The sequence below is a fragment of the Setaria italica genome, chromosome VI, assembly GCF_000263155.2.
Source record: "Setaria italica strain Yugu1 chromosome VI, Setaria_italica_v2.0, whole genome shotgun sequence".
Taxonomy (NCBI): Eukaryota; Viridiplantae; Streptophyta; class Magnoliopsida; order Poales; family Poaceae; genus Setaria; species Setaria italica.
Window position 1 is genome coordinate 15,691,972 of NC_028455.1, and position 72,089 is coordinate 15,764,060.

The 72,089-nt window shown below is 44.9% G+C and overlaps 2 protein-coding genes across 6 annotated transcripts; both read left to right on the forward strand.

Moving 5' to 3' along the window:
- Window positions 1-18,950: 18,950 nt before the first annotated feature.
- Window positions 18,951-25,526, forward strand: LOC101755593 (aberrant root formation protein 4). The gene is made up of 14 exons (XM_004973116.2): window positions 18,951-19,123; window positions 19,227-19,424; window positions 19,529-19,675; window positions 20,252-20,324; window positions 20,593-20,771; window positions 20,886-20,945; window positions 21,205-21,358; window positions 21,463-21,522; window positions 21,612-21,880; window positions 21,954-22,025; window positions 22,605-22,682; window positions 22,942-23,139; window positions 23,912-23,963; window positions 25,006-25,526. The coding sequence occupies exons 1-14, from the start codon at window positions 19,013-19,015 to the stop codon at window positions 25,218-25,220; spliced, it is 1,866 nt and encodes a 621-aa protein (XP_004973173.1). The 5' UTR covers window positions 18,951-19,012; the 3' UTR covers window positions 25,221-25,526.
- Window positions 25,527-31,834: 6,308 nt separating this feature from the next.
- Window positions 31,835-37,777, forward strand: LOC101755998 (pentatricopeptide repeat-containing protein At4g19440, chloroplastic). Of its 5 annotated transcripts, XM_004973119.2 has the most exons (4): window positions 31,835-34,669; window positions 35,004-35,086; window positions 36,722-36,955; window positions 37,068-37,777. In XM_004973119.2, exon 1 carries the CDS (start codon window positions 31,957-31,959, stop codon window positions 34,375-34,377), a length of 2,421 nt encoding a protein of 806 aa, XP_004973176.1. In that variant the 5' UTR covers window positions 31,835-31,956; the 3' UTR covers window positions 34,378-34,669; window positions 35,004-35,086; window positions 36,722-36,955; window positions 37,068-37,777. The 5 variants fall into 5 exon arrangements, with proteins under 5 accessions (XP_004973176.1, XP_004973177.1, XP_012702610.1 ...); XM_004973120.2 differs by lacking the exon at window positions 35,004-35,086; XM_012847156.2 differs by lacking the exons at window positions 36,722-36,955; window positions 37,068-37,777 and adding an exon at window positions 35,832-36,711.
- The last annotated feature ends 34,312 nt before the right edge of the window (window positions 37,778-72,089 follow it).

A 72,089-nucleotide genomic window follows, 5' to 3' on the forward strand; every position in this document is an offset into this window, starting at 1 on the left:
CACCCACTCCTCCATAGACACCCCAGCTACACCCCGAGCCAGTCGTTGTCCCACATCCTTGCCGGAATAGCCGTGCTCGCCGCCGCTTCTGTCCGCCGCCGTCGCGCCGCCCGCTCACAGTGAGAACCACCTTGCGCTGCTTTTCTTCCTTCTTGAGTAGTCGTAGTCGAGTCCTTAGGGTCCTAGGATGGGGTAGAGGTAGTTGTTTGAGTTGGTTTTGCCGTTGTCGCGAGTAACTACGGCCGGCCGAGGGAGTCGCCGCCCGTCGCCGTGGAGGGGATGGCTCCGGTCATCTCCGGGGAAGCTGCTGCCGCGCACGGGGCCGTATCGGTGTAGAGTTGGTGTCACGACCTAGTCCCACCGCCGGGAGGGCGCCGGCCGGCGAGCCGCGCCGCCCCCTGTCGCAGCCGCGTTTTGGCGGGAGGAGGAAGAAGTATCTGGTTGCGTGGGCCCGCGCGGCAGTGAGAAGATAGGGGAGGAAGGGGGTCGAAGCGGTGCGGCCAGCTGATGGGCCGGCGTAGCAGAGGCCCAGTAACACGCGCGCGCGGTTCGGCTGGGAAAAAGAAAAGAGGCCGGCGCGGTTCTTGGGCTGACATCGCGGAGGCCCAGGGAGTCACGCGCGCGAGCGACGCAGGCCGGCGTCGCGAAGTAAAGGAAGAAAAAGGAAAAGAGGCCGTGGGCCGGTGCTGGGCTGCCAAAGGAGAAATAAAAGAAAAACGGCCCGCGGGGCCCGTCGGAAGGAGGAATAGGGCCGGCGGGTATAGATGAATAGGAAGGTGGGGTCCGCGCCGTGGGGTCCAGTGGTTCGTGAGAGAGGGTAGAGAATGGGTGAGTAAGAAAAGTTTTTCGAGCGATTTTCGGGAGAAATTAGATTTCCTTTAGTAATTTAATCCGTTTAAATTCGTTTTACACCATTTTAATCACAGAAATTTGTAGGAGTGTCCAAAATTAGTGAAACCAATTTTGTTAGGCTTATTTTATTTTCCTTTATGCACTAAAATTTTTACACCCTAGGAAAATAAGAAAAATTCGGGTATTTATTTAATGCCTTCCTTTTTAGGTAATTAAATAAATACTTAATATTTATAAAATATATAAAAGGTGAATAATACTTTATTAATCACAAATAATTCTTAACCTATAGGAGGTTAGATTTTCAAGTTAGAGAATATTTACCACTTTTTCAAAAATTAAAAGAAAAGCTATAGGAAGGGTTAAATAAGAAAAATAAAATTTAGGTAAATCTTTTTAGATTTTTGTGTGTTGACTTACAACTTTATCATGATAAGTCGTATAGTCCTTGTTGGCTTGCAACTTTATCATGAAGGAAAGTTGTATAGTCTGTTATTTAAAAAGTTTGCATTCTAACCCCTGCATATATTGTGCCGTAGATCCAGAAGCACCAGAAGAGGGTTACTGGGAGTTTTCAGAAGGACCCTTGGAATCCGACGAAGTGTTTGAATTTGTTCCCTGTGAAGCAAATCCGTCGGCTTCTACTAATCTTTTTAGCGATCAAGGCAAGCCCCGGTGCATTTATACCTATCTATTTTTGAAGTCGTTATTTCATGTGATTAGTTGTAGGTTAATTGTTGTATGTATGCACTAAGTCTAGGAATTGATTGAAACCTATTCTTGTGTATGATCATGCCTTCATTTAAGGACATCTTTGCCACTTGTTCAAATCCTAGAACCTACCCAAGTCTAGAATTGCTTACTTGCTTACATGATTGGTTTACCAACCTTAAGGAAAACTCTTAAGTCATACATGTTGCTTATGAAGAATAGTCTGGGATATGGAAGCGGACAGAAGCTAGAGATACAGTTCTGTCTGCTAGATTAATCTGGTTAAGGCCCGATTCGTGTCTTAACTTTTGATCAAGTGATAAACATCTGATCACTTACTGGGTATGGGACCAGTAAAGCCCAGTAGATTAGTAAATTCTATGATCAGGAATGCTTCGTACCCGCGCTTGACGTGCTGGAGATTGGCAGGGGTGTAGCCTGAAACTCACATGGAGATCAGGCCAGACGTGGGGTCCCATGTGGGGTGCATCCCTGGGTCCGGGTAGTTGTATTCCTAATCATTGACTTTGCTAATCGAGAGGTTGTTAGTACGACCTGGACAGTCGTATAATGCTGGTGATCAGGGTACTCTCCTGCAGGATGTATTTAGGTCCGGATCGCCGCAATTCTCGGTTATGAATGCACTTGATCACTGTTGAGCATCGTAGTATAAACTCATGCGATATAAAATCTCCTGTTGCCAAGTACTGTATGATTTAACAGCTATGATTGTTTTACTTCTGTTATCATCTAGAATGGTTAGGTAATGACTTAACTAAAATAAAAGATAAAACTAAGGCCTCACTCGTAGTAAGCTTTTTCGGCAAAAATTGTGTCGACCAAGCACACCCAAAGGCTGACATGCATTCCAAAGAAAAACTATTATATTGGTTAGTCGGGTAAGACTTGCTGAGTACCCCGTACTCAGGGTTTTCCCCTTGTGGTTATCTTTCAGAAGCTCCACAGGAGGCTACCGAGGAGGAGACCCCGAAGCCCTAGGGTATTCATCCGAGTCTCACAATACCCTAGAAAACAGTTTATCGACGCATCTTCTCCTAAACTATTTATGTTTAATCTTAGAGCTTGTCTAACACTGCATTACTAAGTTTGCCTCAACTTATGTTTTGTAATAACTCGTACCTCCTACTTATGTATGTAAAAATGTAATGTTTGTTGATATTATCCCATCGCGGATATTATCCTGATGTATGGTGATGTGACACGCCGTGGATTCTTTGAGGAGTCCCAGGGACACTCGACGGACTACCGGGCTTATGCTGTTTTAGGTGTGTTTCGGATAATTGCTGTTCCGACAGCGATTAGGCGCACTTAAACCAGCTTAAGTTGGGCGGTTCCGCCACAGCTGCCGAGGTTGGTTAACTTCATTGCCATTTTTCGGGGCATTGTTGTTGTCTTCAGCTCCTTTGCTACCTTCTTGGTGAGCTGTGATGCGAGGAACAGATGGAATCGGCGACTCTTTGTCGAGTAACTTGTAAGCTTGCTCCGCGAGTTGCGCGATCAGTCTATTGCCGCGCTGCACAAGTTGAGTTGTGGCTTCGTTATCCCTATCCTGAGGCATCAACGTTGTTAAAAGGTTGATTGAGGTGATAGCCGCGAGTGCAGTATTGTGCTCCTGAGCCTGAACTGCGTTGAAAGCCCTTTCAAGATTTGTAATGGGAATATTTGTTGCCATCGACTGCCGTCGCTCGGCTCGAGTAGTGTTGCGCATCCTTCTTTGGTTTCTTTGCTCGGAGGTTTCATTGTGAGGGGCGTCAGCTGTAGACTCATCCTCGGAGATGTTGTCGAGTTGTGCTAATCGCCTGGGGGTTCTCTTCTAGCTAGTATCGGGTTGTTATTCTAAGTAATAACAAGTATCTCCCTGTCCGGGTAGTAGCTTCCGGAGCTTGACGTTGCATTCTCTGTGAAGCTTTCCTCTCGGTTGGAAGTGAGTGGAACGCCTTCTTGATATGGGAGGTTGTCTATATGGGCGACAAGGCGCGAGTCGTAGTCGCGGTCAAGGAAAGATGGTCACAATCCTGGCCAGTGGACGAATCTGCCTTGTGATGTTGAAGTTATTACCAATCCTTGGGCTGGACCAGATAATGGTATCTCTGGCGAATAAGACGAGTCGGAGTCAACATCTTCGACATGCCCGAATTCAAATCGAGTTCGAGTAAGAAAGCCTTGGTGTACTTTGGTTGCGTTGCGGAGTCCGTGCGGGAACCTCTTTGAAGTCGAAACCGACTTGGACACTGGCTGGGACCGACTAGTCCGAGGCGAAGTCGAATCCGACGCGTAGTCAAACTCGAACTCGTCGATTTTGAAATCTTGGTTTTTTCTGATCAGATCTTCTGGTTTCTTCTCTTGAGCATCGACGATCTGGCGCCGGAACGAACCCAAGCCGTCGGCGACGCAAAGCCAGGATCCGAAAATGAAGGTGGCGCCTGCTTCGATGAAGAAAACAGGCCTGATGATGACCTTTGCCATTGAGTTCGCGTTGAGAAACTCGACGAGTTCCCCTACCTAGCGTGCCAGCTGTCAGTGTTTTAGACCGGCAACCCACCTAGGGGGTACCCTAGGTGGTCTTTTGTGCGGTAGGGGTGCGGTAAGCATCGTCGAGAATCAAGGAATCAATGGTGACGCAAGGAACACGATTTAGACAGGTTCGGGCCGCTAGATCGTGTAATACCCTACATCCTGTGTGTTGGTTTGTATTTGATGAACTGGAGTTGTTGTTGAGGGGTGTCCATGCCCGCCCTTATATACACGGGAGAGCAGGGTTACAAGTCTTGAGTCCTAGTCGAGTACTATTACAGAGTTCTACTCGGTAAGGCCCGAGTAGTTTTCCATAAACATACTTGACTAGTCCGAGTGGGATGCGCCTATCCCTTGTTCTGATCATGTCCGAGTACATCCCTTAGTGGGCCATCCAAGGTCTACTCGTGGGCCTGGGGTGTATGCCCGACAGTGCAGCCCTCTATTTGATCATGGTATTGTTGCCCAAAAGGATATTTCAGATTAGAGCAAATATAAATTTTATGCACCAAATATTCTCCTTTGATGTCATATTTGCCAATTGCATGAAACGAACATTGATTAAAACTTGGCAAACCATAATCAAATTTAAGTTTCTTTTTTAGAAAATTTAGATTACACAAAATATCAAATTCAATATAACCTAAAGTATTTAAAGAGGATAGTAAATTCAGTTCATCTTGTGCACAAGTAATAGGATGAAAAGGCTTATCTTGAGCACATTTGTATTGTTCCAAACCAAAAGTATCACATTTATTCACTACTTGTGGCATAGGATTTAAAGAATCAACAGCACACAAGTCCACTTTATCGCAAGGAATAGCAAGTAAATCATTTTGTGACAAAGGAAAATCAGCAATGGGTTCCAATTTTTGTTGCGCTTCATTGGCATGCCGAGTGGACAAATTTTGGTTATTATGGGTCACATCATTATTGCAAGTACTCACAGATAATAGAATCTCCTTTTCAGCATTGAGAGCAAGACAATACAATTGAGCAATATGTATGCATGATTTGCCAATTAACAAAGTTCGAATTTCAGAATTGAGCCCTCTCATGAACCTGCTCATAACATCTTCCATGCACTCATCTAATCCACCATACATGATACAAATTTTAAAATCATGGAAGTATTCTTTCACAGTCCTACTACCTTGCCTCAAGTTGTCTAATTTTGCAAGCAAATAATTAGCATAATATTCAGGAATGAATGCATCTCTAAAAAGAAATTTGAAGTCTTCCCAAGATTCTAGAAATTTGTTGTGCCTACAAATGTGTTTCCATTCTAGCAAAGCAAATCCAGTCAAAACATTAGAGGCAATATAAATCTTTTGTTTCTCGGACAGGTCATGCTCATCAAATTCATTATCTACTTTTAGCTCCCAATCAATGTAAGCTTTAGGATCAAACCTACCATCATATAACGGCAAGTGTTGAATGACATCTTGAATATGAGAGTCTAGTTTCAACAGCTCAAACATCTCCGTATCACCTGCCATGATTAGTAGAAAATAAGAAACATAAAAATAATATGTATCCTACTGTCAACTACTAGGATGGGTCGGTGGTAATTCTCTCAAACTCAACTTGTAAAAACAATGCCCTTACAAGTTCTTACCAAGCCAAACAGGAGATGATGGCAACCAACAAGTCTACAACTATGGAGTGAAGTGTATCAGTGCCGCAGCAACAAAAAACCTACCAAGCTATAGTCGAATATGTGGAGCTGTAGGTGGACTTAAGCAAGGAAATATACTAGCACCATGTTAGTTACAAAAGTAAGTTGAGTAATCATTCAATGGTGGTATTGTGCTGGTCCTAGCCTAGACCGTGCTAGAGACGCGAGCCTAGACACAAAGGAAGTCACAACACACCACCAGAAAATAATAGAGAAGCACAACGAACAGCCCCTTTTCTTCCTATTTTTTTTGTCTTTCTTTTCTTCTTATTTTTCTATTTTTTTTCCTTCTTTTTTTTCAGGGGATCCTCAAATCTGATTATATGAACAAAAGGACTTCACAAGAGTCACACACCACACAAACTTTTTCCGAAAGGATAGGGTATTCCGAAAGGATAGAAATCAGATTCGAACTCAAGACAGCAACAAGGCAGCTGTCAATTCGGACTCCAAACTGATTCCAACTCGAACTCAGCACCACTTGGGATTCGGTCTTCAACAAACTCAGAGTCCTACTCGGACCTGAACACAAGGATGTATTCAGATCCAACCAATAGAAGGTTTTATATGATAGCACACGGCTATGACCAGAACGTGACAAGAACTCGAAACTCTAAAGGACTAAAACTAAGACCAGCAACTCGACACAACCGATGCAACCGAAAACTCAACAAGCCCTAACTAAGCAGTGCTAGCAACGGCTCAAAGGGTTTATAGGATTGCGGGTAAACTAATCTACTAATTTTTTTTGGCTTTTTCTTGACTATGGGAAAGTAAAACAGCGAAGGATTGAAAGTCCCTCACCGATAAACCTGGCTCTGATACAAACTGATATGAACCCGCTAGGGTTGATTACCGATCTTTCGATGAGAGGCGTGGGATAACTCGATTGGTCGATGGAGATAATGTTCACAGCTCGACTACAACCTTCCAAGCTGTGCCTTAGCAACCGATATACCACCTCCAATGGCTGCCGCGATCTTGTGGAGCGCGTCACCCGGCCACTAGGGCACTCGTCCTGCAAGCAATCGAAGAACAAGCAAGAATAAGTAGAACAAGCAACTCAATTGCAAATATGGAGATGAAAACTAATATGAACTCATAAAGTTGGGGTTCTGAATCAAGTAGAACGGATGGTCTAGTCGACACACGCGTCTACAAGGAAGTAGCAATGGCTAAACTTTCAACAAAACAAAACCCAATCTGTTTGTGGCGGCTCTAATCCTTATTAATACCTAGGAGGATGACCACGGGGGTGTTCGGGTCGTGCTCCAACCCTAGGACATGTCCCTAATGGACCCAACTTGATACACGGCCCATTGTGCCAAAATAAGGCGACGCAGCACCTCTGGACAGAAAACCTCTCAGTAGTATTTCGATGATTACAGCCTCCTCAGAATAGATATGGACATGAGTCTGAATCTATACGAAAATAGACTTCATAAGGATTCCAAGGAGTACTTGAACGCCAAAAACGGAGTCCGGATGAGGTCGTGGCGGCCATTGCAAGTTGGGGTAGAGCTGCAGTCCGAATCCAGCGCCAAAACATGTTGGATTGGATCTCTTTCTTTCCTTGGGCCAAAAGTGACGCGGTGGCCTGGTGGAGGACATTGGAAATACTTAGATTTGGCCCTCAATCTACTTCTTTGGTCCTCCGTACCTTCCATGTATGTTTAACACTATTTTTGATCCACGTATGTATTTCTGAAATTGATAACGAACACACATCATGGTGCAACATCAATTCATCAAATGTATCGAATACAATAATGGTACAGAATTGTTTCACATGTGAATTAAAAGTTACTAATGTGGTTGTATCTGAGCAGGTGATGTCCTCATCAAAATGAGCCTCGACAATACCGATATACTCATCCCAATGAACATTCCGTTCTATGGGATCATCTCAAGCAACGCGGCTGTACCCCTCGGACAGGTGGTTTTGCTAGTTACCTTTGGAACCAAAGAACACTACCGGACGGAATACATCCGGTTTGAGGTAAATAACTTTGAAACATCATATCATGCTATTCTCGGAAGACTAGCATTGGCCAAATTCATGGCCATCCCGCACTGTGTGTACTTAGTACTCAATATGCCGGGACCTAAGGGAGTACTCTCCCTACGCGAAGACTTGAAGGGATCGTATGACTGCGACACAGAAGCCATTGAGCTAGCAACAACTACCCAAGTACCAAACTTGATGATGCAAGCTTTCACCGCATCCAAGAAGTTGTTCCCGTCAGAACTCGAGATCCCAGAAAAGAAGTCGGGGGCAACCAAGGTCAAGCCGGCTAGTGAAATAGACATCAAAGCCATTGACCTTGAGACTGGTGATGGCTCCAAGACAGCCTTGATTGGTGCAGGGCTGGATCCTAAATAGGAAAGCGCACTTGTCAGCTTCCTCCGGGCTAACTGAGACATCTTCACGTGGAAACCAGTGAACATGCCAGGGGTGCCTAGGGAGTTGAGCACTCACTAAACGTGAATCCAAAAGCTACACCAAAAAGGCAATGCCTCCGATGATTCACCCAAGACAGAAGGAAAGCCATCATAAAAGAACTAACCAAACTACTCGCAGTGAGCTTCATAAAATAAGTCTATCATCCAGAGTGGCTCGCTAATCCCGTCCTGGTATGAAAGAAAAATAACAATAAGTGCAGGATGTGTGTCAACTACACGGACCTCAACAAACACTATCCAAAGCATCCCTTCGGGCTCCCTAGGATCGGTCAAGTCATCGACTCTACAACTAGATGCGCCCGACTCTGTTTCCTTAATTGCTACTCAGGGTATCATCAGATAGCTCTCAAAGAAGAGGACCAGATCAAGATCGCGTTCATCACTCCATATGGAGCTTTCTGCTACACAACAATGTATTTCGAGCTGAAGAACACAGGCACTACTTATCAACGGGCAATCCAAGAGTGCTTCAAAAAGCAGCTACACCGCAACGTGAAGGCGTACGTGGACAACGTGGTCGTAAAGACTAGAAATCCCAACGAACTGATTGCAGATTTAGAAGAAACTTTTGCAAGTTTGCAAGAATTTCGGTGGAAGCTCAACCCGACAAAGTGTGTCTTCTGTGTACCCTCCGGGAAACTACTCGGGTTCATCATTAGTCACCAAGGATTTGAACCTAACCCCAAGAAGATCTTCGCCATCACCGACATGCATGCCCTATCATGCATCAAAGATGTCTAAAAGCTAACTGGATGCATGGCGACCCTCAACAGATTCATCTCAAGGCTTGGAGAACAGGATTACCCTTCCTCAAACTACTCAAGCAGCAAGACAAATTCCAGTGGACCGAGGAGGCAGATCAAGCCCCGCAACAGTTGAAAGACTTTTTATCAAAGCCACTGGTCCTCACGGCGCCAAATCCCAATGAAGACTTGTTGCTCTACATTGCAGCAACTACTAATGTTGCTAGCACGGCGATTGTGGTTGAAAGACCAGAACCAAGCCATGTATACAAGGTATAGAGGCTCGTCTACTTCATCAGCGAGGTGTTATTAGATTCCAAAGCCAGGTACCCACCAGTCCAAAAACTGCTATACGCAATACTACTCACCTCGCGAAAGCTGGGACACTACTTACAGGAACACAATATCTCCATTGTCACAGACTTCCCCTTGGGAGAAATCCTCCACAATTGAGATGCAACAGAAAGAATATCCAAGTGGGCAGTAGAACTCGGAGCATTGTTCCTGAAATTCAAGTCGAGGACTGCCATCAAATCCCAAGCACTAGACTCACCATGGGAGGGACCGTTCATCGTCTCCAAGGTCACTGAACCTAGGTCGTATAGGATCAAACATCTCTCTAGTGAAGATGTTCACAACTCGTGGAACATAGAGCAACTCAGTCGATTTTACCCATAAATTTTAATTTACATATTCATGTAGATTAGCCATTGACCCTAGTTGTAGAATAACAATTCCTAGGCCAATCGGCCTAGGGTCCTTATGGCCCCGATCATGCTCATCTTCGGTGAGGACTCCTCGAAGAATACTTGGGCTAAGTTTCACAAGATATGGGAAGTTCACTTTAGGATCAAAGATGGAAGTAAGCAGGACTTTGGAAAGATATCAAGATCCATCCTTATCCCGAGGCTATCGACGTGCAATTCCTGCATGCAAGTAAAAATAAGTTTCCATATCATCAAAGAAGAATTGGCGACGAACGAGGGTGCGAGAGGCCACAAGGAAGGGCTAGGCTGATCGGCCTAGACCCTCCCAGGCTGATTAGCCTGAGGCTTTCTGTGGGAGAACCACCTCGGATTAACTTAACTAAAGCATGGTTAAGTCGCCTGTCGTGCGATCCTCATGCCTTAATCAAGTTAACTCGATGTGCCGTCGGATTTCATCCGATTTAACCACTTAACAGGACCGAGTTAGCATAGCTCACATGAAGGTGAGTGGTTCCAGAGAATACAGCAAATCCACAATTTGATTAACAAGTTGTTACACACTGGTTAAAATCAGAGTTTTACAAAGGTTGAAAGAAACAACAGAAGTTAAAAACAAAGCGGAAGCTACTCGTCGGGGTCGGATGTCCCTGGTGAGGCCAGCCAGGACATCAATGATCCCATTCCCCGCCGTCCGAGGAAGGATCCCACTCGACCGTCCAACCCAGAGGGAGCTGGGGCGGCCAAGTGCCAGCAGCAAGCTCTGAAGCTACAACTTCACCTGAAAAGAGAAGCCACAAACAAGGCTGAGCTTCTAAGCTCAACAAGACTTAACCGACCGGTGGGAGAAACTATTCCACCACGTCTAGACATGCAAGGCTCTTTGGCTGAGGGGTTTTGTTTGCCAAAAGCGACTATGTTAGGTCCTTGCTTTCAAAGTTTTAGCTCAGATTCTAAGTTCATTTACTAGTCTATGTTGGCAACTTACATTAAGCAAACATAGATCCAACTTTATGTATATAAGCTCATCATCAAGACCATGTCATCATCAGACTCCTTCATTACTCAGTGTAGCATTATGATCAAGCAGTCTCAAATTGTGAGAGGCAGACGAATCGATTCGAGTTCTTTAACCATGCATGGTGAACCTAACCTCATGACATCCGCGCACCATTGAGGGTCGCTTCCTGTGTCGGCCTTCCCCATCAGTTCCCTAACCCATGTCGGGTCCACTTCCTTTGGTGCAAGGTTCCACAGACCCGGCCTCTGCCGTTCTGCGACCACACTTGCCACCACGTGCGGCCGCAGGGGAACTTCGTTCCAAGGACAGTGGAGCGACCGCTCACGTTTAGGTTCAATCAGGTACTAGGCTTCCCCATCCCATACTGGGTATGAGATTAGTACTTTCAAACACTTGATCATGAACACCGCCACTGTCGGGCCATAACAGGTTCAGTAAACAGACGGGGCGATCAGCCGACCACCAAAAGAGTTATCCATAACCCTGCCCCGTCCATTGTCCTTATAGTTGTAACAGAAGAAAACAACCAACTCCTATAACTCGCGAGTGACAGGAAATCACTCGGCTTTTACCGCTTCCTATTTAAGCATTGCAACTACTCGACCCAACAGACTAGGGTACATTTCAAAGGAACTATGGCATGCATCTATGGTTGCAAACAACTCCTATACGTAAATGCACAATCATGAGATGGGTTCATGCTCCGGGGCTTGCCTTCAAGCGGAGAGGAGGGAAACTGGTCTTCAGCTGGGGCTGCTTCGGCTTCTGGGATTGGCAGCTCAGCTACAGCTCTGTCTTCGGGCGCTGGGTGTAGCTCGTACACGCTGTCAGCGAGATGTAACTCTACACGAATGCAAATGCAGGAGTTAGTGTTTAGACGGTTATTTCAACACACTTGCAAATTAAAGCTCGGACACTTGCAGCAAGGCTACAGAAAAGGTGGGGGAAGTTCACTTTAGTTGGTGGAGAACAGGATATAAGGGTCGGATGGGGGAAAACTTGGGATCTGACCCTTAAAGTTAAGGAATAACTGTGCTGGGGTCCTCAGACTTAACACCGGGGAGTTCCCGATATTTTGCACAGATACCCTCGGGTCAAGGAAAAGGATACAGCCGAGCCCTTGGCGAGGTGATAAGGGTCAGCGAAACAGACAGGGTCGGGTGAGGTGGAAAAGGGGTCGAGCGAACCGGAAAGGGGTCGGCAGCTTACCTTCAGGTTTATAGGTGAAGCTTGGGGTCGGGAAGGAGCAGACTTGGGTGGAAGGACTTAAGCACTAAGACTTGGGCGTCGGCGAGGTTGGACAATGCTCCAGCGGCGGTGGAGCTTCTTGTGGGCAACAAGGAAGCTCTAGCACAGCACAGAGGAGCAGACGACTGGGTGGACTGGGGAGAAGCAGACTTGAGCAGAGAGGGGAACTTTTCAAGATTTTAGCGGGATTGCTCAAGTGCGCTCAGAGTAGGGGCGGTGAAACAGCAAGGGCGAAGGAACTCCGATGGAACTCTAGCATTCCTTTTTATAGCTGCACGGAAGAGAGAGATTTCGAGCAGCACGAAGACCGGGAAGAAAAGGATGGAGTGCGCTGCCATGGCGGCGATTGAGCGGCGATGGGCGGCAGAACAGGACCTTGGAGATAGAGTCTTCGGCCATTGGGCACTGGAGACAAGGCGGAACAGGCGCGGTTTTGCCGGGGTTTAGATTTGGTGGAGGCGAGTGTAGCCTGGTCGCGTCGAGCGGCGGATTTGACTAGTGTGACAGGGGGAAAGGCGCTACAAGTGAGGTTGCACCAGGTGAAGTGACAGGGCGAGCGGCGGCGCGGGCGAGCGCGAAACGGCGGCATTGCCGGAGCACGTCACTGGTGGGGTGAGAAAAGGAGTTGTCGTGGCCGAGTCAGGGTTGGCGAGAGAGGTATCGTCGTGGAGTGAGCTCGTGGGCGGCGCGACTGTCGAGAGGCGGTGGAAAAACTGGAAGGCATCGGGTCTTGCAGCCGGGGATCCGGCGAGATGATGGGCGCGGGTCGCGAGGCGGTCTGACGCAGCAGCGGCAAAACTCTACCACGGCGGCGACGGGGCACCTTGGCGCGGTCGGCGAGGGCGCGAGCGAGACGGGGCGAAGCAGAAAGGGTTGCAGAGGGGCTTCCGCTGCGATTGGGGAGGAGGGCGCGACTGGGCGAAGCGGCGGGCGTCGGAGAGATCAAGCCACGCGGCGGGGAAGCTCTGAAGCGGGCACATGCTGCTCGGTGCGTCTACCTCGGGAGATCCGGGGAGAAGATTGCGGGTCCACCAGTCAGTCTCGGTTGTTCCATAGCTCCAAGATTGAAAGGAACACTGCCTTTGGGGACTCAGAAGGAACTGGCGGTTTTGGTTGGGTTCTAAGGGGTTGGGACTAAGAACCAGTTTTTGGAGCGCTTAAGCTTAGGGGAGCTGAGACAGAGGGATTAGGGACCCGGATTAAGATTAACTCGGCCGATCAACCAAGGTCGTTACACTTTCCTTGCCCCTCTTGCCTTCCAATTTTCACCACGCGCTCCCCAGACCATAAGTACCTTGAAAATTCACCGAGCCCCAGCATCCATCCACGAGAACTCGATGAAATGAAGGATATCTACCAGAGGGAGCTGACGGCCACTGGAAGTCTTCAAAGTTGTTTAGGAGATGGCTTAGGCCGACCCTAGCCACCATAGCCTCCCTGCGCGGTTGTGTCATGGTGGAGTTCAGGAGCTAGTTATGATGATCAATGGTATGTACTCGATGGTGATGATCTATATACATCTATTATATGAGCAATGTTCTTCATGTCATCCGATCTATTAGTGACTCGTTGTCTCATTTTATGCTTTCTTCTTATCATGAATATGCTTGTTACTTATCTAATTCGAGGTTAGACTTCATAGCATGCTTTATGTAATCATGGTGATTAGATCTAGTATGTTGACCCTTCTTGATAGCTGGACACGTTCACTTGTGATTCGTGCCCTTAAACTACCTACACCGATAGAGAGGATCATGACAGGATCTGGCTTGTGTAAGGTGGGGGTTTTCGAAAGGTTGACCGAAGGTAGTAGTTTAAAGATTGCTTTGGATGAGATGTTGTGCTTGCTTATTACCTAGAACTGCGACTAGAAGATGATAGGCTCTTGCTACCCTTGGTGGTGTTATATCATATACATATCTATGGATGTGATCTACCTGTTCTCATGATTCAACTTTACACCAAGGTTACCCTCTTCATATGCAATCTATGCTCCATGTTAGGATTACATCCGTTAGATTAGATGGAAAACCCTAGTTAGTTCGCTGCCAATCCATGGATTGATAAACTTTGGATGGAATACTCTGAGAGAAAAGCTACGATGATCCATGCACTTATGGTTTACAAACTGGCATGCTAACTGCTATCAACAGCCCTTTGATCCACCACCTATTGTTCTGGGCGTCCTTGATTACTTCAGGAGGTGTATTGTTTGGTGGATGTAAGTCCTTGAAGTTGGTTTGGTGGACCCATGGATCCAAGGGAGATTCACTCGAACTCTCGGATGCAACCGACATAAATCCAACACTCCTTGATGGTTCTGGGTGTGTTTCCTTGCATGTCACCGAAGGTCGGCTAGAGATGTGGCTGGAGCTTGGTTCGGCCGAACTAATGGGTTTGGCTGACCCAAATTTTAGTACAGGTTGGTCCCGTACTGAGTTCTTGTGGGCCCTATGTTGAGTGGAGAGGCTTCTGGCAAAGTTTGAATGTCATTGGCCCTTGTCTTAGGGTCGACTGAACTGGGTCAGGGTCGGCCGACCCTACCTTTGTGTTCACCTCACATCGCAATGTTCTGAGAGGCATAACTTTTGCATCTGGACTCCGAATTGGGTGAACCAACACTCCATTTCATTTATCTCAATGAGCGCTTCAACATGCTGAGATCAACTATTTGATTTGATTATTTCTTGGTCCATGTCCAAAGGAGCTTCTATTCCTTGCTTGGAATCCTATCAAGATGTCCGAATAAGCACTTGTTTAAGTGTCCTTGATTCTTGGAATTACAGGCTATTGTTGATCATCAACCATTCATGGAATATGTCCACCAAATTACCAATATTCCTTGTGTGGCGGAACCACCAAAATTAACCTAGCTAAAGTTACTTAACACCACCTCACATGCAGGCAGACACATTAATCAAGTCCATTGGGTTTCACCCGATAAACCACTTGTTCAGGATTGAAGTTAAGCATACTCACACGAAGGCGAGTTTCAAAGATTACAACATTCCAAGTAGATTAACTTAGGTTCAACTTCAATTTATTACACCACAAGAGTTCAAAAATTGCATAAAGTAAATTGTTCAAAGTTTAAGCAGCGGAAAAAGGATGGCAACTAAACATCGAAGCAAAAACATCATGGTGAAGCAGACCATGATATCAGTTACCGCAATCCTCACCGACCGAGGATCGGTCCCACTCGACAGTTCAACCTAGAGGGAGTTGGGTCGGCCAAGTCACACTTTCAGCAAAAGCACTAACATCTAAGTTACCTGAAAGTAAAGCCACAAGCAAGGATGAGTATACTAATACTCAACAAGACTTACCCGTCAGTGGTAACTACTCCACCGACTTCTAGACATGCAAGGCTTTTTGGTTGAGGGGTTTGTTTTGCCAAAAGCATCTAAGTAGGTCCTTACTTTCAAGTTTTAGCAGCAGGTTCTAGTAGATTATTAATTCTAGGTAAGCAACCTATTCTAAGCAAGCAAGTTGAGCAAACAATTTTATTCCAAGCATCATCATTTAAGATAATTATTCTTTGTTTCTCTTGTTACTCAGTGTAGCATAGTAGTCAAGCAGTCTCAAATTGTGAGAGGCAGACGATGTGAATCGAGTTTTTAAACCTTGCAAGGTGGACCTAACCCCATGACATCCGCGTACCACGACGGGTTCGCTTTACGTGTCAGTCATCCCCATCAATCCCTAGATATGTGTTGGGGCCACTTCCCTTGGATACAAGGTCCCACAGTCCTGGATGACGTTGTACCGTGACTGCACTTGTAGCCATATGATGCACCAGGGGAAACTCCATTCCAGAGACAATGGGACTGTCCGCTCACGTCCCAGTTCGATCAGGTACTAGGCTTTCCTATCCCATACTAGGTATGAGATTAGTACTTTCAAACACTTGACCATGAACGCCGACACATTTCGGCCTTGGCATGTTCATCACTAGATAGATGAGACAAAACCACCAAGTCAGAACCAAACCCGATCCCGTCCATCATCCTTCTGGTTTAGTATAAGTAAGCAATCAACTCCTATAACTCGCTAGTGATAGGAAATCACTCGACTTTTACCGAATCCTACTTTAGCAATGCAGCTACTCGGCCTACCATACTAGTGTTCAACCATAGGTACCTAAGATCATGCAACTAGGTTTTCAATCGACTCCTATGAACGTAAATGCACAAGCATAAGTATCATAGATATTGCATGAATTTAGAAAATTGGGTTATGCTCCGGGGCTTGCCTTCTTATTCTAAGTTAGTAAGGAGCTTGTTGGATGCTTGACTGGGTTCTTGCTCGGCCCCGACGTGATGTAGCTCGGCAGGTACTTCCTCGGTCATCGGAAGCAGTTTGTACATCCCGTCTACGAGATTCGCTTCTACACGAGATGCATATGCAATATTTTAAGATTTTACGATTTCACGTGCAAGATGGACTTATAAGACATTACAGAAGTGTAAAGCTTACAATGAACACGTAACCCAAGTCAAGATTCAAACTTGAGTTCTTCGTGAGATAAAAGATTTCGTGTTTTAAACCCTGGGTTTGATTGATGGTGATTGTGTACACATATAAGGTTTTAGAAACTTAGATTTCACAAAGAAAAGGGGGGGTCACTTAAGGGTTGCTCAAAGCTCATTTGGAAAGTTATCATGTTTCTGAATTTTTTTAAACAACACAAATTATCATATTTTAAGTGTATTTAACTACATGCATTTATTTGAGCAAGGCAAAACATGTAGCAACTAGAAGCTAGTATTTTTCCTAGTTCAACAGAGGTATCAAGAACTTAATAGAAGTGATCTTGCAGTTTTATCTATTTCCTTCCATTTATACAGCAAATAACAAGATCACACATAGCATTACAAGGTTTGCCTTAAACCAGTGTGTTCAGCACCTAAACTAGTGTCACAAAACTCATATCTAGAACAAGCATGACACAAGTATTCTACCAGAGGTGGATGTACATTTTTACCATTTTTGTGTGATTTATGGGGCATTTATTGGCTTAAACACAAAATAAGAACCTAACGGAAAAACACAATAGTAACATGTCCAAAACCATTTTTATGTAAAACTACTCATCACCAGGAGTCTAACAAAGTTGGTTTCACATTTTTAGTATTGTTCTACACTTTCTTATGCATTTTCAAAGTTTCAGCCGATTTAAACCAAAATAAAACAGAAAAAGGAAAAACGTTTCGCGCTTAGGCTCCTGGAACTTTTAGACTGTCACAGCTAGGTCCTGGATTCTTACGTAGGCGACCCTAAAAAGATGTGGGGCTACGCAATGTAGTCCCTAGGGTTGCCGGCGGTTTCTCCGATGAAATCCCCGATGAGCGACGGTGCTAAAGGGTAAAGGAAGGGCACGGGTGCGACGGGCTGCTCACCGTGAGGAGGCGTGCTGAAGATTTTGAGGGCGGAGGCGGCCGAACGGTGGCTATCCGTGGCGGCGCTTCGGTCGCAGCGATGGGGAAGGTTCACCGGCGACTGCGGCAGCGGAGCTGGCCAGAAGCGGGCGCAGGGAGCTCGAGTGAGTCACGGGACATGCACTGGTGGGGCTGGGAGGTGGCGGAGAGCACCGAAGGCGGGGGCTCAACAGTGAGGTGGGTGGCGGTGCTCTGGTTCTTGGCGGCGGAGTGAGAGAGGCTCGGTGAGGCGCCGACGATGGCCCTGGGCAGCCTTTTATAGGCGAGCGAGGGTGGGGGGAGCCAAGGGCTTGCGTGTGAGCTCGAGCAGCAGTTGGGCGCGAAGAGGAGGGTGGAACGCCAGTGGTGGAGCAGAGGGCGGGCACGGTGGTTGGGCGGCGGCAATGCAGGCGTCTCCGGCCATTGGCCGTAGAGGATTGCGGAGCTCAAAGATGCTCCTTGTCTCGCGCTTTGGTTGGCTGGGAAGGAGCTCGTGCTATTGCGTCAAGTGCTGCGAGAGGTGGAGCAGTGACGGCCGGTGAGGCGCTGCAACGTGGTGACGATGGCGTGCATGGGTGCGTGGGAGCCGCGGAGCTACTGGCCGGCGGAGATGCGCGGCAAAGGGGCGGGATGTGCGCGCGCAGCTACTGGGCAACGCCGGGAGTCGACGGGTCGCATCGCTGGTGAGGATAGGCGGCAGGGCTGCATCGGTGGGGCAGCGCCGCGTGGTGCGCCACGACACGCCATTCACGATCACCAGATCGGCGGCACACGTCGGCAAGCACGTGGCGTGCGGGGCAGCGAGATTCAAACGAAACTTATGCAAAACTTTCAAACCAAACTCAAAAAATTTCAAATCTAAAAGTTGTTGTCCACACTTCAAACTCCAACTCATAGAAAGACATCAAGTTCAAATCTGGTTTAAATTTGGAGATATAAGCCAGTAAAGTTTAGAGGAACGCCAGCTTTCAGGACTTAGAGAAATTTTGAAATAAATTTTGAATTTGGCTGAACTTTGACTTGAATTTTGAAAGTGTTCCACTCCAAACTAGCAAAAGCTCAGATAAGCAAAGTTGTTTGTTTTGAAAAGTTCTACAACTCTTATATTGGCAAAAATTGAAGTTGTTATATAAAGTCTTGAAATTACCAACTGCCCCCAATTAGTGCTTTTTAGGGTATTTTTAGCCATTTTAAGGGTTTGAAGGGTCAATTCAAAATGGCTTTTGAAAATTTTGAGATGTGTTCTACAGTTTCAACCTAGTTTGCTTACTTTTCACCCTTAGCTTCTTGTTTGACTGGGTTTGTCTTTAAATTGCCCCTTTTTGTGAGTTTAAACCTTTATGTGCACTTTGCATTTTAAACATCACAAGTTTTTAAACTCTAAGTGTGATTTGTAATCTTAAGCACTCTAATTAACCTTTGAACATGCATACTTAAACTAGGGATGATAGTGGGCCGCGACATTCCCCTCTATGGGCCGAGAGAGTCATGCATCGAAATGGATCTAGGCACAGCGCAAGTAAACAAAAGGCCCACCGGTGCACCCACGAGGATAATAAGGCCCACTGTTTGCTGAGGTCAGTTTTATCGACCCTCGCACGCCCACACCACAGTACCACACCGAGGCAGACAGCAGCTCCATGGCCGCCGGCGATCCCTCCGCCGCCGCCACCAGCGACGCTCCCGCCACTGTCTCCTCCGCAGCTTCGTACCCCGACCGCCTCCGCGAAGCACTCGCCGAACTCTCCCAGGTAACCCTCCATCTTACTACACATAACACATCGATCTCGCGAATCATATGCTATTTCCCCCAAACCCTTCTAAACCCTCCCCCCATCTACGCCTCCGCCGCAGGCATGCGACTCCGGCATCTCCGATGCTTCCGAAGCCGCCTCTTTCACCATCTCCGACATTCTTGACGCCGCCGCCGCCGGTATGAGTGCCGAGGCCGATGACGGAAGCGACGACGACGACGACACGGCGGCGGCCAGTGTCTATGAGGAGCTGCTCCGCGAGGTGCACGAGTTCCTCTGTCGCTCGTCATCGAACCAGGTCGGCACGCTTTCCTCTTGAAGTGGTGTACCGTGTTGTGATTTTTTGGTTGGAGAACGATTGGTGGTTGGCATGATGATTTCATTGCTTTGTTGTGACAACAGATGGCCATTGACGCACTCTCGCTTGTTCTTCCCATACCCGTGGCGAAGCTGGGGGCTCAAACGGTATGCTGGGACATTGCCGCCGCTATCCTTAAGTTCCTCGTGACGAATTGCAGTCCGAGGGACTTGCTCTCCATCCTCTGCGAGGTTGGTTACGCTTTGATTTGTGTATGTTAAGTTCTGGCTGTTGGTTGTCAAAACTGCCGTGTTGCAATGCTGATAGAAAATTCCTCCACACTTGGAAGCACAGCTTGAATAGCTTGCAATTTGTGAGTACATTTGCTGCTACAAAATATCTCCACCCTTAGATTGCGGTTTATGGGGTGGGCGGATAAGGATGCTTGAACGTGTAATGTTAAATGTGGGATAGCAATAATGTATGAACGTGGCTCCTTTCTCATCCAGATGTAATTCTATATGCGCATTCACTGACAAAGGCTTATGACTGATGCCCATTTGGGCTCTAAGATGCTTGATATGATTTTTTCCAATCAAATAGATCTGGATGGATTAGTCTTCAATATTTAAAATAATGTTTCCTTTGCCCGGACTTGCGTAGTGCAAGTGGTATAGCATTAGCATTGATACATTCTTAGGAAGTATATAAGCATTTGTAGCATTGAAATTAGGGTCTTGTGTTTTTTTCATCTCTCTATAGCTGATACTCAGCTCCTTTATTTATCTGATATCTTTTTCTTAACCTATCATATTTGGTTAATATAGGCATTAGATGCGCCAATGGAGCTACCAAATTGCTCATCCAGCTTCGTTCTTCTACTCAATGCACTTACTGAAGGTATGTGCGCTATTGTCTTGTGAATGCTTCTACAGTCATTTTGTCATTTCCATGGTCAATATTTGTTGATTATTGTGCTTGTGGATAGCTGGGTCCTGCCTGGAACTCATGCTTAATATCCACCTAACTTTGTTCCACAAAAGAGTTGGAGCATTTGATCTCATAATATTGGCCTGTATATACACTCTGATATATGTTGCTCACCTGCTGTCTTAAATATTAATATCTGTGTTATCCAATGTGCACCAACTAATTGTTCATTGGCCAGTGCTTACTTTAATTCAGAGGCGACATATCGAGCAAGTAAAAGTGGTACTTCCTGCTGTCCTTAAAGTTATGAGTGCTACTGTATCTGAATGTGATGAGGAACATGGAAAGGCTGCTGTTGATCTCTTCAATGCAGCACATGGAATTGGCAATGCCATTCAAGAAATGTGCAAACAAATGGTCTGTTGATTCAAGTAACTTTTACGAGCTGTTGAACCTTGAAACTTATTTAACTGTTTTGTTTATCACTTTCTGTTCTGATGGATTCTGCATTATTGTTTTGTATACTGAAAGGTCAACAAGAACAAAGAAGACCTCTGTGCAATTCTTGGCTTATACTCACTTCAGAGTATAGTGAGTACATAATTGAAGTTCTTCACTAGATGATACTCCCTCTGTCCCAAATTGTAAGTCATTTTGTCTTTTCTAGATACATGGTACACCATGTATCTAGACATAGCGTATATCTAGGTGCATAGCCAAAGCTATGAATCTAGAAAAGTCAAAACGAACAATTTGGAACGGAGGGAGTACCCTTTTTTTACAATTTACTTTCTTTTCTTTTCCCTAATATGCTCTGTAATGGTGCAACGCATGCCTCTCTTATTTGCAGGCTCTTGTATCACGAAGCAGACAGCAGGATATTCTCTCTGCTTGCGGTTCAGTTGTTCTTCAGCATTTCAGATTTCTTAAATCTAGTGGGTTCACCTATCTCGGTCTACTAACTGGTAGTGATGCCTCAACAGCCACTGATAAGCTTTCCAAAGGTGTCTAACTCATCCAACTAATTTCCAGTTTTCTTTTCTGTTCAATCATCTGCGTTTAGTTTGCTTAATTCTCTACTGATGCATTAATTTGCAAAGTGATGTAGAGGAAGATGCTGATTTTTTGGAGTGTTTTTCCTTTGCTATGGATGGTGCTGCGCTTACAGGTGTGATGATAGTTACTAGCACAACAATTTCTTTTGACCATGTGTATTGTTCATATGCTCCTCGGCTACATGTTTCACCTGTTTTACAGTTGTGTGGACATATATGTTTGATGATATGTCAAAGTATGCTGGAGAAGAGTTGGAATTAGCACTGAAGGAAGTTCAGAGCAACCATATGAAGAAATGGGAATCAATTAACATGCTTAAATCTGTCCTATCCTCAATTAGCTACCCATGGATAATCAAATCCCACAGTATAAACTTATTGCTCAGTCTAGCTGGTGAAAATCATGTTGAAGAAACTGATAATCATGTAGATTTCACCTCTTATGCTCCTCGTATTTTTGCAACACTCAAGGTATCATTCTGACATTTCTAAAAATGTGGTAATTTTTTAATCTACTGTATAAACATTTCAAGGACATTGGTAGGCCATTGAAAGCGTCATGATGGCTGCTCCTGAGGCATTGATGCGTAAAAAAGCATTTGCTGCTTTGAAAAAGGCAAGTACCCTGTATTCCTTTATTCTATACGTGGAGATTTTTCTTTTAGTTTGCTCCTCAATTTTGGTCATATTTTTGTAACAAGTGCGGATAGTATAAGGGGATGTTTGGATACTACGTGCTAAACTTTAGCAGTGTCACATCGGATGTTCGGATGCTAATTAGAAGGACTAAACATGAGCTAATTACAAAACTAAATCCACAGATGGAGTCTAATTCGCGAGATGAATCTATTAAGCCTAATTAATCCATCATTAGCAAATGGTTACTGTAGCACCACATTGTCAAATCATGGACTAATTAGGCTTAATAGATTCGTCTCTCGAATTAGACTCCATTTGTGCAATTAGTTTTGTAATTAGACTATATTTAATACTCCTAATTAGTATTCAAACATCCGATGTGACAGGTGCTAAAGTTTAGCACGGTGTTCCCAAACACCCCCTAAAGCTATGATTGGGACATAAAAAATCATATGGATGTAGCTTGATTTTGAATGTTATCTATACGTTCTATTTACTGTGGCATTGCCTAGTTTCCTTTTTTATATATATTTGCCCTTAACACTAATTTTCTCAGGTTATTTCAATGGTGCCCTCATCTCAGAGATTTGACATCTTACAAGCTCTTGTAAACAATAGCATGTCGCCATCCTTGGTAAGGACACTATTTATGTCCTCTGACACTAAGTTGAAGTGTTACATTCTTTATGTTTTGTAACTCCATCTTATTGATGCCATAATCTAGGAAGACAAAAAAAATTATAAGAATATCGTGGACCTTACTTAATCATTGACGTTAATCTTAATATTTTCTGATGGACAATGTGCTAGGAATGACAGAAACACTACTGTTGAAAATTTTAGCTTCTTTTTTAACTTCATCAATAAAATTCTGACTTCTGCTTCCTGTTCAGACTGCGATTCTCCTAGATATAGTGAGGGAAGAAGTTTCAAGAGAAAGTTGTCAAGCGAACAATGATCGTGTTGAATCTGATGGATTTCAAGATCATGGGGAATCGCCACCTTGGACTTCTCATGTGCTTGAGTTACTCGAGCTGATTTTGAGGCCTCCACAAGGTGGCCCTCCTTGCCTTCCTGATCACTGTGAACAGGTACGTTTCCTTTTAAGAAAATCCCTTCGACTGGGGAAGTAATCATTTCCTCTCTTAATGTAAAAGGATAGGATCTGATCCAACTCATCCAAACAAACCCTTAAACTTCTACGCAGATACAATTAGTTTCGCTCTTTGATTGCTTGTGCTTCAGTAGTTGCGGGTTTAAATCAGCAATTTTGCTTAGTTTCTTGATTGCACAAACTAAAATAGTTATGGAGCTTTTACCTTAAATTTCTCTGCTACTGTGCATATGCTTCACTTATTCTACTTCCTTCATAATGCATTAGGATGTATGCTGCAATATTTTACCTAGTGCACAAAATCCATGTTACTGAGCTAAAATATGCTATTTGAGAGCTGCAAGGACCAGATTGAAAGGTCCATAGTAGACAAGAAGGCAAGCATGCAAAGCTGCTGCCAGTTCATTTTGTCCTGAATTAAGTCGTGCCACACTGTTGGTTGTGCAGTTTTAGTAGTTATATATTTGTGAAAGAAATATGACACTTACTTGGTAATTTGCTGCTGCTTATCTTCGTAGTTGCCTTGTTTCCTTGCATGTGTTCGAGCAAGGTGGTATTCTGGTGCTATATGCTGGCCACTTTTTGGTTACTGGGGCGCGGGCTCAGTGGTTTATATTTAGAGCGCTCTGTTCTTGTAAATTTATACCTGTCTGCACTACTAATTGTGTTTTCAGTTTTGACAGCAAGGTGCGGTTTATGCCTAGAAAATAATCTGCTATGATATTTCACATTTTCCTTTTTGTATGCAGGTAATATCAGCTCTGAACTTGCTCAGATTTATTCTGATAATAGATTCAAGAGGTAACATCCAAAAGCATAATGATAAAACAATCTATCTTCAAATACTGATAAATTTGTCACAACCATGATTTGACCTTTGTTGTTTCAAAAGTCATGCTATGCCTATATTGCATCCACTACATTTCAGCTCATGCAGCAACTATCATTTCTTTATTGGAAAATGTCCAAATTACTACCCTCAAGTATAGCCAAAGTCTGGATAACCCCCTAAAGTATTATTTGGTTCAATATACCCCTAAACTATGCTATTTAGTTCAATTTACCCCTTAACACAATTTGTCTTTTTTGTTTCTCCACACACAAGTTGAATTTCAATTTGAAATTTTGCAGGGTGGTAGTGAACACCACATATATCAAAAAAATGTAGTATGAATTTTCATCATTATTTTTTGTATAATTTTGTGTCCCAAGAATTAATTTATTATTAAATATCATACCCTATCAAAATAATGATAAAAAATTCATGATGAATTTTTCTAACATGTGTTCTGATGTCTGCTATTATCTCCCAAAATTTTAACTTAAAACTCTGCTTCAGATTTTTCCAGGTTTTTTTATGTCAATGTAAATTTCTTATTTTGTGATTCTCAATTCTGGTTTTGTTTTCAACATGCCAAGTTCAGCAAATGCTGTGAACTTTAGCTTGCCAGGTTACTTGCCAAGTTGTGGCCAATTAACGAAATCATTGCATCATGCAAGTTCGTAATTTTTGCATACCAGATGTCCAAACCAACAGCTTGGTCCAAGTGTCCAACATAGGTTCCTTCCTAATTTTTGTTCTTCCTATATTCGTGTCTGAAAGGTGGTAACAAACATATTTTGTGGCCACATACAGTACGAGTACGGGTCCCAAATAGGGTGTGCAATCAATTATAAACCTTTGAAGTTTTTCCATTGTGCTAAACTCACATAATGAAAGGATGTTGTTTTGACTTTGGAGATACCTGATAAGTGGATTGAAGTTTACATGCGGCAGAGTGAATCATGGAATATTTATGAATTGTGTGTTTGATCATCTTTTTTTTCTTCCTATTTTTGTCAGGACCAAGATCAGGAAAATTGTTCCAGAAAGAGACTTTGCACAAGGTGCACTCGGAGTGGCTGATCCCATTAAGACCAATTGTCACAGGGATTCAGTCAGAGAACGAAAAGGATGATAGTGAGATTGCAAATCAGATCGTGTGCTCAGTAAATCCTGTTCAACTGGTGTTGTACCGCTGCATTGAGTTGGTGGAGGAAAAGATGAAAAGTTTCTAATGTTTTCGGTTTCCACTCTTTCCTTACAGTACCAACCGCAGTATTGAGTAGGTGGTGAGGATGAAAAGATCTTGAGGGTTCAAACTCCATCATTTGTCTTGTGGTCTCAGTGCTTTTCAGGCCCTTTGCTAGCATGGTTTTCCTTGAAAATTTATTTAATATGCGTTTGGCAGAGCTCCCAGAGCTGATTCTCCATCGAATCCAGCAGGAGTTCTGCCAAACAGTTTTTTAGAGAGAAGTGATCTTTTGTTGCTTCTGTGAAATGATTCTCTGAAATGAACTAAGAAGCTAGGAGTTGAAAAAAAATAGTTTATCCTAATTCTGTGAAGTGATTTTTCATCCTGATTTTAAAAGTTTATGCTAAATAATCAAAGAGAATCACTTAATCACAGTATTACTCTCCTATTGAGAATTAGAATTGGATAAAGCTCTATCAAACAGACCCTAGGCTCTAGTTCTAGTATGTACGCACGAATATGTTATTATGGTCTATCCACGTGAAGCTCCCTGCACTCGTGCTATACAGCAATCATGTGCTTCGTCTAGGGTTGCTGTAGGATTGCAACATGTTGTAGGCCATGATGAGCAGACACGGCATACCTCGTTAAAGGATTTGCATATTTGTTTAAAATCTAAGTCTATGCGCTGATGTAAAGCAAAGCTAACACTCGATGCATTAAAGTATAAAAAAAAACGTGTGCAAGATCCACCCATCATGTTCTCATTCTAGATAAGCATATATGGCAGGCTCGCTACACCACGGGTAAGAACTGACTTTCGATATGCCCCCTTTTAATCTCAGTTTAATGTAGGTCCAAGAGAAAAGGGGTGCGCGGCGCTTTACTCCCGGTTGGTATTTGCAATCGAAACTAAAGGCGTCCTTTTATCGTGGCTCAAAAATCAGCCAAAAAGGGGTCCCCCACGGGTGGCTAAAGCCCTCGGACCCTTTTTATCCCAGTTTGTAATACCAATCGGGATAAAGGGGGGTTTTTAATCCTGGTTGGTGTTTCAAATCAGGATAAAAGAATCCCTCCACGAGTGGCTAAAAAAGAACTATATCTCTCAAAATTTTTTATCTCGATTTGTAATACCAACCGCGATAAAAGGGGGTCTTTTATCCCGGTTGGTATTACAAACTGGGATAAAAGGATCCCCAAGATTTAGTACAAAATGATTGCATCTCCTATATAGTTAGATGTGATGTGTAGGTGGGATAGGAAGCTACGCGCGAGGCTTGAGGTTGTGAGTTTGAATCCCACGGACCGTGCACGCGCATATTTCGTGTGACTTGTGACTTGCGCGTGAAGGAGACCCCCTGAGGATTTAATTTTTTTTTGCTTTTTTTTTGCAAAATCATTTATCCTGATTGGTATTACTAACCGGGATAAAAAGGAGGCATGTCATGCGCCTGGCGTGGCAGCCCCTTTATTCCCGGTTCGTATTACCAACCGGGACTAAAGGAAGTCTTTTTGTCCCGGTTTAGGGACCTGGAACAAAAGTTAGCCCCTTTTGTCTCGATTGCGTTATTTCGGATTGGATTTCGGGAGATTTTCACCTTACCAACCGGGACTAATACGAGTTTTCTACCGGTAGTGACCGCGCCACGCCAGTACAATAGAGCACATGAGATGACGTGATACTGTTCGGTGTACGCATCCACCTGCTTACAATTATGCCCAAAAAATTTTATTTTTTGTTGTGAATAATTAAAAATGTGAAGCAAAGGATCTTACATGTTAGTAATAATGATGTTATACTTATGTACAGTACTAACACATAGGAAAAGACATAAAATGATGATGTATTCTATTTGGTAAACTCATAAAAAGAGAAAACATAAAAAAGTTGTAATGATTGCATTCTCTTGAGTACAAATACTTAGGCAGACTTCGAATGGAAGTGATCAAATAATTTTTTTATCGAAGTCAGCAGCGAAAATCCTAACATATATTTTTTTATAATTTTTTATTCTAAACCCCTTTAATTCATTTTCACGGGAAATTGAACCTAGGCCTGTTGGATGCTTTGCTCTAACCTCTAACCTCTAAGCTAGAGATCTTTTCACCAAACAAATTTTTTATGGACATCTCTGTCAGGAGAGAGGGCACAAAAGAACTTGTGGTATCAAATGCACCATCGGGGCTGAAGTTATAGTGGTGTGAGGGGTGGGCGTGCCAGTGCTTAGGCCTAATTTGGTTTCTTTGCTTATTTTTAGCACCCATATTTAGATACTAATTAGAAGTTTAATAGAAGTATTAAATATAGACTATTTACAAAACCCATTACATAAGTGGAGGCTAAATGGCGAGACGAATCTATTAAGCCTAATTAGTCCATGATTTGATAATGTGTTGCTACAGTAAACATTTGCTAATGATGGATTAATTAGGTTTAATTAGGCTTAATAGATTCGTCTCACCGTTTAGCCTCCACTTATGTAATGAATTTTGTAAATAGTCTACGTTTGATGTGACACGTGCTAAAAATAAACAAAAGTAACCAAACGACCCTCGGTGGCATTAGGGCGGAGGCGGTCCCTGCTTAGTGGCATCAGGGCGGAGGCAGCGAGACCGCCAGAGAGGCTTAGGCCTTGTTTAGTCCAATTTGGGAGTGCCAAAGTTGGGAGTTTGCTATAAATACGCAACTGTAGCTATTTCGTTTGTATTTGTGAATTATTGTCCAAACATTGACTAATTAGGCTCAAAAGATTCATCTCGCAAAGTACAACAAAACTGTGCAATTAGTTTTTGATTTCATCTACATTTAATACTCCATGCATATATCGTAAGTTTGATGTGAGGAACGACGAACGGAAATCACACCGAGACATCGAGACATCGATTTAATTTCATCGGGAGGCAAGGACAACGGCGCGGCATACGTGGCAGGTAATTTTTTTTCGAAATACGTGGCGGGTAATTAGGAGAGGCACGACCAGCCTACGTGTTCTCACCGCATAAACAGAAGGGCAACGTGGCATAGAGATATTGTGCGTATTCGCAAACAGTAGCATATAGTTTGGTATGGCAAATCTAGCGCTACGGAAGCAAGGCACGGCACAGAGGACGACACGTGGCGCAACACCATAGGGGAGACGAACGAAGTGGAGACGATTTTCATCATCGGTGAAGGATGGCACAAACGGACCCACCGCCCGCCGGGTGAGCCTCCCGCGTAGGGCGGACGCGAGCTATCGATGGCCGCCAGCGCTGCGACGAAGCCACGCGCCCAGGCAGCAGGCGGCGAGCGCTGGATGGCCTGCAATACTTTGCGCCATATGGATCTTACTATTACCATGTAGAAGAGTTTTCTCTGCACACCATTATATTTGAAATCTAACAAAATATGTGCGGAATTTAGCCAATTGCTACATTTTGGATTTAGCCAAATGTTATTTTCTGCGCGAAACCTAAAATAAAATGTGCACGTTGAAATGATCAAATGATTAAGTGCAATATAAGATAAACAAAGCCCATATTTGTGACCCTTAATCCTACTTCAAGGGTCATTGGACAAAAAATTTTTTGCAAGGTGATATATACTCACTCTCAGTCTCTCGTCTCTCCTCTGTCCTCTCTCACTCTCCAGCTCTCAGCTCTCCTAGTCTCCTCCAGTTCTCCCACCACTAGCCGCCGAAGACCCCCGCCCGACCATCCCCACTTCCCACACGGCCACACTCCCCAGGTGCCCAGGCCCCTCCACCGCCTGCTGGGTGCTGGGCTGCTGGCCGTGGCTGGTCGCCACCAGGCGCGCACCGAGCAGGAGTCTGCGCGCGCACGGGCACATGCCCCTCCGCCGACCGTGTCACCGGCTGCTTCTCACGGACTCTCGGCTCTCGGGATCTTAGCATCTCAAAGGGTGCTAGAGGTTCCCCTTCTGCTGCTAGCTCGTCGGCAACCAAGAACAAGGGCCGTCTTATCCTAGAGCTGCCACTGCCATAGAATCTGTAGAACATCAGTACTTACTTGAAACATCGAACATCAGAAGCTTCAGCAGTAGAACCTGTAATTACTAGCTAGTGTTAGTACATGTAGTTGTAGTCGTGTAGATGCATAGATATGTTATCTGTACATGTAGTCCTCCTGCTATGAATCTGTGTTGCTTATTCACTTGCATGTGTTTTGCGTTGAACATGTAGTATGTGCTCTTTGTCTCTATGCTATGTTTCGAATTCTCTCTACATTGCAATATGTTTGATTGCTTGAAAGATGTAGTTTGAATATTGAATCTGAATATGTCTTCGTGTGTTTGAATTTTTCTCTTGGCAGGATATAAGAGGTCAAGGTCAAGATGTAGTTTGAATATTGAACCTGAATTTTAATTTGGACTTATGAGTTGTGATCTGTTGGCTGCCTAAACTCTTGTCATTGCTTCACTGGAACTAGAACTGGAAGGCTGTGCGCCTGTGCTTATGTGTTGTACTGATGTGCTTCACTGAATCACTGTAGTCATGTGTATCTATGAGACTTACTATGTATTGTTCATTTGTTTGCATATGAATTATGCATGGTTGCAATTGTTGCGTCGAGCTAACTGTTTGAAGTGGTTACATGTGTCGATGTTCCCATTTTGTATTATCGATTCCCTATCGTAATCGACATGTTCATGATCGAAATATTCCATTCCCAATATCTCATAATATCGAATTCATTTTCTGTCCGGCTTTCTAGTTCCCGGCCAAAAAATACAAGAGCAGGAATGGTTAAGGCATTTTCCCGACTGTTCCCGACCGCTTTCATCCCTATATATCCTATCCTTCAAGGGCAGACTATGATTAATGACAACATAGTCATTGGATGAATGTGTTTTGCAAGATGTGCATTTGTAGGTGTTTTATAGATTCCAAGAATGAATTCCAAAGCTATGAAAATGAGAAGGAAAAGAAAGGTTTAGAAGAATTTATAGCATCCAAATGATAATTAAAATCTAGAGATAGTATTTTTCTAAGGCGTAGAGATGATGGTATTGAAACCACGATAAAGACACGTGAAGACTTGAAGCGAATCCACCGACACAATCCACCAATTCATACAATGATGACTAGCGAAGTCACTGAATCAGCTAGTAACCATGGGCGGCAGCAGGGCCAAGACAGCATGCACTATGTGCTCCGATTCATTTAGTGCGTACACGGAGTCACCACCAAATCAGTCGGTGTGATCAGCTCGGCTCGCGATCGGCTCAAAATCAGTTCTAGAAGTTTTCATATATATCACCGACCCCGGTGGTAGCACAGTCAGAGCGTCGGATCAGTCGGTGATGGGAGGCTATTGATGACAATGACTTAGGGGCTTCACTGATTGACACGATGATTGTCAAGAAGGGACACCGAATTAGTTAGTGACCATGGGGTATGGGCGTCAACTGCATAAGGTTACTTAGAACAGTATCATCAATTCATGCGGTGATGAGCATCTAGGGAGCACCGAATCAGTCGGTGATTACGGATTCTGTGACAGTTGGAGCAACGGCTAATTTAGGTTGAGGCTACAAATACCTATTGCCTGACAATTTGATGATTACAATTTATAGTTCAAACGAATATTACTATAATCTAGTCGCTTCATTTTCAATATCCAGATCAATGTAAAATTGTAATTTATAGTTTAAAGGAGGCAACTACGCAGAGGACCCTCTTGCATTAGCATTACGCAGAGAGCCCCTGGCACGCACTGATGGGCACGAAATCCACCCTGTGCCGCAGTGCCTTATCCATTCGCTATCCTCACGACTTTTGTCTTCCTCGTGACTTCGCGACCCGCACGACTCTTTCCTCGCACACATTACCTGCGCCGATCCGCTTGCGACCAGCCTCCACCTCGCTGGCACCGGCGAGGTCTGCCCTACTCCTCCACCGCCCCTCCCCTTCTCCCACGCCTCACCAAATTCCCAGCTCCCCTGCACCATCCCCACCGGACACGCCACCCACGCGGCTGCTGCCGCCACTAACCACTGTGGACACGACGCCCTTGGCACCGACCTAGCCCAACCGGCCTCCTCCACCACCGTGGCGGGTGGCGGCAGCACCGCCCGCCGTTCCGCCCACACCCCACCACTACCGCTGGTCCGGCAAGCCGCCCCCGGCCATCCCTCTAGGTCCAACGAGCATGGAGTTCATCCCACCCCAAAACCCCAAATTCGAACCCCAACCCTAACCTCGCCAGCCTCCACCGCCGGCCGCTCCGCCCACCAACCACCGGAGATGGAGGAGATCGCTGGAGAAAATGAGGCGCTTGATGGAGGAAGTGTTACTTCCTCCTCTTGATTTGTTACTTTTCTTGTTCTTTTTCCTTTTTTATCTTCCTCTCTCCCTCTGATTGTTAAATTGGAAAGGCTGTCGTGATAAGCTTAAATCGAAAGACCTCTTCATTTAGGATTCGCGTAGTTCACAATATGACTCACTTCAAAGTTCAACCAACCCAAAACGTTATATAGCTGTCGAGAGGTAGGCCTTTTGAATCTTGATGACGCGCAAGCCTAAACCACTTCGGATCCGTCTTCTCTCTCTCAAATAAAAAAAATTCGGATCCGTCTCCAACTCAAGTCGCCACGCGCCACCGATCCCCGCCCACGGCACCACCACGCCCTCACGAGACTCGGACGCGGCCCTCTTCCCAGCCTACCGCGCCACGATCCAATCGGCTCCGTCCGTCCTCCCGCGCGCGTAATCTTAACCCTCCATTCGACCTCCCCTTAATTTCTCAAGGGCCTCGCCGCCCACCGTCCGCATCACACCATGAAACCACCACCGCGCCTCCACCCCCGCCGCCTCCTCCTCCTCCTCCGCCGCCGCTTCTCATCCACCGCCGACGCCGCCGCAGATGCTGCAGAGCTCGCCGGCGCGCTCGCTGCTGCGCCCTCGCTCGACGCGAAGCGAGACCTCTCCGCCGTTCTCCGCCGCCTCGGCGGCCGCGGCCTCGCCTCCGCCCTCTCGTCACTCCCGGCGCCGCTCCCCGCCACCTTCGCTCACCGCCTCCTCCAACACGTCCTCTCCGACTCCCCTGCACGTGCCTCCCCCGGCGAGGACCTCCTCACTCCTCGCGTCTCGGCGCTCCTCATCCCCTCGCTCGTCGCCGATCGCGCCGCGCTCCCATCCGCGCGCCGCCTCCTGTCGCGCCTCATCCGCCTCCACCCTCTTCCCATCGCCGCGGCGGCTGTAGCCGACGTCGCCTGCACTGCCACTTCGGACCTACTCATCCATGCCTGCCTCAACTCGCCCGCCCCTCGGCCCCTGTCCCACGCAACTGACGCCTTCCTCGTGCTCTCCACGCGGGGGGCCTCGCCCTCCATCAAGACCTGCAATATCCTTGTCGAAGCCCTGGGCTGTGCTGGCCAACTTGACGCTGCCCGCAAGGTGTTCGACAAAATGCGGGATGGCAAGGCTGTCGGTCCTGATGAGTACACGTACACGGCGATGATTAAGGCACTCTGCAGGGCTGGAGAGGTTGATGCCGCTTTTGTGATGCTTGCAGAGTTGCGGAGAGCTGGGCTGCAGCCAACTGTGGTGACTTACAATGTGCTAATGAATGCACTGTGCAAGAGCGGGAGGGTGGAGGAGGCCTTTCGGTTGAAGGGGAGAATGGTCAAAGGCAGGGTGAGGCCAAGCGTGGTCACATTTGGCATCCTGATCTACGGTCTCGCAAGGGGTGAGCGGTTTGGGGAGGTCGGGGCAGTGTTACAGGAGATGGAAGGTTTTGGGATCACCCCTAATGAGGTTATTTACAATGAGCTAATTGGTTGGCACTGTAGGAAAGGGCACTGCTCAGAGGCGCTTAGGCTGTTTGATGAAATGGTCTCAAAGGGGATGAAACCTACAGCTGTGACTTTCAACTTGATTGCGAAAGCTCTATGCAAGGAAGGGGAGATGGAGCGTGCTGAGCAGATATTGGATGAGATGTTGTTGTCTGGGATGACAGTTCATTGTGGCTTGTTCAATACTGTTATTGCGTGGCTTCTTCGAAGGACTGCAAGACCGGACTCGGTGCTAAGACTTATAAGAGAAATGGTTGCCAGATTTGTGAAACCAAATGATGCTTTGATGACAGCTTGTACCCAGGAGCTTTGCAATAGGGGGAAACACTTAGAAGCAGCTGAAATTTGGTTCAAAGTGTTGGAAAAAGGTTTAGGTGTCAGTATTGCAACATCCAATGCGTTGATTCATGGCCTTTGCGAAGGAAATAATATGAAAGAAGCCACGAAGGTTCTAAGAGCCATGATGAATAACAGGGTTGAATTGGATAACATCACATATAACATAATGATCCAAGGTTGCTGCAAAGATGGTAAAATGGAGGAGGCGATACAACTTCGTGATGACATGATCAAAAGAGGGTTTAAGCCTGATCTTTTCACATATAATACTTTCCTATGTGCTTATTGCAATTTGGGTAAAATGGAAAAGGCCCTTGATCTGTTGGATCAGATGAAAAGTGAGGGCCTTAAGCCAGATATTGTGACATATGGCACCTTAATAGATGGTTATTGCAAAGCAAAGGATATTGAGAAGGGAAAGGAATATTTGACTGAATTGACGAAAGTTGGGTTAAAACCAAACGTAATCATCTATAATGCTCTTATTGGTGGTCACTGTAGGAATGGTAACATTTCTGATGCAATTGGTGTTCTTGGCACTATGAAGTCTAATGGTGTACAACCAACTGCTGTAACTTACGGCAGCCTTATGCATTGGATGTGTCATTCTGGTCTTGTTAAAGAGGCCAAGGCCATTTTTGCACAATGTATAATAAAGAACATTGAGCTTGGAGTAATTGGCTATACAATTATGATTCAAGGTTTATGCAAAATAGGAAAAATTGATGAAGCTGTTATCTGCTTTAAGGATATGCGTTCTAGGGATATACCTCCAAATAAATTGACATACACCACTCTGATGTTTGCCTATTGCAAATCTGGCAACAATGAAGAAGCATCCAAGCTTTTTGATGAGATGGTGAGCTCAGGCATTGTTCCTGATAGTGTTTCCTACAATACACTAATTTCAGGGTGTTGTGAGGCGGATTCATTGGATAAGGTGATAGCAATGCCTGCTGAAATGCCCTCAAGAGTTTTCAAACAGGATGGTTGTTCGTACAATCCATTGGTTAATGGAATAACTACACCCTGGTGCCAAAAAGAAGCTGCTTCCAGTGCTGAATGATGTGTAACAGAGGTACCATTGGGCATGACTGCTTTCTGAGACAGGTGTTAAAGTCCAAGTATGAACAGGAAGAACTTGGGAGAATATGTGGGCTCCCAACTTGCCTTCGGTTGTATGGCCTATGCATCTAGGAAACATGCCACTCATGGTTTTTCAACCTTTTACCGTCGAGGACAGTCCAACAGAAGCAGAAGGTTGAACAAAGTTTTGGACGTGGTAGTATGCATGGTCAACAACCATACTGGTGAGCCATCCGAGGGCACCCACAGAATGCACTTCAGGTTTATAACTGGTATGTACACTCATATCTTTTAAATTTTAATTAGTTATTTGTTTATATTTCTTGTCTAGATCAACCCTGAACTGATAAATTTTGGTTTTATGAAAGACAAACTATTTTTCTGCTGAATAATCATGGCCTGTTTGCTGTTCATGCTAGTGAGTAACTGAAACAGGCTAAATCTTTTCTAGGTAAGTAATTGTTTTGTTTGTGTAGCTTGAGAAAATATTGGAATAATCTTTTTGTCGGCGGGAAATCTTTTTGTGGCTGTCAAGGGTAGAAGTAAAACAAGCATTCAGTCTTAACAGTATTTATATAGTTTGCTTATTGGCACCCATTTATACAGGCCAACATTGGTGAACTAAAACAGCAAGATATCCATGCAGGGATGACAATTAAATAAAATTACTAGGTGCAGGTGATCAAAAAGTAAGAGAATTGTTTCTTCCACGCAATGTTTAGACTATTATTGAAAAAGTAACTGTATTCCATTTTCGTAGGACTGCACCAAATTTGTATTCTGTACTATCATCCATATAAACAACCGAGACGATTCTTGTTGGTTATTCAACCTGTATTATTTAAACTTACACAATTTATAGGACTGTTGCACTTGTTTGCCATACTTACATGTCAGCTCCTTTCACTTGACTGGTACAAACTTTGTTCTGCTATTTTCTTTAGTAAGTTTGAGAGAAGCTCTGCTTGCTATATTCTGGCCAGGGCACAGTTCATACAGGCACCATATGTCTGGCAATTCTTTCATGTGCCACGGCCATGCACATGTTCACTTGGTTACTACCTGTCTTCAGGGGCGGGCTCAGGATTTTGGGAATGGGTATTCAAAATTTTCGAAGGGTGAATTTTTTTACAGCTTAAAGTGCAGATTCATAACACATAATCTAGAAATTGACATCAATATAGATGTACTAAATGATCAATACGACAACATCTCAAATCAGTACTTGCACTATTCTTTCTCTTCATGTTTCAGACTAAAATAAAAATACACAAATTTTAGAGAGTGCTCACTGCCTGCTACTGCCATCACATTGTCATAAATTTCACAAACAATCGCAAATGCTCATCTCAATATGTTGCTGAAGTCGCGTAGTCTGTACAAGTGTTGATGGTTCGATGCCGTGACTTGCTTTGCCAAATTGCCGAAACTCAGAGAGGAGAGGGGAGGTGTAGATCAGCAAAGGAATGGAGCGCTGTGTGTGTGGCTGTGAGCCTGTGATCCAGTGGAGGAAGGGGAATGACCAAATTGAGCTTGTGAGAAAATGAGCTGTTGGGCCAAGACTGCGGTAGAGGAGGGAAGGAGCGGACCAGGCAGGTTCCTATGGGCTTTTTGTAATGTCCTTGGGAATAAATACAGTTTCAGTTGCATAAACTATCTTTATCTGCTTATTTATCTAACATTGTGCTCTATGTGTTTCACTCCCTGACCTTTAATAATCCAAATTTTATTCTGATTGCTTTCTGTTACTGATTTGCTATTCCATTTGTGCTGTCTGCACTACCCCATGAAGCTGCTCTTTCAGCATACATATGGCACTATAGAAATATATTTGGTAGTTTAATCAGCAGTTCCTATGTTAACAGTTCATTAACATGATGCACATGAAGATCTTGAAGAGGTCTAAGATATATGTCAGAAAGTAAAACTAAAACAGAAAAGAACCTTTTTCATGTCATCTTTAGTTGTTAAACAGACAGGAATGCAGAATGGTTTTTCATTATTCAAGAATGAAAACTGAAATAACAGGGCTCAGTCGTCTTTCAACTTCACAATATATTTAGTGATATTGTGCAGCCATTCTCAATCAAACTTTGCATATTGGGTTTATTACCTGTTCACATGAGCTATATGTGTGTATCTTCTTGTTACCAACAACTTGATATGCCTTTGGAGAAAAATGAACTTGTGGCCTCATTAGTGCATGATATCTCTTTTGGTAATCTGTTGTCTGATGAAAACTTCTTATGATGCTTAATTTCATAATAGCAAAGTGATGAGAAGTAAAAACAAGGCTAATATATATTTTTTGTTTGCATGGTCAGGTTTTGAGATTCGTTGATGTATTTCATTCATTAACCTGGAGTATAGCGTGGGCTGTTATGGTCCCACCTATTGCATTGGAGAGGCCAGCTCTTAGTGCTGAACTGCAGAAACATCAGTTCATGTTTGCTACTGAAACCAAGCGTCCAATTTCTCGGGTATCTGCTTCTGTTGTTATTTGGGAGCATCTTAGTGCTAGTGATGCTGTGCAAATTGTCTTAAAGAATTCTGTAACTGTAAGTTCTGATAGGACATCAAAATCTTTTAATTGTTCCTTCATGGAGTACTATGTTTCAATTGCTTACTATAGGTAATTAACTAACACAAACCTTATTCAAATTCGTGCAGGAAATGCCTAATAGATTACTAAAGATTGCCTGTGAAGAAGCCATAGCGAAGAGGCAGTTCAGGTGGCATAAAGCCATTAGAATTATTGTGATTTCAATTTCACAGCAGGGACCAGGGTTAAGTAGCAACTATTCTTTGTCAACATCTAATCCTCCAACCTCGACCAATCTGAGCCTTGGGCCTTGGCAAGCTTATCATACCTCAAGGTTAAAATACCAGATCACTTGGTGTGGGCAGCACTGGTTGCTACTGTAATGCGATGTAACTATTCATGCGCTACTGTAGCAACCGGTATTTTTTGTCTGCCGTCCTGCCAAAGTAGTTTCAGTTGATAGCTAGGCATAAGGATAGTTTCCTTGTTACTCGAGTTTACTTCTTTATAGAATTCAATATGTTGAAGATAAGTAGAGATAGAGTGTGAGGTAAAGTCAAGCAATCCCTATGAAAAGGGACAAGATGTATCCTGTTATTCGTTATGCATCAAGAAGAAATAATTATCTCCAAATCCAGAATTCTCTCAACCCATTCTATACTCTTATATTGACCATCCAATGTTGTAATTCAAGTACGGCCATTCTGTCTGACCATCTTCAGCATGGTAGCATGACATCTTACTAGTCTTTTTGTTGGTAAATTGTAGAGTTGCATATCAGTACAATGTTGTAATAAGATCTCAAAGTTTTGAGAATTAGGGTGAGTTTGTGGTACTATGATTTTTGAGAAACTTATTTGGTTCTGGCTTGTGTGCCTCTGATGGCAGCATTTTTCGTTTCTATTTTTTTTTTGTCCAATTGCTTAACCAGCAACATGTCCATGTCTGACTTAGTATGTCACATGGAAATGTTGTGAAATAGTTCATGATGAACTAAGGAAAAGGATGAAACTGGAATATATACCACAGTACCACACTCACAAACTGAAAGTTAGTTGTGACAAGTCGGGAACTGGGAATATATAATACTCTTTGCAAATGCGATGCATTATTTTCGTCTAACATTACCTTTTATCCAGAAACTTTACTTTCTTCAATATGCTCTCTGTAGTCACAAAAGAGTCATCAACGTGTCACTAACACGTCATTTTGACCACTAATTACTAGTGCACAAAATATTTGCTATGTATAGCAAAGTTGTAATCTGATTAAACTACTTGTCAAGAAAAATCTAGCTATATAATTTTCAGAAGTTTAATTGGATTGACGATCAAAGATTAAACATGTTGACTGAATGCGACCCAAAATAACATTGCCTACTTTGTGACTGGAGGGAGACTCTTTGTGGCTTTTTTCTTTTGGAAAAATGGTGTGCAGTTGTACAGGCCATCAACTACAGCGACGTGTGAGCTCAGGTTTCATGTGATGATGTGAAGAACAGGGATCCCTTAAGGTAATTCATTTTTTGTGGTTGTGAAATTTCTAACTTGTTGTATAGTATAAGCATTTATGTTAGAATTTTGCTCCAACTAGTAAAGTGCACGTGCGGCACACACTTAGGAAAATCATGCTCCATTCACATTAAGTCAAAGACAGGTGCTGTGTGTTGAGCAACACAGTGAGAGCATTGCACAATTGTGGGGAGCTGAACAAAAGGTTTTTTTGTGATTGTATCGTTTTTTGTGATAATTTCAATCCGTAGATTATCAGGTCTTAATTAAAAACAATGTTGAATATATATTTTTTCCCTGATAAATAATTTACATAGCTTCTAATCTTGGTTGCATCAAACAGCTATCAGCACATCAGACCTTGCTAATCTTGTGTTACATTTGGATCTTCCCTATTCATCATATGACTGTGCTGAATTTCTTCCGGGATAAACTGTACAACAAGTACAGTAAGTGTCCTGAAAAAACACTAAAATACAGTTGTTATATACCTGAACTATCAGGTCAAATAGATGTTTGGATCTAATTTTCCATATTGGACTGTCGGGGGTATAAAGAATCAACTGAAAGAGTAACATATAGGAAAATTATGTAAACAATTAAAGTGTGGCAATAACCATGAAACAATTCGCTTCAAAAAAAAAACCATGACACAATTGAACATGCATGCGCGGCACGTGTGGGCTTTATGTTGCTATAGTAGTGAGATAATTTCAAAGAAATAGCCGACGTGCATAGATTCATCTTACCTTTTAGCTATGGTAACGATGTAGCGAGATAAATTCTATCAATGAAATCACATAAACCCATGATTTAAGAAAATCTAAAAAAAATGGCAATACTCAGGAACAAAGGTAGCTGCGTGTTTTAAAAGTGCTGCACGTGTTTTGAAAAAACCTTAAATATTTATGGATCCACCATAGTTGTTGTTCTTAAAAAAACTAATAAGTAAGATTTTTTAATAAATCTAATAAAAAAGTTTATTTTTGTCTTAGTATGTGAAATAGCTTCGTGCTAAAGTGTCTCAACTTGCAAAAAGCAGGTAATGACTCATGCAATACGGTTGGGTTCAACCACATGCCGGCCGAACATGCGCTTGTCCCGTAGCCACTTGCATCGCCTGTGACCATGCACTGCTTCGTCGAGGTTGAGGCAGCGGGGACGGAAAGGGCTGCCCTGCTCGGTAGGGAGAGGCGGGTGGCAGTGTAAGCCGCGTTCATCGAACTAGGATATTTGATACGAGATGCTAAATTTAACGGTGTCGTGTTGGATGTTTTGATGCTAATTAAGAGAACTAATCATGAGTTAATTATGAAACTAATTGCAGAACCCTGTGCTAATTCGCGAGATGAATCTATTAAGTCAATTAATCCATCATTAGTAAATGGTTACTGTAGCACCACATTGTCAAATCATGGACTAATTAGGCTTAATAGATTCATCTCGCGAATTACACTCCACCCGTGCAATTAGTTTTGTAATTAGTTTATGTTTAATACATCTAATTAGCATCTAAACATCCGATGTGACGGGTGTTAAACTTTAACACCCTGAAGCCAAATAGACCCTTAGTGAGAGGGAAGGGAGCTAGGGATTGCGTGGGCGCCAGCAAGACAGACGGAGACATAGGGTCCTCACTGAGGGCTCCCATATAGGATTTTCTTTGATTGTTTAGTACCATTTACTTGAATTGAAGATTGTAAAATCAGGAGTAAAATTCTAGATGACACTATTAATTATTTACGTACAGTTCGATAATTTAATTTAAAAAGCATATCAAAAATCATTTTCGTTCTCACTTGATATCTACCCTTCCGTGGTCTATCTCTTCTACTCCAGTCTCTCCTGCCCTATTTACAATGGGTAAATATTGGGTGCAAACCGGGTTTCCGGTGCAAACGTAGAAACCGGATTTTCATCCGTCAAATGCAAAACGTACCGTCCACATGAGATCCCTAGATCCGTAACGTGCGATTAACCCCCACACCCAATTTGGATATTTCACATGTAACATCCTATTTGATAGAACACTTTCACGTCAACCCCTCCTCCCCTCTCTTTACCTTTCTCTTCTGAACGATTCTTCTTCCTATCAAATAAGAAAAATTGGATTCATAGCATCCAAAGGATCAACCTTTAAATATATACCATCAAAATGTTGGCCTCCATCAGCTTTGGTGCCACCGCCATCACCGAGTATTAACGAGTGCCACCACCCTCTGGTTCCGCCCGATGGACGTGCCGCCGCCGCCGGCAGCCTAGCCGCCGTGAGTCCCGACCGCAACTCCTGGAATCAGAGGCATTTCACGGTTCATTTTAATTTAAAATATATAATAAAACATGACAATTAAGATAGTGTAAACCAGACCCGTATATCACCCAGTGCAACTGGGCCGACCGCACCAGGCCCCCAATTTTTTGGAGCCCTATGTAGTCAACGTTTCTTGGTAATTAATTACCGATTGGAATTGCTGCTGATCCCTCCAATATGTCATTTTGCTTGGTAATTTTTGGGGCTGGAGATCTTGATTTGTTTGGTACTCATTTCTAATATACTCACTCCTCGCATCAGGTTCAACCACGAGCATTTTTTTAAGCAATACACGAGCAAAAGTTCCCCCTTTATTGGTTGCCATGAACTTTATCTCATCTTTATTGGTCACCGACAGCCTATTAATTTGTCATGTCTTCTAGAATTAGAAAATATGATTCTGATGATGAAATGTTCAAGAAGAAAAAAAGGCTCAAATTATTCGCTTAGACTCAAAAGGTTACTCTTGACAGATTTGTTGTTAAAACAATGTAAAACTAACAATATATCGGTAAGGAAGAATCGTCCTTTAGTCCTCCTAACACTTGTGGTAGTTATAGGATGAAGACTATATATACTTTGGTTATTTGCGTATTATAAACCTTCATTGTGCGTTTCGCACCAGGACCTCCAAAACTTAGGTACGGTGTAAACAGGAACATGATGTATCATTGTATTTGCAATGAACATAAAGCATACAAAGCATACAGTAGGTATTATGAAACATAAGAATTGAACAATAAAGTTCAAAAAGATATACCCTAAGGCGGGACCAGTTCCGGAGGAACCGAATGCGCCGTTACCTGACATTGATAGTCGAGCTTGTTTGATGTAGTCGTTCAAGAGTTGACGCAGTGTAGAGCTGAAGCAGTGCAGATGCGTCTCCGGGAAGTTGTCGTAGACGAACAGCAGTCGCGCAGACGCGCTCCCCAAAAACTTGATTGCCCTTCTACTCCTCGGGTGTAGAGTCTCTGGTGAAGAGCGCAGCTTTGGAGGCCTGCTCTTCCGGCAAAGTCTGTGCACACAGATCGCCGGAACGGAGATGACAAAAGCGCAGCACAGCAGTGGACAAACGCTCTGGTGGTCAGTGTTTTCGCGCACGAAAGAATGAGAGGCAGTGAAGCGTCCCCACATTAGCGGAGACTAAATGTGACACAAATATCAGTCCTAGAAGGCTGATAACACATTTATTCAACAGATGGTTCAAAAACCGTACAACTCTCGAAGGAGCGGGCGGGCAAGCCACACCCAAAGGAGAAATAAACCAAGAACGATACAGATCCAAGTTGCAGTCTAGTCGGACTTTAGGTTGCAATCGGAACTAAGCGACAACGGAAGCATTCTGCAAAGACCAACACCACAGGAAGCATTGGGTGCGAAAGAGACCTTCTACTCAAAATCCTCGGCGACGAAGTCCGGGTCTTTCTCTGAAGCAACAAAACAAGGGTGAGTACAAAAGTACTCAACAAGTCCAACCCCATCCACGGAGGGGGATACAATCAAGAATATGCATAGGATATATCAAGGATAAGGCTAAGGTTTATTTGCCATAAAGTTAGGTTTATCAAAACATGAGGGGTTCATTTTCAAAAGGGTTTTCACAAAATATTTTCTTTGGTAACCGAACTAATAAGAGGGGTTGATCCTACACAAAGGATCTAATTTTTAATGCTACTGGACTCCCAGTCCATGGTAGCTGACGGCACAACTACCGAACACCTTTCAAAATTCAACTCACACCATGGAAACCATTCATCACCCAAACACTAGTTATGTGTCCAAGTTGTAACTTGTCCAATGTCGTGGACACGGCTATCCGGATAGGTTTTAACTCTATAGAGGTTGTACACTTTACCCACAAGTAGGGTACCACAGCACGATCACCTTAGTGTCGGTGCAGATCCTAACAAAGCCATTACCCACCTTAGCTAAGATTGACTAGCCAACACAGAAGCAACCAATGGGTTAACGACCTTCCAACGAGGTCCTAACCGGGATCTAAGTTCACAAAGTTTTTAATCCTTCTCCATGGCCTCCCGTTGCTCACCAGCTCTCCTGATGGCTAACAAACCAGCTAGTGGGATTTATGCTAAGCCGTCGCCCACACAACGGTCGAGTGGTTGCACGATAGTGGGTTAGGCAAGATGGCACATCAACTCGATCCTTAACTGTGATAAGATGGATATCTCCCAACCTTGCTCAACCACAAAGGTACAAGCCCAACTGATTGGCATTTCACACAAGAAACACCCATCCATCTCATCTAAGCATTTCCTTCCTTTATTTCTAAAAACCCATTTTCTCATTTGAAAACACTCACACATTTATCCTTTAAATAAACCATTGTAGTCATGATTGAATTGAGTAACAAGGTCCTAAGCATTGTAGCAGTGATTATCATACAAACAGAGCAAATCATATTTAGAGATAATTATAGGACAATCAAGGAATGTTCATAACAATCAAGGGGTGGCTATCCAACCGTGTTTCAACAATAAAACAATATGCAATTTTGTAAAATAGGCCAATAGATTATGTTTGAAAAACTAGGAATAAATATGCATCAAAGGGTAAGATTGGACTTGCCGTCCTCGTAGTTGGCTGGGAGTTCTTGCTCGTGGTGTTGGTCCTTGGGCTCGGGCTTGCTGTCAAATTCCTCCTTGTGCTCTTCCTCGAGTACTCCGCGATCTACAGCACACATAATCGGGCACACAATAAATAAAAGAAAATTAAAGTTTTACCCGTTGAGCTTCGAACAGAGAACGCGAACGGAAAATAGAAGGAATGAGTATTTTCATGAAATTTGGATATGACTTGGTGGAAGTATATTGGAGGATGACGTGGTCGAATTTGGGATTAATTGGAGGAAATTTGGCGCGTGAAATGACGAGATAACCGTGTATTTAGGGGTTAAAACAAAGCTTTAGGACTAAACTGCGAGAACCAGGGACTTGTTTGTAACGATTCTTTGGGAGGTGGAAGGGTATATCTGTGAGACATCTTTGAGAGAGGTGGGAGGGTTATTCCGCGAATAAAAAGAAGTAGGGGGTTAGATCAAAATTGGGGGGGAGGGTTTCTTCTTCTTCTTCCTTTGAACCGTGACTTGGAGAGGAGAGAGGAGGGGCAACCGGTGGCGGGCGGCCGGCCATGGCTCGCCGACAGCGAGATTGGGCGGCGGGGGAAGGTTGCCCCTTACCTTGGGTGGGTGGTGACGGGATAGGGGTGCCGGCGGCAGCTTGGCGAACTGGAGGCGGCGGTGGTGTTGGCAGCGCTTCTGGTAGCGGTGGAGATGGCGTTTGGCGCGGGGAGCGGGTGAGCTTCGTGGTGGAGTTGAGGCTCAGGCACTGGCCCTTTTATAGTGGCGAGGGGGAGGAAATGATGAACGACCAACGATGTGGGGGCCGAGTCCGGCGAGCTCGTGGTGGCTGGTGGAGGTAGGGGCTGAGGTGCCGCCACGGCGAGCAGCGCCGGCGTCGGTGCCGGGCGCGCTACCGCGTGTGCAGGGGGGCCGGCGTGGTGGTAGGGGGGGGGGGCGCGGCAGCGAGGCAAGGAGGGGCCCTGGGGGCGCTGGCCGTTGCGGCTAGGAGGGAGGAGGCAAGCGCCGGCCAGAGGCCAGGGGCTTGCGTGCGGTGCAGAGAGAGAAGGTCGGTGTGCCCAGCCAGGAAGGAGAGGAAGGAAGAAAGAAGAAGGAAGAAAGGAAGAAGAAAGAAGGAAGAAAGAGAAGGAAGAAAAAGAAAAGAGAAAAAGAAAATAGGAGAAAGAGAAAAAAAGAAAGGGAGAGTCGGTGGTGATTGCGTAATGTGGTTGGAGCACGCGCGGCGGTTTGTCGACCGGCACACAGCGAGATTTGCGGAGAGGATAAAAAGGAGGGTCGTCAGCTTTGGGTGCCGAGATGGCAAAATCGCTGGGGAAGATTAGATTTTCAGGAGCTCAACGGTTGAAAGATTTTGAAAATAATTTTTAGTGGGTGATTTAAGTTGGTGATTTTTACGAATGTTACAGTCAGCCTCTCTCTTATAGGTAGCAGAAGACCTTTGGACACCCAGGTTAATGCAGCAAATAAAATTGTCAGTTTCTAGTAACTGCCAGCCCTTAGTAGTCGTCCGTTATTGGTCATTTGAATCGTCAGTTACTAGTCACTGGATGAGTCTTCAGTTACTGGTCATCATCGCTCGCTCGCTTCGGCGAGCGAGCGCGCGCGTGGCATCCTACTATCCCTCTATCAACTTCTCAACAGGTGCAGCACAGCTTCACCATATAAGTTGGTTAGGGACCCTCTTAACTTCCAAGTTAGTTTTATTTTTTTTAACTACCACCACTAACGAGCTTTGGAATTTATTTGATTAATTAATCAATTGGACCTGCCCAATTATTACAACTCCCCCACCTGCTCCTCACTTCCTGTTCTACACCTCTGTGTCTTCGCTTCTCTCCGTTTCCCACCTCACCAGCCGGTCCCTGATCCTGCTCATGCCGCCCCGTTGATTCGCCCTTGCACTTGCTGGTACCATCTCCCTGGCCGCGAGTACCTCTTGCATACTCACTTGCAAGATTGACTCTTTTGCTTGCTACTTCTATTTTAGTTTTTCTGTGACCTTGCAAGCATCAATCTGCTGCTCCTTCATGCTCTTCCTCCCTGGCCTTCCCTCGTCGCCCTTCCCAGGTACACGTCCGCCATAGCTGAGGTGCCCCGACCCCTGTCTTCTCGGCGAGCAATGGAGCAAGCACGCACAAGCAGCACCACCATTCCTCTGTGCTTAATCCCCCTCACGCAACGCAAGCATCAATCTCCTCCCGGCCCTCCCTCTCTCCTACCTGTCCATTTTTTCCCCAGCGAGATGCAAAGAAGCTGCAAGCCATGTGGTGAAGCGGTGGGGAGCGCACGACACTCAGATAGCGACGGCGGCAGCAAAGCTAATGGAAAACAAAACAGAGTGCTGCATAGCTAACGTGGCCATCTTTTGATGGTAAATATCTGAACTAGAATCTTTTGATGGTATATATCTAAAGGTTCTTCGGATGCTATGAATCCATTTTCTCTTCCAAATATTGTTGCTCCTCTCCATTCACCGCCCGCCATGCCTCGCACCCACTGCCAAGTCATACCACTCTTGAGTCCAAGGCAGCAGCCGCACACAAGGCGGTGCGGGGGCAGTGTGAGTCGGCCATCACGCTCATTGCGACATGCAGAAGCTGCGGAAGAAGACACGCTTCTTTGCCGTGCTGTCGCGCTCGACGAGGACATCCGGCGCCTATAGGCAGGCCCATCCCTGAGGGGGCCGCGGGGCGGGGATTCGCTGCTGGCGTCTCGAAGATGTCCGTCACCCGAATGCCATCACGCCGGGATGCCGATTCACCGAGCCCACCCTCGTCAGTCCTTGAGACTACGACTCCGTGAGTTCTTCATCATTGCCTCGTTGGCTTTTTTATCATCGATCCGCGACGATCACCATCTATCAATCAACAGTCTCGACCCTCTCTCTACTGATCAGTTCAATCATAACTATACTGTTATACAATTTTATTAATTTTTGGCACCATCAAATAGGATATTTAACTATTTGTCATTCTTACTATTGGCGCTAAAAGTCAGCCGATTGACTCTGAGCGTCGGACACACGACCCGGGAGAATCTGCTTAGCTCCTGTTCGGGTGATCGTCCTGGTGCAGTTCGCACGGCGTGCCAGCCAATCTGACCTGTTGATTGGCAAGGAAGAAATGTGTCAAATTCCAGGGGTTGCGATCAGCTAAGGTTCCGATCTCGAGGTAGCGTATCAGCGAATCGGCCGATTTGCTATAACAAGATAATCGGCTATGATACAGCCGATAACTACACAACAATTATAAAGAAAACTACTGGAGTAAACTAGACAACGCTACAAGAGCAACACTTGAGAATAGGTCTAATCGGCTATGCAAGAATAATAGATGAAGATAATGACAATCAAGCTGAAAGTTCTAATCTCAAGCTGGATAACTGGTGATAAAACTAGAACGACAGGTAAAACCTAGGATTCTAGTAAATATCGATAACTGGTGAATAAATCTAAATGAAACGACAGCGATGCGCCCGAAGTTAAAGCTTAGATATTACTCGATAAACAGAACTTACAGAATCGGTCGGAGATTGTGTCGATGCAGCCCTGCCAATCCGTATGAACTCGTGAAAGAAGAAAAGTATTGGCGAAGTCGCCGACTTGAAAGTAAAGTAGGAGGAAATAATAGATTGTTGTATTGATTGATGTCTTGTTTACAGATCTCTATAGGTGGCTATTTATAGCCTGTTACAACCAACTTCTTAACCGACTAGGATCTATCTCTAATTCTAAACAAAAACAAATATTTACAAGTACAACTCGTATCGGATTTGGTCATTGCACTCCCACGGGCCAATCCCCCTTCATCTTCTCTTTCTGATCCACTTTAAGCCCATATTGGTCCAACTGCTCCAACCTTCCAATCGGCCGATCTCTACCAACTCTATCGACCAGAACACTGTAGCGCTAAATCGGCCGATCTCCAACTGTAGCACCAATAGGCCGATTTCCAATAGTGACTTCTCATCTTGCCGCATCAGCCAATCCTTTCCTTCTTGACGCCGATTCCATACGTGTCAAAATCTGGCGTCAACACATGCCCCCCAGTTTCGGAGTAAAACATAATCTTTACTTCAAAATTCCTTTCAGCTTCCCTTCTGAAACAAACGCATTAAAGATATCCTTCCGTTTTGCGGTCTTATGCCTGATGATTGCAATCTTTTCGAAACGGGCGCCTGAGACAACCACTCCCCCAAAAATCGTGTAGACGGCACGGTAAAAATCCCGCCTTTACCCTCTTCTCGGACCATCCTTAAATACCAGCACGTCCCGCACTTTTCTTCACAAGCCAATAACTTCCTTTCTTGGCGCACTAGTTTCATCTCCTCCAGCGCCTCCTTAGTTTCCAATCTCCTCCTCCGGCGACTCGTTTTCATCCACATTCCACACCATCTCCCCAATGGCGACGCCATCAGGATCTTCACCAACACCAGAGATCCCGGCGGCGGCTCCAGGGGTGGCGGAAGCAGCTCCATCGGCGGTGGCAGCAGCTTCGTCGGTGACAGAGGTCCCACTAACATCTTCGGCGATTGTAGCTCCACCAGCAGTTCCGCCAGTCACGATGACCTTCATCCCAGAGGTATTTATTGGAACTTTTCCTTTTTACCGTCCAAACATCTTTTTAGATCTATTCTTAGCTCTTCTCTCTTTACCTTTTTAGGCGGTTAGGCACCAAATCACCATTCGCCTTACCAAAACCCCCGGTCTCATCTGTCTAGGCCCTATGGGAAACCCAGATCCAACTGATTTAATCAACTTGGAAACCCATAGGATTCCATTTAAGCAGTCGACCATGGATTTAGATCATTGGTCAGGCACTTTTAGATCATGGCCAAATGAAACCCCCGGCTGGAAAGAGTGGTATCAAAGGATAGCCAATTCTAAGAGGGTTCAATGGGATGAACGAAAAATCGGCTAGTGCATCGACTTGTCCTTGTCCTAGATGGAAAGGAATGAACCCTTACTGATAGCGTCTTCCTATTTTTGGTCCGACGCCCTCAATGCGTTTCTCTTCGGACATGGGCCCATGAGCCCCACTCTGGCCGATGTCGTAGTGTTGACCGTCCTTGACATCTCTTCTCTTGATACCCCTTTCCGCTATTTGATCAAGCCAACCCATGGGATAGAAACAAAAGGAATCGGCGGGTGGAAGGGGTTCATCAGAAACAACATGAGGATCGGGACAGTCACGGAGAGGGAGTACGCAACCTTCTTGATGATGTGGCTGGAGAAACACCTCTTCTGCGGTAGAGTAGTTGGTCCATCTTCCAACACACAGGCTTTAGCCCAAGCATTATCAATAGGAGCTTCTATTCCTCTCGGGAAACACCTGCTGGGATCAGCCTATCACATGCTGCATCAAATCGGAGTCAAATTATCCAAGGGAGAGCCGATTGGAAATCCTGGTGGCCCCTAGTGGTTCATCAATCTATGGCTCAATTTGTACATGAGCAAGATCTCGCAGCAACGGGTGGAGCACATGGCTTTCCCCAACATTTCTATGACAGCTTCAGATGTTTCTATGACAGCTTCAGTGAGGAGACCACCAGCTGGTTCTCGTACCAGAGATCAGAACCACTTTTTGAGCTCCCCCTTGCTTTGACTCGATGACCAACACTTTTGACGATGAGCTCACGGATGATTTGATTAAGCCAGGGATCTTACCGGCAAATTTTTTCTCAGGTAAGGACGCCCCTACTTATAAGTTTTAGAATCCATCCGTTGCGGCACGTCATTTCGGCTTGGGTCAGCTGCTGATTTATGCTTTCTTCACCGGTCGTGCAAAATTCTGGGACGAGCTCACTAATGGTCTCAACTATAGTCGGCTGTACGACCGGGTGCCTGATTCCAGTACCATTGACTTGACCAATTGGATAGTGGCCCCTTTTACTGTCCAATAGTTCAAGCTATGGTGGGTAGAATGGAAATAGCGGGCCTGTTCGCTTCAGCTTATTCAGCTAGCTTATCAGCCACCAAACAGTATTTTCCTCTCACAACAAATCAGCCGTTTCGGCTTTTCAGCTGGCTTATAAGCTGAAGCAAACAGGCCAAGCATCTCTTCTGTGCCTCCCCTGCGATATACTGCAACATCCTGGACCCCGACAACATTGACCCGAACGCAGAGGTACCATTTTTTCTCAGCCGATTTTGATGCCTTTTCCTTTTTCATACCACTAACTCTCATTTTTCTTACAGTCTGAGAGTCGAATCCCTCCAAGACGCAGCTGGAGCGGTCGGCCGATAGAGGATTGTTATCCGTACACAAAATTCCCCCTTATTGGCTATCACGCTGTGGCGGAACCGCCCAACTTAAGCTGGTTTAAGTGCGCCTAATCGCTGTCGGAACAACAATTATCCGAAACGCACCTAAAACAGCATAAGTCCGGTAGTCCGTCGAGTGTCCCTAGGACTCCTCGAAGGATCCACGGCATGTCTCATAACCATACATCAGGATAATATCCGCGATGGGATAATATCAACAAACATTACATTTTTACATATATATAAAAGGTACGAGTTATTACAGGACATAAGTTGAAACAAACTTAGTGATGCAGTGTTAGACAAGCTCTAAGATTTAAACATAAATAGTTCAGGAGAAGATGCGCAAGTAGAACTTTTTCTCTAGGGTATTGTGAGACTCAGGTCAATACCCTAGGGCTTCGGGGTCTCCTCCTCTGTAGACTCCTGTGGGGCTTTTGAAAGATAGCCACAAGGGGAAAACCCTGAGTACGGGGTACTCAGCAAGTCTTACCCGACTAACCAATATAATAGTTTTCTTTGGAATGCATGCTAGCATTTGGGGTGTTTGGCTAACATAGCTTTTGCCGAAAAGCTTACTATGAGTAATGCCTTAGTTTTATCTTTTATTTGGGTTAAGTTATTACCTAACCATTCTAAATGATAACAGAAGTAAAAACAACCATAGTTGTGAAATCATACATTAATTGATAACAGAAGAATACATATTGCATGAATTAATACTACGATGCTCAACAGTGATCAAGTGCATTCATAACCGAGAATTGCGGCGATCCGGATCTAATTACATCCTGCAGGAGAGTACCCTGATCACCAGCGTTATACGACTGTCCAGGTCATATTTAACAACCTCTCGATTAGCAAAACTCAATGACTAGGAATACAACTACCCGGACCCAGGGATGCACCCCCACATGGGACCCCACGTCTGGCCCGATCACCATGTGAGTTTCAGGCTACACCCCTGCCACTCTCCAGCACGTCAAGCGCGGGTACGAAGTATTCCTGATCATAGATTTTACTAACCTACTGGGCTTTACTGGTCCCATACCCAGTAAGTGATCAGATGCTTATCACTTGATCAAAGGTTAAGACAACGAATCGGGCCTTAACCAAATTAATCTAGCAGACAGAACTATATCTCTAGCTTCTGTCCGTTTTCACTTTCCAAGTTATCTTCCATAAGCAACATGTATGAAAAAGTTTTCCTTAAGGTTGGTAAACCAAGCATGTAAGCAAGTAAGCAATTCTAGACTTGGGTATCTTCTAAGGTTTGAACAAGTGGCAAAGATGTCCTTAAAATAAGGTATGATCATACACAAGAATAGGTTTCAAGCAACTCCTAGACTTAGTGCATACATAAAGCAAATAACCTATAATAAGTCACATGAAATAACGACTCCAAAATAGATAGGTATAAATGCACCGGGGCTTGCCTTGTTCGCTAAAAAGATTAGTAGACTCTGACGGGTTGGCTTCACAGGGAACTAACTCAAACACTTCTTCGGACTCCGAAGGTCCTTCTGAAAATTCCCAATATACTCCTTCCGGTGCTTCGGGATCTATGGCATAATATATGCAGGAGTTAGAAATGCAAAATTTTAAATAACAGACTATACAACTTTCCTTCATGATAAAGTTGCAAGCCAACAAGGACTATACGACTTATCATGATAAAGTTGCAAGCCAACACACAAAAATCCAAAAAGATTAACCTACAATTTTATTTTTCTTATTTAACCCTCCTTATAGCTTTTTCTTTTATTTTTAGAAAAAGTTATAATTATTTTCTAACTTAAAAATCTAATTTCCTATGAGTTAAGAAGTATTTGTGATTAAGAAGGTGTTATTCATATTTTATTCATTTTATAAATATTAAGTATTTATTTAATTACCTTAAAAGCAAGGCATTAAATAAATACCCGAATTTTTATTATTTTTCTAGGGTGTAAAAATTTTAATGCATAAAGAAAAATAAAAAAAGCCTAACAAAATTGGTTTTACTAATTTTGGACACTCCTATAAATTTCTGTGATTAAAATGGTGTAAAACAGATTTAAACTAATTATTTTTCTAAAGGAATCTAAATTTTTCCCGAAAATCACCCGGAAAACTTTTCTTACTCAGCCCCTCTCTACCTTTTCTCACGCGCACTGGGCCCCATGACGCGGACCCACCGAAACACTGCTCCACTGACCCACCGGCCTTATTCTCCCCTTAACGGGCCCCGTGGGCCGTTTTCTTTTTCTTTTTTTCTCCTCCGACCCGACACCGGCCCAACGGCCTTCTTTCTTTTTCCTCCTTTCTTACGCGAACGCGGCCTGCTTAACTGGGCCTCCGGCCCTTTTCTTTTACGGTCGACCGCGCGCGCGTCACTGGGCCTCAAGGCCGCGGTCCAGCAACCGCCCGCGCCCGGCCTGCCTGCTTCTGCTTCCCCCCCTTCTCTCCACTGACGCGCGGGCCCGACTCCAGTGCCTTCTCCTTCCTCCCGCCAAAACGCGCCCGTGATAGGAGGCGGTGCGGCTCGCCGGCCGGCGCCCTCCCGGCGGCGGGACTAGGCCAAGACACCACCTCTACACCTTTACGCACCCGTGCGCGGTGATAGCTCCCCGGGGGATGGCCGGAGCCATCTCCTCCACGTCGACGGGTGGCGACTCCCTCGGTCAGTCGTGGTTACTCACGACGACGGCTCACCCGACTCAAACAGCTACCCTTACACCATCCTAGGACCCTAAGGACTCGACTACGACTACTCAAGAAGGAAAAGAAGCAGCGCGAGGTGGTGCTCACCGTGAGCGGGCGGCGCGACGGCGGCGGACAGAAGCAACGGCGAGCACGGTTACTTTGGCATGGATGTTGGACAACAACTGGTCTGGAGTGTAGCTGGGGTGTCTATGGGGGAGTGGACGAGAGGAATCGACGGGAGGCGAGACGTGGTGGTGGAATTTTGCTCGGCGGCGGTGCTTGACAGAGGAGGTGCTGGCGGCGGTAAAAAGGACGGCGGTGAAACGGCGGCGCGGGAGCAGTAAATATATGAACGGTTTACCGTGCGCATGGCTGCCACCGTGGTCTACCCCTAGGCTTGCATGGTGAGGAGGTGGCCTAGTCGTCGTGCTGGCGGGCGACCGAGAGCGGCGGCGGCGACACGTCAAGGTCGGTTCTGCTGTTCATCCCTTCGCTGACTTCTGACGCCCAAAGTTCAGAGCCTCCCCACGGTAGAATTTCAATCCAACGGTGCTCCGGTGTCCTAATCAATGTTGTAGATAATCTCGAGCTTTTCAATCTGTCTATAAACCTTTGTCCGAGATAATCATCAAAAAGTCTTCGAATTTTAAATTTTCTCAGGCAAATGTCTGAACCCCTTTTATCCTTTCATTCAGTTTCGTCAGTTACCGACAGTGACATTGGTCTCACTTGGTGATTTGATTTAGTGATCTAATTCCTCTTCTTCCGGTCCAACTTCTCTCCATTGATGTTCTACAACATCCCAGGGTTCCATTTTGCTCATGAACATGTACAGCTTTTAATCTACATTCCTGTGAAATCAACCCCAAAGTCGACCATATACTGTCATCTTCAGACTTAGTCATTTTCAGTATGGCAGTCACCTGTGACAATGTGCTGACTTTGAGCTCAAATTCGAAATTGTTCCCTTCCATGTTCCTGGCCAACAACACCCAAATCTTGTAGTCCAAAGTTCATACTTCAATATGGTATAGTTGTCCTAGTGCACTTATTTGGAAATCTTGCAGAATTAAATTTTGAAAACAGACTCTGCTGCTGTTTTTCTGAACTCCTATTTTCGGACGGTGAACAGTAAACACCCTTTTCTTTTTCTTTTCTCTGATTCCTTTGAGATAATTAGCACCATTTCAGTTCCGAATTTTTGATACTTAAGTTCTAAACACTCTTACACTTGTATTCCATATTTTTGACAGATTTTTCTGAATTTCAAATTTGAAATTCAAATTTCGACCAAATTTGACCCGAATTTGATTTTCAGCCAATTTCTTTTCCTTTTCTTCTCAATTTGCTTTTAATTCTCCGAAGTCATTTAGATGACTAGATTGGCAGCTATTACAGCCTCTCCCCCTTAACAGAATCTCGTCCCGAGATTCCCGGGGTTAAATCTTCGGTTTTGAGAATGGAAAGGAAACTGCGTCAGATCAATTATTCTTTCTTTTTCTGTACAAGGATAGTGGGGTGGTGGCTCTTGTTCCTCAGTTCCTGACGGTTTCAAATAATTCCGAATATTTAGACTCTAGGTCTTCCGCTTGTTCCCAAGTAGCTTCATCCGGAGTATGGTTTTTCCATTGTACTTTAGAAAACGTGATACTCCGAGTTTGGGTATCTCGTGTCTTTTGATCCAGGATTTTAATGGGTCTTTCTTCATAGGTTAAATCGGGTTCGAGCTCAATTTCTAAATCTTCTAAAATTTCTTCTGGAACTCTTAAGCACTTCTTAAGCTGGGATACATGAAATACGTCATGTATAGAAGCAAGTTGGTCTGGTAATGACAGCTTATATGCCACTGGACCTTTTCATTCCAGAATTTCATAGGGGCCAATGTATCTTGGGGCTAACTTACCCTTGACTCCAAAGCATTGTACGCCTTTCATGGGAGATACCTTCAAGTATACAAAATCTCCGGCATGAAATTCCAAGGATTGTCTTCTTTTGTCCGAATAACTCTTTTGTCGGGACTGGGCTACTTCTAAATGCTTGCGAATCTTCTGGACCTTCTCCTCGGTTTCCATAACCAAGTCCGATCCCAAATGTGTCCTTTCTCCTACTCCTGACCAATTTAGAGGAGTTCGGCATCTTCGACCATACAAGGCTTCGAAAGGTGCCATCTTAATGCTAGCTTGATAGCTATTATTATAGGAGAACTCGGCTAGGGGTAAACATTCATCCCATAGCTTAGAGAAAGTAAGGACACATGCTCTTAACATGTCTTCCAAAATTTGATTGACCCTTTCTGTCTGTCCTCCAGTTTGAGGATGATAGGCAGAACTTCTAATTAGAGTAGTACCCATGTCCTTTTGCAATCGTTCCCAGAATCTGGAAACAAACTGGGAACCTCGATCGGAGATAATGGTCTTTGGCACTCCGTGCAAGGATACAATCCGGGCTATATAGAGCTTGGCATATGTCGACACCGGATAAGTAGTCTTGACTGGAATGAAGTGAGCCGACTTAGTAAGGCGGTCGACGATAACCCAGATGGAATCATACCCTTTCGAAGTGGTAGGCAATCCAACTATGAAATCCATAGAAATATCTTCCCATTTCCAGACAGGAATTTCTGAAGGTTGTAATAAACCTGCCGACTTTTGTAGTATGGGCTTAACTCTTCGGCAAGTATCACATTCGGCTACATATCTTGCAATTTCAGGTTTCATCTTAGCCCACCAAAATCTTTGCTTTAAATCTTGGTACATTTTATTGGTTCCGGGATGAATGGAGAACTTGGACAAATGTGCTTCTTCTAAGATTAATCTCTTTAGGTCCTCATCTTTAGGGACTACTATCCTGTCCTTGAAGTACAGTCCTCCATCCTTTTCTTGATTAAATTCGGGGATCTTCCCTTCGGCTTTTTGCTGATAAAGTATCTTAATCTGTGGATCTTCTTTTTGAGCTGTTATAATCTTTTCCTTTAAGGTATCTTGAACCATAATATTCTGAAGTGTGCCTTGTTTTACTATTTCCAAACTTAATTCTTCCATTTCTTCACACAAGGTCTTCAGGTTAGATTGGACGGTAGTGCAGTGGCATTGGGCCTTTCTGCTCAAGGTGTCGGCCACCACATTAGCCTTACCAGGATGATAATGAATTTCTAGTTTATAGTCCTTGATCAGTTCCAGCCACCGTATTTGCCTCATGTTCAAGTCCATTTGAGTAAAAATATACTTCAAGCTTTTGTGGTCAGTAAAGATATGACATTCACTACCTAAAAGATAGTGTCGCCATATCTTTAATGCATGCACTACGGCAGCAAGTTCTAAATCATGGGTAGGGTAATGCTCTTCATGACGCTTTAATTGACGAGAAGCATAAGCAATAACCCTGCCTTCTTGCATCAGAACACACCCGATGCCTGTTCCTGAGGCATCACAGTATACATCAAAGGGTTTCTCTATGTCAGGTTGAGCTAGCACTGGGGCTGTAGTCAGTAATTTCTTCAAGACTTGGAATGATTCCTCACACTCAGGCTTCCATTCAAATTTTATTTCTTTCTTTAATAATTCTGTGATTGGTTTAGAAACCTTTGAGAAATTGGGGATGAATCTACGGTAATAGCCAGCCATTCCCAAGAAACTTCTTACTTCATGAACAGAGGTTGGTGATTTCCAATCCAATATATCCTTGACCTTTCTGGGATCTACTTCGATTCCTTTTTCGGACAATATATGCCCAAGGAATGGAACTTTCTTTAACCAGAATTCACACTTACTAAACTTGGCATACAACTGGTGTTCCCGGAGTCTATTTAGAACAATGCGCAAGTGTTGCGCATGTTCCTCTTCATTTTTAGAAAAGACAAGGATATCGTCTATAAAGACGACCACAAATTTATCTAGCTCTGGCATGAATACTGAGTTCATGAGGTACATAAAATGCGCTGGGGCATTTGTCAGTCCGAAAGACATAACCAAGTACTCATATAGTCCATATCGGGTTGAAAAGGCTGTTTTTGGTATGTCTTCGGGTTTTATCTTAATCTGATGGTACCCTGACCGAAGGTCGATTTTTGAAAAGACCTTAGCTCCGAACAACTGGTCGAACAACAAGTCAATCCGTGGCAACGGATACTTGTTTTTGATGGTTACCGCATTTAAAGGGCGGTAATCCACACATAGCCTTAATGTGCCATCCTTCTTTTTAACAAATAGAGCTGGGCAGCCCCATGGTGAAGTGCTAGGTCGGACGAAACCCTTATCCAACAGTTCTTGGATTTGTGTTTTTAACTCTGCTAGCTCTTTAGGTGGCATTCGATATGGTCTTCTAGAGATAGGAGCGGTGCCTGGTTCTAACTCAATAGTGAATTCTACCGCTCTATCAGGCGGTAGCCCAGGCAAATCTTCTGGAAATACATCTATAAACTCATTAACCACAGGAATAGATTCTAGAGTCACTGCTCTAGTCTTTTTGACCATCTGGTCCAAACAAGGATGAGCAGGTAATTGGAGCTCAAAAGGGTGGCCTTGGTCATCTTTCATGCTAACGACCCGAGTAACCATATTAATTTGAACTTTATGTTCCTTCATCCAATTTACTCCCAAAATAAGGTCTATTCCTTGATCTTCCAGAATTAAAGGGTAAGCTCCCACCTTATTTCCTTCTAGGTTTAAAATCACATTGCGAGCTACTTGATTTGTATTCTGTGTGGCCCCAGTAGCTTGAATAGCATACTTGACATTTAATGTATGGACCTCTAGTTGATGTTGTGTAACAAACCTTCTACTTATAAAAGTATGCGATGCGCCGGAATCAAATAAAACCATAGCAGGATAATTGTTAACAAGATACATACCTGCTAGGATAGGCTCTCCTTCTGGAATTTCTTCTACATTCATATAGTGAGCTTGTCCCGTCTTGGTGTTGATGAACTTGCGACGGACAAACTTTTGTCCAGTGCCTTGGCCCGAGGTCTGAGCCTTTAAGTTTGCGTTTCCCCCAATTTTGGGAAAACGACAGTCTCGGGCGAAGTGTCCTGGCTTCCCACAGTTGAAACAAACCTGTGGAGTTCCTGAAGGAGTAGGTTTACGAAACCCGAGAGGTGGTGCAATTCCAGGACGAGGGGCAGCACTGGGAGCTCTAGCATTCCAAGACTGGAAAGGCCGTTGCTGAAATGAAGGGCGATACATGGGTTGGGGAGGACCTCGATATACCACCTTCATTCTCTGTGGAGCATTCCCAAAGTTTCCAGAAGGAACATTCTTCCTCTTCAATGCTTCTTCTTTCTTCAAGGTTTCATCCAAAATTTTCATCTTTTCTTCCGCGGTAATGGCCGTACTCACCGCAGAGCTATAGTCGGCGAAAGTGCAGGTGGATAACTTTTCCTGCATTCTTGCGTTAAGTCCTCGAAGATAACAATCCCTCTTTCTGGATTCAGTGTTGACATGCTCTGGTGCATATTGGGCTAGGTGGTCGAACTCACTGGTATATTCCAGAATACTGCGATTTCCTTGTTGCAGTCCTAAGAACTGTTCCAGTTTCATTCTCATGATACCTTCCGGCACGAACTGCGTCCGGAAGCCTTCCTTAAAATCCTCCCACGTGACTTCCCTACCCACTGGCTGCCTGGCCAGATGGCTGGTCCACCAAGTTGCTGCGGGGCCTTGAAGCTGAAGCCCTGCAAATTCGGCCTTCTGAGTGGTAGTACATTGGGGAATCACTCAAAACTTTTGTTCCATAGCCTGAAGCCACTCGTTAGCTTCAAGCGGATGCTCGGCCTTCAAGAATACTGGGGGACGGGTTTCCAAAAATTGGGTGTAGGACACACCCTGCTCCAGATCTCGCCTACGTCCACCGTTGCCAGTGTTCTGTACGATCATTTGGAGTAATCGGGCCTGTTCTGCCCCGGAGTTCATCAGACTGGCTATGGCGTCTGCCAGTGTGGGTGCTCTTGGTAAATTTTCTTCCTGACCTCCAGAACCTGAAGCTCGTGGTTCTTTGGGATCCGTCATGCTGCCAAGAGTAAACAGGATATTAATATCTAAGGTGCATTTTATCAACAACTTTCTGCACACTACTATGTCACACATCACAGCATGCTCACATACAAACCATACTTATTTATAATACATGCCCTGGAGTTACTTTTTACAAAAACCCTCCGTACTACTTGTCCAACATACATATCTTACAAAAATATATTACAACACTTTTCAGACAAAGTTCTCTTTTAACCATCATAAGGGAAAATGCCTAGTTCCTCGACATTTAGTCCCAGTCGAGCCATTGCTTCCTGCAGGATGTCTTGATCTACGGTCATCAACGTTTGCCCTGGGGGAGCGACGGGTGGGGCTTGATTGACTGAATTTTCACTCCCGGACTCCGGCCCGAAGTCACTCCAAGTGCGGGAAGGATCGGATGCGGAAGTGCTAACTCCAGAGTTTCCTTCCATTTCTTCAGGATCCTCTTCTTCTTCTCCGCCTTCTGGTTCTTCTTCTTCCCATTGCTGCATGGGTCCATAGCCCTGAGGATCTAGTCCATCAGCATTGGCATTGGCCCAAGCGAACTGTTGATTTCCTGCAGGGACTTCACCCTGGTCGTCCTCCATGTCCACGTCAAATCCCTCCAGATTCTCATGAGCATAAAGATCTATCTCAGGATCTGCAGGTGGAACTGGATCTTCTTCTACTTCTATCACAGGTACTAATTGATCCGCTTCCTCCGGGTTCGGTGGCTGAGGCTCTTCTGGTGGTGGAGGTGGTGGGACATTGACAATATTTTGGGTAGGTGCCTGAGCCTGCATTTCTTCAAAGGCTAGACGAAGTGACAGGATCTCGTCTAGCTGTTGGAACCTTTCCGCCTCCAGCCTATGGACATTTGATTCAGCTTCCTCCCTTGCTCGATCCGCCATGCTCCTGCTGGCTTCGATGAACCCTTGCATCACTCTGAGTTTTTCTTCATAATCCTCAATTCTTCTGGATTGCTCTCGCATTGCTTTTTCCATATCATGCTCTCTTGCCATCGCCGCCTTCTTGTACATCTCCTTGTCATATCGGGCACCCATCAATTCCATCTTAGCGTCTTCGTTCTTCTGCCTCTGGTTATAATATTCTCTGATGCAGGCTTGGCAAGTTGTACATTGCTGTCATATAATCAGAAGCAGTAGCAACCAAAACATCGTGCTCTACTCGGGAAGTGTTCTTCAAAGCTTTAATTCTCCTCCTCCATACCCCGTCATCTTGATGTTTGATCGGATAGAATCGAGCGGAGCTCGACCCTACCTCCACCTTGTGGTTTTCACATAGTTCAGTAAGAGCAGTCATGGCCGCCCTTTCTATGGTGTCATTAAATTCAAAACCCGACTCCATCACCTCCTCCAGACGCCAATTAGGACGGGTGTCATCATCCGGAATATGCACATACACCGTGCAATATTGCTTGTGACCAGTATCTTCTTTTCGCCAATAATACTCTGGGGGATTGTGAAAGCCCAATTCTTGTAACGTCTTCCAAAGTAACTGTACGAATCCTGGCTTATCCAAGTAACGACCGCGGGTCCACCCATCCTTATCCGTGTAGCCTTCTTCAAACATCCTATAAAAGAAACGAGGTCAGGTCTAACGGCACTCACCAAACCTAAAAGTTTTTAAATATGCGATGCAAACATGATGCAACGATTCCTACGTACTTTCAGACTCATATACACACTCGTAGGAAAATTGGTGGCATCGTAATCTTTCCCTAAATAATAAACTACCGAATACTAGCGACACGCAGCAAACAGTTAGCATCTGCAAAACAAACAACCAGTTAACACTACTGCCACCTGTGACTCTTGTTTTTATTATTTTAAAATAGAGTCTCAGTGTTTAAAAGGTAATATCTGTTGATTATCCCAACCTACGGCTCTGATACCAGCTGTGGCGGAACCGCCCAACTTAAGCTGGTTTAAGTGCGCCTAATCGCTGTCGGAATAGCAATTATCCGAAACGCACCTAAAACAGCATAAGTCCGGTAGTCCGTCGAGTGTCCCTAGGACTCCTCGAAGGATCCACGGCGTGTCTCATAACCATACATAAGGATACTATCCGCGATGGGATAATATCAACAAACATTACATTTTTACATATATATAAAAGGTACGAGTTATTACAGGACATAAGTTGAAACAAACTTAGTGATGCAGTGTTAGACAAGCTCTAAGATTTAAACATAAATAGTTCAGGAGAAGATGCGCAAGTAGAACTTTTTCTCTAGGGTATTGTGAGACTCAGGTCAATACCCTAGGGCTTCGGGGTCTCCTCCTCTGTAGACTCCTGTGGAGCTTCTGAAAGATAGCCACAAGGGGAAAACCCTGAGTACGGGGTACTCAGCAAGTCTTACCCGACTAACCAATATAATAGTTTTCTTTGGAATGCATGCTAGCATTTGGGGTGTTTGGCTAACATAGCTTTTGCCGAAAAGCTTACTATGAGTAATGCCTTAGTTTTATCTTTTATTTGGGTTAAGTCATTACCTAACCATTCTAAATGATAACAGAAGTAAAAACAACCATAGTTGTGAAATCATACATTAATTGATAACAGAAGAATACATATTGCATGAATTAATACTACGATGCTCAACAGTGATCAAGTGCATTCATAACCGAGAATTGCGGCGATCCGGATCTAATTACATCCTGCACGAGAGTACCCTGATCACCAGCGTTATACGACTGTCCAGGTCATATTTAACAACCTCTCGATTAGCAAAACTCAATGACTAGGAATACAACTACCCGGACCCAGGGATGCACCCCCACATGGGACCCCACGTCTGGCCCGATCAACATGTGAGTTTCAGGCTACACCCCTGCCACTCTCCAGCACGTCAAGCGCGGGTACGAAGTATTCCTGATCATAGATTTTACTAACCTACTGGGCTTTACTGGTCCCATACCCAGTAAGTGATGAGATGCTTATCACTTGATTAAAGGTTAAGACAACGAATTGGGCCTTAACCAAATTAATCTAGCAGACAGAACTATATCTCTAGCTTCTGTCCGTTTTCACTTTCCAAGTTATCTTCCATAAGCAACATGTATGAAAAAGTTTTCCTTAAGGTTGGTAAACCAAGCATGTAAGCAAGTAAGCAATTCTAGACTTGGGTATCTTCTAAGGTTTGAACAAGTGGCAAAGATGTCCTTAAAACAAGGTATGATCATACACAAGAATAGGTTTCAAGCAACTCCTAGACTTAGTGCATACATAAAGCAAATAACCTATAATAAGTCACATGAAATAACGACTCCAAAATAGATAGGTATAAATGCACCGGGGCTTGCCTTGTTCGCTAAAAAGATTAGTAGACTCTGACGGGTTGGCTTCACAGGGAACTAACTCAAACACTTCTTCGGACTCCGAAGGTCCTTCTGAAAATTCCCAATATACTCCTTCCGGTGCTTCGGGATCTATGGCATAATATATGCAGGGGTTAGAAATGCAAAATTTTGAATAACAGACTAGACAACTTTCCTTCATGATAAAGTTGCAAGCCAACAAGGACTATACGACTTATCATGATAAAGTTGCAAGCCAACACACAAAAATCCAAAAAGATTAACCTACAATTTTATTTTTCTTATTTAACCCTCCTTATAGCTTTTTCTTTTATTTTTAGAAAAAGTTATAATTATTTTCTAACTTAAAAATCTAATTTCCTATGAGTTAAGAAGTATTTGTGATTAAGAAGGTGTTATTCATATTTTATTCATTTTATAAATATTAAGTATTTATTTAATTACCTTAAAAGCAAGGCATTAAATAAATACCCGAATTTTTATTATTTTTCTAGGGTGTAAAAATTTTAATGCATAAAGGAAAATAAAACAAGCCTAACAAAATTGGTTTTACTAATTTTGGACACTCCTATAAATTTCTGTGATTAAAATGGTGTAAAACGGATTTAAACTAATTATTTTTCTAAAGGAATCTAAATTTTTCCCGAAAATCACCCGGAAAACTTTTCTTACTCAGCCCCTCTCTATCTTTTCTCACGCGCACTGGGCCCCACGGTGCGGACCCACCGAAACACTGCTCCACTGACCCGCCGGCCTTATTCTCCCCTTAACGGGCCCCGTGGGCCGTTTTCTTTTTCTTTTTTCTCCTCCGGCCCGACACCGGCCCAACGGCCTTCTTTCTTTTTCCTCCTTTCTTACGCGAACGCGGCCTGCTTCACTGGGTCTCTGGCCCTTTTCTTTTACGGTCGACCGCGCGCGCGTCACTGGGCCTCAAGGCCGCGGCCCAGCAACCGCCCGCGCCCGGCCTGCCTGCTTCTGCTTCCCCCCCTTCTCTCCACTAACGCGCGGGCCCAGCTCCAGCGCCTTCTCCTTCCTCCCGCCAAAACGCGCCCGTGACAGGGGGCGGCGCGGCTCGCCGGCCGGCGCCCTCCCGGCGGCGGGACTAGGCCAAGACACCACCTCTACACCTTTACGCACCCGTGCGCGGTGATAGCTCCCCGGGGGATGGCCGGAGCCATCTCCTCCACGTTGACGGGCGGCGACTCCCTCGGTCAGTCGTGGTTACTCACGACGACGGCTCACCCGACTCAAACAGCTACCCTTACACCATCCTAGGACCCTAAGGACTCGACTACGACTACTCAAGAAGGAAGAGAAGCAGCGCGAGGTGGTGCTCACCGTGAGCGGGCGGCGCGACGGCGGCGGACAGAAGCAACGGTGAGCACGGTTACTTTGGCATGGATGTTGGACAACAACTGGTTTGGAGTGTAGCTGGGGTGTCTGTGGGGGAGTGGACGAGAGGAATCGACGGGAGGCGAGATGTGGCGGTGGAATTTTGCTCGGCGGCGGTGCTTGACAGAGGAGGTGCTGGCGGCGGTAAAAAGGACGGCGGTGAAACGGCGGCGCGGGAGCAGTAAATATATGAACGGTTTACCGTGCGCATGGATGCCACCGTGGTCTACCCCTAGGCTTGCGTGGTGAGGAGGTGGCCTAGTCGTCGTGCTGGCGGGCGACCGAGAGCGGCGGAGGCGACACGTCAAGCTCGGTTCTGCTGTTCATCCCTTCGCTGACTACTGACGCCCAAAGTTCAGAGCCTCCCCACGGTAGAATTTCAATCCAATGGTGCTCCGGTGTCCTAATCAATGTTGTAGATAATCTCGAGCTTTTCAATCTGTCTATAAACCTTTGTCCGAGATAATCATCAAAAAGTCTTCGAATTTTAAATTTTCTCGGGCAAATGTCTGAACCCCTTTTATCCTTTCATTCAGTTTCGTCAGTTACCGACAGTGACATTGGTCTCACTTGGTGATTTGATTTAGTGATCTAATTCCTCTTCTTCCAGTCCAACTTCTCTCCATTGATGTTCTACAACATCCCAGGGTTCCATTTTGCTCATGAACATGTACACCTTTTAATCTACATTCCTCTGAAATCAACCCCAAAGTCGACCATATACTGTCATCTTCAGACTTAGTCATTTTCAGTATGGCAGTCACCTGTGACAATGTGCTGACTTTGAGCTCAAATTCGAAATTGTTCCCTTCCATGTTCCTGGCCAACAACACCCAAATCTTGTAGTCCAAAGTTCATACTTCAATATGGTATAGTTGTCCTGGTGCACTTATTTGGAAATCTTGCAGAATTCAATTTTGAAAACAGACTCTGCTGCTGTTTTTCTGAACTCCTATTTTCAGACGGTGAACAGTAAACACCCTTTTCTTTTTCTTCTCTCTGATTCCTTTGAGATAATTAGCACTATTTCAGTTCCGAATTTTTGATACTTAAGTTCTAAACACTCTTACACTTGTATTCCATATTTTTGACAGATTTTTCTGAATTTCAAATTTGAAATTCAAATTTCGACCAAATTTGACCCGAATTTGATTTTCGGCCAATTTCTTTTCCTTTTCTTCTCAATTTCCTTTTAATTCTTCGAAGTCATTTAGATGACTAGATTGGCAGCTATTACACACGCCCCCTCCGTTGATGACATCACTGGTCGATTGAAGTAGACGCCGAGGAAAATCGTAAAGAAGACAAGCCGCCGAGTGCGTGCCCGTATGGAATCGGCCGATCCACCGACGGCTGCATCAGTGGAAACTTTGGCTGTGCTGACTCTCCCGGTCATCGAGGAGGTTGACCCTCAAGTTGCTACAGAAGCTGGAACAGCTGCCGCATCTCTGCTATTAGAAGCCTTTCAGGTAACCTTATATTCACGTCCTCTTGAGTATACTCCCGATACTGAATTTTTCCTTATATTAGGCTACACAAATTGGCCCGGTGGCTTCAGAGCAATCGGCGGCGCCCCAAGTAGAAACCGGAGCACTAGTGCTTCCTCCCACTGAGGTACAAAATCTCTTAACTCAACTTTTTAATACTTGATCAAAAGCTTGACTGATGCTGATGTAGGCCCTTGAGACGCCAACTGCACCTTCTCAACAGCCATCGGCTAGGGAGACTTCTCGAGAGGCCGGCCCGAGCAGAGCGCTAATAATTGTCGAGTCCTCCTCCTCTGATGAGCCAATAGCACCAGCTCCTGAACCAAGGGTAGCACTCCCGCAAGTACAAGTGGAAGAAATCCGCCTCAAAGAAGTAAGAGATCTGTCACCCGAATCGGCCGATTTCCTATTACCATCGGCTAACTTATTTTTCTTATACTCACTCCTTTGCAGGAACAGGACACTCCCAATAACAGCCTCTTCTCTTTTGCGGTCGTGCTTTCTGATGATGAGGAGGTTGCTTCACATCAAGTTACCCTGAGCTCAGTCCCTGATGATGTCCGCGCCAAGCTTGAGAGCATACGGACCCTCCTTCAAGAAGGCATCGGCCGATTGGTGGAGGACGCCTCGCTGATTCGGCAGCTCTTCAGTGATGTCAGCGGCCGAGTCCCAGAAGAGGTGGAAGAAGCCCTGGCGCCCACCGCATATATTGAGTCGATGCGGATCCCAGTGTTCAGGGCTCTGCGCCATATGGTCGATCGTGCCAAGCTGGCCAAAGCTCGTGAGGAGGAAGACACGTACAAGCACCGGGCCCAAGAGGTACACCACCGGATCCATTTCCTTGAGAATTCCCGCTCGGATATTGTTGGTACTATAGATCGCCTCAAGTGCCGAAGGGCGAAACTTGCCAAGGAGATGGAGTGGGTGACCAAGGAGATAGCCATTGAAGAGAAGAAACTCCAAGATCTCCCCTCCGTTATCGCCGATCTAAAGCAAGAGAGGCAACACTTTGCCCACGAGGCCCTCAGACTTCATCGCCACATGCCAGAGGTCTCGGGATCGGTGGACGACGACCGGCGAGTTCTAGACTCGGCTGATCAAGTTAGGCGACGAGCGATTGTGGCCATTAATGCCCTTCTGGGATGAACTATAAAAGTACTGGCCGTTTTGTAAGAACATTAATATCTTTTGACCGTTTGACGTACGAATTCAATCTTGACCCGTCCTTCGTGGCGCCCTTTCATTTATTACCCTTTTTATTCTGATGGGATGCGTCTTACCCAACCTTCACCCTCTTTTCTTTCTATAAGTACCAGGACCCGTATTGCTTCCAAGGGCACTCGCCTTATTCACCCTTTTTCCCCTCTGATAGTTTTTCCCATCAGGCTATTTACCAAGATGTCTTATTCATCCTCCTCCTTCTCTTCCTCTTCCGTCAACCAGGTACGAGGTTTTTCCTATATTCTTTCTTCTCCGATCTGATCCTTTAACCCTTTTGACGTTAAACGGTTATATGTTAATTTTTTTAGCCGAGACATCTTAGCCCCAAACTGGAACGAGCAATCGAAATCATGCACTCCGATGAACCGCTATCGCAGGAAGACAAAGATTTGATCAAAGCCCATCGTGAAGAACTTAGAGATCATATCCCTGCCGAAGTCCAGCAGATCTGGGATCACATTGACGGCAACTGCCAAAGGCAGCTGCCAGTCAAAAGGAGCCATCCACTCCCTCGCCCGGTCGCCCTTGAAGACGCTGCGGTGGGAACGTCTCGACCGCTGCTGGATCGGAGCCACCCTCTTGCATGCCAGATTGAGGCTGAAGCCGCGATGAAACATGTGGAGGAAAGAAGCACCCGCGTCCTGATAGAATTAGGTCGGATTGAGAGGGAACTCAAGAAAAAGCATGGTTAGTATTTTTTGTTCTAAGGACGACTTGTACTGTGTCGTCCATGTACCTTGTCGTTCGTTTCGAATAACAAATCGGCCAGCCTGAACGATTATTTTCACCTCGAGGCGATTTTATTTTTTACATCGGTTGCATGATTATCCAGGAGCTAGTCGTGTCATCTTGATATGCCCCGCAACCACTTATGCATCGACCCATATACTGGGATAGTATCTTTTTAGGTACCTCCCATTCAAGGCCGTTGTGAATTCTTCTCCTTCGATCGTCTCCAGAATGTATGCGTTTCCCGGAGCGCATCGGCCGATTTTATACGACCCTTCCCAAGTGGGAGACCACTTACCGAACTTAGGATCTTTAGACCCAATCAGCAGCACCAACTTCCAGACCGGATCCCCTTGGGAAAATTGCTTGACTTTAACCTTCTTGTCGTACCACCTGGCCACTCTCCTTTTATTTTCCTCAATGCTGATCAGGGCCCTCAGTCGTTGACCTGCCAAATCGTCGAGTTCCCTTTTCATGAGTGAGGAGTAGTCATCAGCCGCCAACTGATCCTGAAGCGATGTACGTCTTGACCCTGTTCTCAACTCCCAAGGCAATACTGCTTCGTGACCATACACTAATTGATAAGGGGATATCTTGGTAGCCCCGTGGCAGGCCATCCTATACGCCCATAATGCTTCAGTCAAACATAAGTGCCACTTTTTAGGTTGTTCCTCAATCTTCCTTTTGATCAACTTTATTATCCTCTTATTGGAAGATTTTGCCTGGCCATTATCTTGAGCATAATATGGAGATGAATTTAGCAATTTGATTCGCATATCGGCAGTGAATTCCTCGAACTCTCCCGAAGTGAACATTGTCCTCTGATCGGTTGTGATAGTCTGAGGGATGCCGAAGCGATAGACAATGTGGTCTCTCACGAAATCGACCATAGCGGCCGATGTTACGACCTTTAATGGAATCACCTCCACCCATTTCGTGAAATAGTCCGTGGCTTCTAAAATGAACTTATGTCCCTTGCTTGATGGAGGATAAATTTGTTCGATGAGGTCTATTCCCCAACCTCTGAACGGCCATGGCTTGATTATCGGATTCATGGCTGATGCGGGCGCACGTTGCACGTTTCCAAATTTTTGACAATCCTGACACCCTTTATAATATTTGAAGCAGTCTTCAAGAACCGTTGGCCAATAATATCTGTTATTCCTAATCATCCACTTCATCTTATGGGTCGATTGGTGAGCTCCGCACACGCCTTTGTGGATTTCTCCCATCAGGATTTTTGCCTCCTCTGTTCCCAGGCATTTGAGCAGAACCCCATCAATTGTTCGGTAGAACAAATCATCTTCTAGTATTACATACTTTGTGGCTTGAAAACGCACTCACCGATCCACTTTCTTGGAAGGGTCCTTCAAGTAATCGGCAATCTCTTTCCGCCAGTCATCGGCTGCGAGTTCCAGAGTCATGGCGCCTTGAATCGGCCGATACCCAGATGTGTGTTGGGTGTCGGGGATACATCAACAACATCTCCGAAGACGAGTCTACAGCCGACGCCCCTCACGGTGAAACCTCCGAGCAGCGCAACCAAAGAAGGGCGCGCAATGCTACTCGAGCCGAGCGACGACAGTTGATGGCTACAAATATCCCCATTACAAATCTTGAAATGGCTTTCAACGTAGTCCAGGCCTAGGAGCACAATACTCCACTCGCGGCTATCACCTCAATCAATCTTTTAACAACATTGATGCCTCAGGATAAGGATAACGCAGCCACAGCTCAACTCGTGCAGCGCGGCAACGGACTGATCGCACAGCTCGTGGAGCAAGCTTACAAGTTACTTGACAAAGAATTGCCAATCCCATCTATTCCTTGCATCACAGCTCATCAAGAAGGTAGCAGGGGAGCTGCAGATAATAACACCCCCCAAGAAACGACGACGCAGTCAACCAACCTCGGCAACACAGCCAAGGTCCAAGCAAGCATAAAGCCCCTGCTCAACATAAGGATGTTGGTGAGGTCAGTTGCACCAACTTGGTTAAAAACATCCGCCCTACTCGGAAGAACCACGAAATGTCAAACTTCAGTAATTTGCGAGAAATTCTCAACAGTCGGCGCGAACGGGAAGTGGACAGCTACAACCATTTTCCTGCTTTCACAAACCGGGTAATGAAAACAAAATTACCCGATAAGTTGAAGCCAACCGGAATCACCAAGTATGATGGCAAGCAAGACCCAGTTCAATGGCTACGATGTTACTCGCTAGCCATCCAAGCAGCCGGGGGCAATAACGATACCAAAGTTATCCATTTCCCCATATGCATGGAACCCGCACCACTGACCTGGCTCGAGTCACTCAAACCCAAGTCCATTAACTCCTGAGCAGACTTGACAAAGGCTTTCACCAACAACTTTGCTGGCTCCATGGCTAGACCAGGCAACAAGATTGACTTACGTCAAATTAAGCAAAAAGAAGGTGAGACCCTACGCGATTATCTGCGACGGTTCTTCGAAAAGAAGGCTACCATAGTCGACATCTCCGAAACAGACGTCATTGAGTGCTTCCAGAATGGACTCTATGATCGATGAACATACCAAGACTTTGGTCGCCGACGACCAGCTGATGTCAAAGAACTCAAAGTCATGGTGCAACAGTGGGTGGATGAAGAAGACAAAGAGCGAGAACGGTTCGGCTCCCACCGTAACAGCAAACGCAACAACAACCACAACAATGACCCAGATAGAACTCGGGGGCTAAGCAACAATCAATACTTGGAATATCTCCAATGGCTCAGCTAGCTCCCAGGCTCGGGGGCTGGACGCTACAAAACCACTCGACGTGGCTCCAACGACTTACCTGGCGCATAAGCACGGGGGCTGGACGCCGCAAGACTACTCGAATGATGACCTGAGTGAAGATTCAAGACCCTCGGATTGATTATTCAATCAATTCAAGGCTCGGGGGCTGATAAGCTACACCCAACAATCGATTTTTTCAAGTCGAAAGAGGAAGATTCAAGATTTTGACCCTCAGCCTGATTCTACGATTCAACCTAAGGCTCGGGGGCTACTCCTTCTAGAGTGCGACTTTCGCTGCCCTCCATACATGAAGACTACAATATCATGTTTATCAAGACTTTGAGCACACCATAGCCTCATGGCAGCTTTGAGAAGCATTGAAAGATTCAGCCTGACAAAGTACTCGAAGAGCACCAAGACTACTCGGCGAATATCTCAAGACTACTCGAAGACTGCTGCATTCGACTATGAAGCGCTCGGGGGCTTGTCGATGATACATCCCCAATACCCGCAAGGAAGGAAGAACTCGGACTCCTACTAGGATTCCCCTGTAATCCGACTAGGACTAGTCCTGTGTACTCCTATTAGGACTCCTCCTTGTAATCCGACTAGTACTCTGCCCCCTGGAGTATATAAAGGAGGGCAGGGGTACCTAGCTCGGCAGGACACACAAGGACAACTCCGGTTCATCAAATACAAACTAAGACACAGGATGTAGGGTATTACACGATCTAGTGGCCCGAACCTGTCTAAATCGTGTTCCTTGCGTCACCATTGATTCCTTGATTCTCGACGACCCTTACTGCACAAAAGACCACCTAGGGTACCCCCTAGGCGGGTTGGCGGTCTAAAACACTGACATTGGGCGAGCCTATTAGCCTCCTGATTATAGTTTCTAGGAATATGCTCAATAACTGCGGACTTGAATTCCTTCAAAAGTTGGAGGCAATCTTCGTAGTAAATTCTCAAAACATCATCTTTACATTCGAACCTCCCTGTCAATTGGTCTATGATGAGCATGGAATCGCCAAAAATTTCCAGGGCGTCGGCCTTGATCTCTCTCAACAATTGTATCCCTTTCAGGACGGCTCGGTATTCCGCCTGGTTATTTGTAGCTGATGCTTCTATCAACAGAGAGAAATCATAACTTGCCCGTGAGGCGATATGATAATGATGCTGATTCCTGATCCGGCCCCGCATGATGAACCATCAAAGTATAGAGGCCACGGAACCGGTTCCACGACAGCGACTTCTGGTCCGCAGTGCTGAGCGACGAAATTGGCCATGACTTGACCTTTGACAGCTTTGGTCGATTCATATCTTAGGTCAAACTCTGACAAAGCCAAGATCCACTTTCCAATCCGCCCTTTCAAAATCGGCAACGATAGCATGTATTTCACCACATCATCTTTGCATACAACTATGCACTTTGCCGATAATAGGTAGTGCCTGAGCTTGGTGCATGAGAAGTAAAGACACAGGCACAGTCGCTCTACTAGGGAATATCTTGTTTCGGCATCCAGAAGTCTTCTGCTAACATAATATATCACCCGTTCTTTTCCTTCGAACTCCTGTATCAGCGCCAATCCGATAGCTCGTTCATCAGCCGATAAGTATAGTTTGAACGGCTTGTCAGCCTGCGATGGGACCAATACAGGTGGTAAGATTAGGTATTTCTTGATGTCTTCCAGTGCCTTGCGTTGTTCTTCTCCCCATACGAACTCTTGGTCGGGTTTCAACTTCAGTAACGGCGTGAAGGCTTGAATACACCCGGACAGGTTGGATATGAATCTTCTGATGAAATTGACTTTGCCGATTAAGTACTGCAACTCGGTTTTATTCTATGGGGCCATGACTTTATTGATAGCTGCTATGAGTTTCCGGTTGACCTCTACCCCACGCTCATGAACCATGAATCCCAAAAACTGCCCGGCGGATACGCCGAAAGCGCACTTGTTCTTGTTCATTTTCAACCCATGCTTCCTCGTGCATTCCAATACTTCCCGCAAATCGGCCAGATGTTCCCGGTGTCCTTTTGACTTGACCACAACGTCGTCGATGTAAATCTCTACCACTACGCCGATAAGCTTGTGAAATATATAATTCATGGCTCGTTGATATGTAGCGTCGGCGTTCTTCAACCCAAAGGTCATTACTACCCACTCGAATAAACTGAGGTGGCCCGAGCATCTGAAAGCCATTTTCGCAATGTCTTCTTCGGCCATTAATATTTGATTGTACCCGGCGTTTCCATCCATAAAACTGATGACTTTATATCTTGCGGCGGCATCTATTAACACATCGGCTGTCGGCATTGGATATCCGTCCATCGGTGTAGCCTGATTAAGGTTCCTGAAGTCAATGCATACGCGCAGCTTTCCATTTTTCTTGTATACAGGCACAATATTGGAGATCCACTCGGCATAACGGCACTGCCGAATAAATTTTGCTTCAATCAGCCTTGTAATCTCGACCTTAAATATCAGGTAGAATTTTAGGATTGCACCGTCGTGCGGGCTGCTGATACGGCTGATATCCCGACTTTATGGGCAACCGGTGTTCAACAATGGACCGGTCCAGACCAGGCATCTCATGATATTCCCAAGCAAAACAATCTTTAAATTCCTTCAATAAATTTGTCAATTTACATTTATATTCTGCATCCAAGTTAGCACTAATGTACGTCGGCCTTGGCTTGGTGCCATCACCTAAATCTATCATTTCTAATGAATCGGCCGATGTAAACCCGTGCCCCAGCTTCCCGTCTTCTTGAACGAACTGATCCATTTAATCTGAATCTTCAGAGCCGACTGCTCGGATCGGCTGTAGGCCAAAATCGGACACTTTCAGGAAATCGGTGTCCCAAGT

Coding starts and splice junctions, on each gene's coding strand:
- LOC101755998 (XM_004973119.2), top strand. CDS start 31,957: ATGAAACCACCACCGCGCCTCCACCCCCGCCGCCTCCTCCTCCTCCTC.
- LOC101755593 (XM_004973116.2), top strand. CDS start 19,013: ATGGCCGCCGGCGATCCCTCCGCCGCCGCCACCAGCGACGCTCCCGCC. Junction 20,325..20,592: donor ACTCAATGCACTTACTGAAG/GTATGTGCGCTA, acceptor TTCATTGGCCAG/TGCTTACTTTAATTCAGAGG. Junction 23,964..25,005: donor TCTGATAATAGATTCAAGAG/GTAACATCCAAA, acceptor TATTTTTGTCAG/GACCAAGATCAGGAAAATTG.